Here is a 71,166-nt window from a genome sequence, read left to right on the forward strand (position 1 = left end):
TTCGTTTACAAAGATAGTAAGGATGGACAAATATGACAGTAGTTGATCCACTAAATATAGTGTTGGATTGACCTAACTCATTCAAAAGCTTGCAACATCAAGGACGAGCGCAGCTGCGGCTTAAATGAAGTTAATGAGGAATATAATTCAATTATAAAAGTTCTTCATGCCACATAGATATACAAGCTGATAAATGATAACAGCTATCATTTCCTACTCAATCAAGTGACATCTAAAAAAACAAAGTATTTCATGCCTCGCATCAAATCTTTCCCGCAAACGAAAAACTTCCTAAGGAAATTCCATGGGTACCCGGCGGTAAGCGAATTCAAATTGCGTTTAAAAAATTCAAACGGCATTTCCTCGGAATTTCACGGTAACTATGGTATCCGCGTTTCTCGCCCAACCTCAGTATTTTCTTGGGATTCGATAGCCAAAATATTGGCACCCATCAGCCTATGACCATCAGTGCACTTCCATCATATTCCTAATTCTATGAAAAGAATATACAGACGTGCCCAACTCACAATGGGCATCTATTCTTTTCGGGAAAAGGCAGGCTACATTGTTATGACCGATTTAGCTTATAACCGGAGGAGGCCCACTGGGCAGTAGTTAGGGGCTTGGTCCACAAGTTATCTTAGGTTAATTATTATGCAAGTTATCTAGGTTATAAATATAGGCTGTAAGACTCTATTCGGAATTAAGCAATAAAGATATTTCTTATCCCTATTGCTCGGCTCCTCTGCCGCGCCAGCCCTAGTCGCCACCGCCCTTCTCCTTCCTCGTGACAGCGCCAACTCGCCGACGCACGCGCCCTCGCCCCCAACCTCCGTTGTTCTGCCCTTATAATCTAAGGAGTAGAGCCGGTAGGAACCCTAGTCCTATCAATTTGGTAATTAGAGACCAAGTTCCGATCATGTCGCTGCCACCACCACCGCTGGCGCTTTCCAGCGGCTCCACCGCGCCGATGCTGCCGGCGCCGTCCCTCACCGCGCCAACGACGTCCGCCCCGGATCAACCGCGCTGGCGAGCCCCGTCTCCACCGCGAACCCGGCCGCGCCGTCCTCCACGATTCCTCCTGCGCCACCGTTGTCCGCCGTCTTCACACCGGAGCAGGTCACGGCCACCCTGCGGGACCTTGTCACCGCCGTCGAGAACCTCCACCTGCAGCAGCAGCAGTACGCGATCGGGCCCTACATGCCCCTGCCGACGGCGCCCGCTGCCGCCTACAGCCACCCGCCGTGGCCGCCCCAGGGCGTCTCTCCGTACGGTGCGCCCCTCTGGCCCTTGGCACCGACGCCGTCCTCGGGCCCCTGGCCACTACAACAGATGCCGCAGGCGGCGGCCACCGGACCGCTGCAGCCATTCTCCGCGCCGACCTGCACCGGGCAACCCCTACTGTCGTTTCCAGCGGGACACCCTGGCGGGACTACGCCGGCCGCGGGCCCTCTGTGGTACTTGCAGCCACCCCCTCCCACGGCCACCGACGCCCCCGGCCACCCCCCGCCACCGACGCTACAACCACCGGCACCTCCCCTGCCTAGCTCGGGGGGCACCCTCGCCGACCGGCCTCCCGATTCATCAGGTCCGGTTCCCGCCCTCCCCGTTGCCACTTCTAGCGTGGGCAGCTGGGGCTTCGCCGTCGCCAGTCTACACCACGGCCCCGAGCAACCGACTTCGTTTCCGCAGTTCGGGGGGCCATCGTGTTCCATCGGTCCCTACCTGGAGTACTCCGACCAGGCGCCACCTGCCTCGCTGCTCTGCACCTCTGAGCCAACTTGACACGGTGTTGCCGCCCAGGCACCGCCTCGGTTCGCCAAGATCGACTTCGCCACTTATGACGGCACGGAGGACCCCCTCAACTGGCTCAACCAGTGCGACCAGTTCTTTCGCGGGCAGCGCACACTCGCTTCAGAGCGGACCTGGTTTGCCTCGTATCACCTCCGCGGCGCGGCATGGACGTGGTACTACGCTCTCGAGCAGGACGAGGGTGCCATGCCTACTTGGGAGCGCTTATGCGAGCTCTGCCTCCTTCGTTTTGGGCCCCCGGTTCGCGAGAGCCGACTGTCGGAGCTCGGCCGCCTTCCCTTCACCTCTACGGTGCAGGACTTCGCCGACCGCTTCCAGGCCTTGGCGTGCCATGCATCAGGCGTGAAGGCGCAGCAGCGCGCCGACCTCTTTGTTGGTGGCCCTCAGGATCTCCAGACGGCCATGTATTACGCCCGTGCCTTCGAGGCTCGTGCCCAGACCATGCTTTCGGCTGCCCCGGCCCGAGGAGGCCGGCAGACCAGCCGCCCGCCCCCGGCCACACAGACGCCCACTACCTCGGCCACGACGCGCCCCTTCCGGTGCCTCTCTCCGGCGGAGCAGATGGAGCGGCGGCGCCAGGGCCTCTGCTTTAACTGTGACGAGCCCTACACGCCGACACATGTGTGCCCGTGCCTCTTCTACTTGGAGATGGTCGACTTCACCGAGGGCGAAGCTTTGGCCGATGAGGCCGCGGCACTACCACCCCCAACGGCGGCTGAGGGCGCACCCGCGGCTGCCCCGGCGACGGCCCTCATGGTCTCCCTCCACGTGCTCGCCGGGATCCGTGACGAGCGGACCATGCTCTTGCCAGTGACGATCCACGACGAGCTCTTGGTGGCCTTGGTGGATACATGCTCCACCCATAACTTCCTGCCCGAGGCTACCATGCGTCGCTTAGCACTTGAGCCGACAGGCGGGGAGCAACTCTGGGTCACGATGGCCAACGGCGATCGCCTCCGGTGTCATGGCCTCGCACGGGACGTCCCCATCACCATCGGCGGGGAACACTTCTCCATCACCTGTGCGGGCATCGACTTGGGCTGCTTCGACTTCATCCTTGCCGTCGACTTCTTACGGACTCTCGGTCCCATTCTTTGGGACTTCGACGCGCTGACGATGACCTTCTGGCGCCTGGGCCGCCGCATTCGGTGGGGCGGCGTTGGGGGCGCCACGCCCGCACCACCTCGGCTTCAGCTGGACGCAGCCACCTCCGAGGCCGAGCATCCGCTCTTGGAGAACCTTCTGCAGCAGCACGGCGACCTCTTCACCGAGCCGCAGGGTCTTCCGCCCGCCCGGGCCTATGATCACCGTATACATCTCTTACCAAGCTCCGCGCCGGTGGCGGTGCGTCCTTACCGCTACCCGCAGCTGCAGAAGGATGAGTTGGAGCGGCAGTGTGCGCTTATGCTTGTGGCAGGCATCATCCGGATCTCCACCTCGCCGTTTACCGCGCCAGTGCTTCTTGTCCACAAGTCGGATGGCACGTGGCATTTCTGCATCAACTACCGTGCCCTTAATGCTATTATGCTTAAGGACAAGTTCCCTGTTCCGGTGGTTGATGAGCTCCTGGATGAGCTACACAGGGCGCGGTTCTTCACCAAGCTCGATCTCCGGTCGGGGTACCACCAGGTGCGCATGCACCCAGATGACATCGCCAAGATGGCGTTTCGGACTCACCATGGCCACTTCGAGTTCTTGGTGATGCCCTTCGGCCTCACCAATGCCCCGGCAACCTTCCATGCTTTGATGAACGACATCCTCTGGCCCTACTTACGTCGGTTTGTGCTCGTTTTCTTTGATGATATTCTGATATACAGCGCCTCTTGGGCAGAGCATCTCCAGCACATCGCCATCGTCTTCAACGAGCTTCGGGCGCACCATCTTCATCTTAAGCGCTCGAAGTGCTCGTTCGGGACGCCTTCCGTCGCCTGCCTCGGCCATGTCATCTCGGCCGACGGGGTGGCTATGGACGCCGACAAGGTGGCGGCCGTCGCAGCCTGGCCGACGCCGCACTCACTGCGGGCTCTTCGCGGTTTTCTCGGCCTTGCCGGATACTACCGGAAGTTCATCCGGGAGTTCGGCCTCATTGCGTCACCCCTCACGCGGTTGCTGCGCCGCGACGCCTTCTCCTGGGACGAGGAGGCGACATCGGCATTCGAGGCCCTCAAGGGGGCCCTCACGACGGGGCCCGTTCTTCAGATGCCGGATTTTGACCGCCCCTTCGTGGTGGACTGTGATGCCTCGGGTGCGGGGTTCGGCGCCGTGCTTCATCAGGGCGATGGTCCTCTCGCCTTCTTTAGCCGGTCCTTCGCTCCGCGCCATCTTAAGCTCGTAGCGTACGAGCGGGAGCTCATTGGCTTGGTGCAGGCCGTGCGCCATTGGCGGCCCTATCTGTGGGGCCAGTCTTTCCAGATTCACACGGACCACTACAGTCTCAAGTTCTTGCTGGACCAGAGGCTCTCGACTGTGCCGCAGCACCAGTGGATTAGCAAACTCTTTGGCTTCGACTTCTCCATCGAGTATCGCCCGGGTCGTCTTAATACCGTGGCCGACGCCTTGTCGCGCCGCGATGCAGACATCGACTCCACCGACAGCGCCTCCGAGGGGACGGTGTTGTGCATCCGCTCCGGGCCCACATTCGGCCTCTTCTCCGAGATTTGCCGGGCGAGGGCGACCGCTGATGACGCGGTCCTCCTTCGGCAGCTGCTAGCCGCCGGCGACCTGGAGGAGCCTTGGCCTTTCACTGACGGCCTCCTCCTCCATGGGCACTACATCTTTGTTCCGGCACATGATGATCTCCGTCACCAGGTCCTGTTGCTGGCTCACTCGGCTGGTCATGAGGGTGTGCAGAAGACCCTCCATCGTCTACGCGCTCACTTCTACATTCCTGGTGATCACGCCTTGGTCCGCGACTGGGTGCGATCTTGCATGACATGCCAACGCAACAAGACAGAGACATTACAGCCGGCCGGTCTGCTTCAACCTTTGGACGTGCCGTCTCAGGTCTGGGCAGATATTTCCATGGACTTCATCGAGGGCCTCCCCAAGGTGGGCGGCAAATCAGTCATTCTCACTGTGGTTGACCGCTTCTCCAAGTATGCTCACGTCATCGCGCTGGGGCATCCGTATACTGCCGCGTCCGTGGCCCGTGCCTTCTTCGAGGGGATCGTTCGTCTTCATGGGTTCCCCTCTTCGATCGTCAGTGATCGGGACCCGGTGTTCACCGGCCATGTTTGGCGCGACCTCTTCAGGATGGCAGGCGTCAAGCTCCGCCTGAGCACGGCCTTCCACCCACAGACGGACGGCCAATCAGAGGTGGTTAACAAGGTGATTGCCATGTATTTGCATTGTGTTACAGGTGATTGCCCTCGGGCTTGGGTGGATTGGCTTGCGTGGGCGGAGTACTGCTACAACACCTCCTATCACTCCGCCCTGCGTGCTACACCATTTGAGGTGGTCTACGGTCGGCCACCGCCGCCTATCTTGCCGGTGGACCCGGCAACGGCGTGGACGGAGGCCGCGGGCGAGCTTATTCGCACCCGTGACGAGATGCTTGCTGAGGTCCGTCAGCGTCTCCTCCAGGCCCAGCAGCTGGCCAAGCATTACTACGACGGCAACCATCGCGAGGCGGAGTTCGCGGTGGGTGATTGGGTGTGGCTGCGTCTTCTCCACCACTCTACGCAGTCGCTAGACCCGCGCGCGAAGCGCAAGCTCGGCCCTCGCTACGCTGGGCCCTTCGCCGTCTTGGAGCGCATTGGGCAGGTGGCCTATCGTCTTCAGCTTCCGACCGGTGCTCGCATCCACGACGTTTTCCATGTGGGGCTGCTCAAGCCTTTTCGTGGAGAGCCACCGGCCGCTCCACCCGCGCTGCCTCCGACTGCCGACGGACGTCTTCTTCCGGAGTCGGAGAAGGTGTTGCAGGCGCAGCTACGTCACGGGGTGTGGTTCATTTTGATCTAGTGGGCGGGCCTTTCGGAGGAGGAGGCCACTTGGGAGCAGCGTGACGACTTCCGCCAACACTATCTAGGCTTTCAGCTCGAGGACGAGTTGTTTGCGCAGGCGGGAAGAGATGTTATGACCGGTTTAGCTTATAACCGGAGGAGGCCCACTAGGCAGTAGTTAGGGGCTTGGCCCACAAGTTATCTTAGGTTAATTATTATGCAAGTTATCTAGGTTATAAATATAGGCTGTAAGACTCTATTCGGAATTAAGCAATAAAGATATTTCTTATCCCTATTGCCCGGCTCCGAGAGGAGCCGGAACCCTAGCCGCGCCAGCCCTAGCCGCCGCCGCCCTTCTCCTTCCTCGCGACGGTGCCAACTCGCCGGCGCACGCGCCCTCGCCCCCAACCTCCTCTGTCCTGCCCTTATAATCTAAGGAGTAGAGCCGGTAGGAACCCTAGTCCTACCATACATATCTTGTATGCTATCCAAATATTCCTAACTCAGTTTTTTAAAACATATTAAGTTTAAAAAAATCATACTCTTGCTATGCATGATAGATTTCCGAGCTCTACAGAGACGTATGTAGGGCACATACAATTTTAGAGAAAATTGAATAATTAGTCAAGTGGCATGTATATGAAGAACCAAAAATTGGGGCATACTAATCCGAGGAAGAGGCACATGTATCAAAGCAAGTAGTATGTATATGTGAAAAATGGTACTATTCATCAAGACACAGCTCACTGACATCCATCATGGTCCTGCCATTCTAGAATTAATCAAAATTACCTTCCAGGCTTCTTCCCTTGTCCAGCTGATTGCCTCCTTGTTGGGCACCATTGTGATCTGAATTTGGATGTATATATAGCCCTAACTTGATCTTGATAAACAAGCAAAACTCATGCAAACTTCAGGAGAAAAGCATACATACATGGAATGATGGGGTTCTACCTCCTTTCAATGGGCACCCATGCTGGTTTTGACAAACATAGAGGGGCCTTTTATTGGAACGCGGCCGATAACAAGCGCAAGTATCGCTTGGTTAAATGGGACACCATTTGTAAGCCCAAAAGCCTTGGGGGGCTAGGCATCATTAATACTCTGGTTATGAACAAATGTCTGATCATCAAATGGTGGTGGAAGATCATGAATATCCCCCAGGACAAGCCTTTGTGGTTCAGCATCTTAAAGGCGAAATACTTCCCTTCCTGTAGCCCTATGTTTGCCCGGGCTTCTCGGGCATCTCAATTTTGGCGTGATCTTGTTAAACTCTGGCCTACCTTTCAAGGCCTTGTCAAGTTTGTCGTTGGCAATGGTAAGTCTACTAGGTTCTGGCTCGACTGGTGGTGTGGGGCCTCCCCGCTGGCCTCTACTTTCCCTGTTTTATTCTCCTACTGTCTGAACCCTCAGATCTCTATCTCTGAGTTTGCGTCGAGTAATTGGGACCTTCAGCTGCGCCGTTCTCTCTCTCCTGTAGAGTTGGAAGACTGGCAGCGTCTCGCTGCCCTCTTCCCTTCGCTCTCGGAGGAGGAAGACACAGTTGTGTGGCCCCATTCTTCCTCTAGCCGCTTCTCGGTTAAATCTCTTTATAGCAGACTCATTGGGGGATCCACCACCTCCAAATTTAAGTGGATTCGGAGAGCTCACATCCCCTTAAGATTAAAGTGTTTCTCTGGCAAGCCTCTCGTGGGCGTCTACCTATGGGTGACCAAATTCCTAAACGTAATGGTCCGGGTTCTGACTGTTGTGTTTTATGTGGGACGAGAGAAGATACACCTCATATTTTCTTTAACTGTGTCCTGGCTAAATTGTTTTGGTGTTGCATCAGATCCTGGTTGCATGTCTCCTGGGCTCCGACCTCCTTCGCGGACTTGCGTGCCTTGGCTAACTCTTTGGTTGGGGCCCAGAGGAGATTGTTTTGGGTCGGCTTTGCTGCCATGTGCTGGTCCTTGTGGACGACAAGGAATAAATCCACTATCGAACATGTTTTTCCTGCTAAGCCTGCTGATTGCTTATTTAAGACTTGTATATTTCTGCAGCAGTGGAGATTATTGACTAAGGAGGAGGACAGGGATGCATTTGACCCCATGTTGGCCAAGATCCGAAATTCTGCTATCTCCATCCTTCCAGTCCAAGCGGGCCCGTAGACGTTGCTGCGTTGCTACGTTATCTTACCTTCTTCCGGCCTGCGTGCCGTGTACTGGCCTGGGAGCCATGTACTTAGACTTCCTTCTTCGTGTTCTGGCTTGATACTTCTGTGATCGTGTGCTGGTTGGTTGGGTCTATGTTAACTCTGCCTGGTGGCTTTATCTATAAAGTCGGGCTATGGCCTTTCCTCTAAAAAGAATGAGGAACAAGGGCTCTTCAGCTGGACACATGTTGGTTGTACTATGTTAGTAATGCAATTTCCTGTAATGAAATGAGGGACAAGGGTTCTTCAGCTAGAAGCTTCGGGAGAAAAGCATACTCCTGTCATGATTGCAATTTATTTTGTTAGTAATGCAATCAATTTGGTAGGTAAACTAAATTATTACCTGGATCCCAAAACATTTGACACGCCAATGTTACGTCTGACTATGATGGATTTATTCAATATCCATTGTTTGATTACATATATATTCAGTTAGAGGCAGCAAATCAAGTCTTCCTTTTTTGTGTGGGAAAAATCAAATCTTCCTTAAATCATTTAAACTGAACACGACAAGTATTGTTTACATCTAACTGCCACCACTCTAGCAAGAAACACGGCATGCGATCTTTCAAAAAAAAAGAAAAGAAACACGACATGCTGGCTTCATATTGCTTGCAAATACAGCACGCTAGCTTGAAATCGCTTGCCAAAACATGGCAGTGTATTTCAGGGCAGCACATATTAGTGCAGACTAACCATAGGAAGGCAAATTCAGACCCAAACGGAACATCCTCTCTCAGTCAGCTGGATGCATATATTCTCGTGGTCGAGGCGAGTGATACTGTAAGTGTACAACTACACATGACTAATTAATCAGAATGGCACATACATAAGCAGCGCTTATAATCCAAGGCCGAGGTGGGAACCTGTCGGTCAGCGTCACGCGTAGGACGGCGGAGCAGTGCCTAGCTACGGGCGAGGAGGGATACTGGAAGCTAGCTCGCGATCGGGAGAGCCAGCGGATTGGCCTCACGGGGCACATGGCAGCGACCGCGAACTGGTGGCTGAGGTTGGGATCTGAGAGGGAGCAGAGGGGAGGTTACTCACCAGCGACCAACGAGCTGGCTGGGACTGGGCGGCCTCGGGCAACGCAGCTGGCGGCGAGGGCGGGGGAGCTCGGGCAAGGCGGAGCCGGAGTAGCGGGGCGAGCTGACGCGGGGGCGGGTCACGGCGGCGCCAGGTGTCGGGCGAGTCAGAGGCGGGGATGGAGCTCTGCGGCGACGAGGGGCCAGAGTTCTGCGACGAGGCCGACGTCTGGCATCAAGCGACCTGGATTTGGCGAGGCGGTTGCGCAGGAACCCTATCGGCGGCGGCGCGACGCCTTGCCCGGAGCGACGTGAGGAGCGTGTGGGTGGAGCAATTTTTCTTGGGCGAGGCGGTCGATTGGAGAGTGGAGCGTGGGACGTGGGTGCCTTCGTAGGGTTGCGGTTGGGTTTTGAAGGGTAATTGGAAAAAAAATTGATGGAGGACCTGGGTGGAAGGTAGCGATAGGAGGGGACGAGGTCGAACCATCACGACGTTCTATCTTTAATAGTAAAAAAAATCTATGTACTAGTGTATATGAGAAAGAACTAGTAAGTGCAGCCTTTTTTCATAAAATTGTCGGATGGATTTAGATATAAGAATGAATACATGGCATGGGTGCATCTCCAACAAGATGGACGGTTTAGCTATGAGGGACGGTTTAGCCATGCACGGACCCGTTCATGGTAGAATCACTTTTCTCCATATCTTAGGCATCAAACGCGTTGACTAGAATAAACTAGTTGAGCAGTTGTGCAACTACACTACTTGGAGGGCACGCCACATCAGCCAGCATGTCATAATAAACCTACAAAACTAAGCTCACCACCATATACAAGTACAGCACCATTAGCACTCGGAAGACCCACCTCTCTTCCAACAGAAGAAGCTCCTGATCTCGATCGAGTGTCATGGCGAACAAGAAAGATAGGAGGTTCAGAGATGGCATGGCCATGGTGCGCAAGAGGTCGCCGCCGGGGCCAACAACGCTGCACGAGGTCCCCGACAAGCTCCTCGAGCTCATCCTCCTTCACTTGAGCTCGCCGGTCTGGCTCATCCACGCCGCCGCCACATGCAAGCGGTGGCGCCGCATCATCGTTGACAGAAGGTTCCTCTGTAACATTTCCAACCGCGACCCCTCATCCGTTGTCGCAGGCCACTACCATAACCACGCGTCCCCCGTCGACGGCCGTCGCCACGTCTTTGTTCCCTCTTCGCCGGCGCTCGCTGTCGGTAGCCACCACTTCTCCCTCGACTTCCTCCCTGCGGGTGGCGGCACCTCATGGGAGATCATCGACAGCTGCCACAGCCTCCTCCTCCTCGCCAAGAAGAAGACCGGGTGGAGACGCCACGAAATTGTCCAGAGTTTTATATGTTGTTTTCATTGCAAAATGATGGGTCTCCTTGCTTGCCGGACCTCCTCGTCTGCGAGCCGGTCACGCAGCGCTACAGGCTAATCCCGCGCAGGCGCGCATGGAGCACATGAAATACCAGCGCTGCCTCGCTGTATTCCTCCACGGCTGCCGCAGCAGAGGAGCTACCACGAGGAGAGGCCCCACCATTGATGTCATGTTCAAGTTCAAGGTGGTTTGCGTGCTCTACCGTGAATCCGCCGGAATATCTGATGACATTGGCGTGATGAGAGCCTACGTGTTCGAGCGAAACTACAGGGGGAAGCCTGGCTGGTACGTCAGGCACCGACCCATGGACGAGCCTCGAATCAGCCAAGATGGCTCCACAGAGCCCCTGCACTTCCTTGGTCGTGCCACCAGCTCTCTGTTCTGGGCCCTGCAGGACGACGTCTCATCCCTGCTGGCCTACAATTTCCATTGGAGAAGGGAGTTTGAGGTCCTCCCGTTGCCGGACCACATCCAAGGGCTGCCTTGCCGAGCCTTCGGCAACGACGACGGCGAGGCGTGCCTTGTTTGTTTGCAGGGCAGCAGCCTTCACGTCTTCGCGTATAACGATGGCAACTGGGACCTCACTACCGGAACAGGGCTCTAAGCCGACAGCCAAATGTATGCCGACGGCCACCGTCGGCCTAATCCGAGCTATGCCGACAGCTAGATCCTGGCCGTCGGCGTAAAATGGCCGTCGGGCTATCCCAGTCTACGCCGACAGCAGCCGTCGGCACACCAAAGCCGTCGGCTTATCCCGGACTACGCCTACAGCTGCCGTCGGCATATATTGGCCGTCGGCATAGATGCGGGCCCGCCGACAACACTCATCACGGCCGGCTAACGACGTCAAATCTATGCCGACGGCCGTCACGGGTGGCCGTCGGCATAGATACGGGTGACACGTCACCGATCCAGAGCGCACCGACCAGGACCTATGCCGACGGCTGACGTCAAATCTATGCCGACGGCCGTGACGGGTGGCCGTCGGCATAGATACGGGTGACACGTCACCGATCCAAAGCGCACCGACCAGGACCTATGCCGACGGCAGCCGTCGGCATAGCTGACACGTCATCGATCCGCGGCGCTGTCCATCTGCCCTGGCCGCAGCTATGCCGACGGCTTTGCCGTCGGCATAGTTTTTTTTCTTTTTTTCTTTTTTTCCATATAGTATTATTATTATTAAGCATACAGTATGTGTTAATAAGCATACGTATAGATTGTGTTAATAAGCATACATATAGTATGTGTTAATAAGCATATAGTAAGCATACATATAGTTTTTTTTCTTTTTCTGCACTGTTTTCTTTATTATTATTATTTAACTAACTTACATACAGTATGTGTTAATAAGCATACATACATTATTTTTCGGTTCTGTACAGAGCGGTGTGACCCCCCTCACGAACGGTGCCGCCGCCAGCCGGCAACTGGAATGGGGAACAGCCGCATCGGGTCTATACGAAGGGGACTTTGCTCCAAGTGTTCATATATATCGGATGACCTACCACAACCGGATGGTGTTATGCCATGTCCGAAGAGGCGGCACGCATCTCCGGGGTGTGGCCCCGTCACGGACGGCGCCGCCGCCGGCACCTGGAGGAGGGGAACGGACGCGTCGGGTCTACATGGAGTGGATGTATCTGTGGGTTTGGCCCGGATGTTGCTCCCGGGTGTCTCTATGGGCGGACCTGACATAACCGGGTGGAGAGGTCCACTGGTCAAAACCCGTCCGTGCAAAGTCAAAGGGCTAGATCCCGTGGTCAAACGCTACAGGGTTAGCCAGGACGGGGGCCCTGGGGGGTAGCAATGCCACCGGAGCGTCGTACCGGGCCCTCATACATGCGGGGTGGTGTTGTGGCATGTCGGAAGAGGCGGCACACGTCTCCGGGGTGTGGCCCCCGTCACGGACGGCGCCGATGCCGGCACCTGGAGGGGGAAACGGACGCGTCGGGTCTACACGGAGAGGATCTTGCTGTGGATCTGGCCCGGATGTTGCTCCCCGGTGTCCCTTTGGGCCGACCTGACATAACCGGGTGGAGAGGTCCACTGATCAAAGCCCGTCCGTGGGAAGTCAAAGGGCTAGATCTCGTGGTCAACCGCTCCAGGGTTAGGCGGGACGGGGGCCCTGGGGGGTAGCAATGCCACCGGAGCATCGTACCGCGCCTCATACATGTGGGGTGGTGTTGTGGCATGTCCGAAGAGGCCGCACGCGTCTCCGGTGCGTGGCCCCCTCACGGACGGCACCGCCGGCGGCACCTGGAGGGGGGAAACTACCGCATCGGGTCTACACGGAGTGGATTTAGCTATGGGTTTGGCCCAGATGTTGCTCCCCGGTGTCCCTCTGGGCTGACCCGACACAACCGGGTGGAGAGGTCCACTGATCAAAGCCCATCCGTGCAAAGTCAAAGGGCTAGATCCCGTGGTAAAACGCTACAGGGTTAGGCGGGACGGGGGCCCTGGGGGGTAGCAATGCCACCGGAGCGTGTCCGGGGCGTGGCCCCCCTCACGGACGGCGCCGCCGCCGGCACCTGGAGGGGGGAAACGGGCGCGTCGGGTCTACATGGAGGGGATCTTGTTGTGGGTCTGGCCCGATTGTTGCTCCAAAGTGTTCCTATGGGCTGACCTAACACAACCGGGTGGGAAGGTCCGCTGGTCAAAGCCCGTCCGTGCAAAGTCAAAGGGCTAGATCCCGTGGTCCAACGCTACAGGGTTAGGCAGGAGGGGGGCCTGGGGGGTAGCAATGCCACCGAAGCATCGCACCGGGCCCTCATACATGCGGGGTAGTGTGGTGAAATGTCCGAAGAGGCGGCACGCGTCTCCGGGGCGTGGCCCCTCTCACGGACGGCGCCGCCGCCGGCACCTGGAGGGGGGAAACGGACGCGTTGGGTCTACACGGAGGGGATCTTGTTGTGGGTCTGGCCCGGATGTTGCTCCCGGGTGTCTCTATGGGCGGACCTGACACAACCGGGTGGAGAGGTCCACTGGTCAAAGCCCGTCCGTGGGAAGTCAAAGGGCTAGATCCCGTGGTCAAACGCTACAGGGTTAGCCGGGACGGGGGCCCTGGGGGGTAGCAATGCCACCGGAGCATCGTACCACGCCTCATACATGTGGGGTGGTGTTGTGGCATGTCCGAAGAGGCCGCACGCGTCTCCGGTGCGTGGCCCCCTCACGGACGGCGCCGCCGCTGGCACCTGGAGGGGGGAAACTACCGCATCGGGTCTACACGGAGTGGATTTAGCTGTGGGTTTGGCCCAGATATTGCTCCCCGGTGTCCCTCTGGGCTGACCCGACACAACCGGGTGGAGAGGTCCACTGGTCAAAGCCCGTCCGTGCAAAGTCAAAGGGCTAGATCCCGTGGTAAAACGCTACAGGGTTAGGCGGGACGGGGGCCCTGGGGGGTAGCAATGCCACCGGAGCGTGTCCGGGGTGTGCCCCCCCTCACGGACGGCGTCGCCGCCGGCACCTGGAGGGGGGAAACGGGCGCGTCGGGTCTACATGGAGGGGGTCTTGCTGTGGGTCTGGCCCGGTTGTTGCTCCAAAGTTTTCCTATGGGCTGACCTAACACAACCGGGTGGGAAGGTCCACTGGTCAAAGCCCATCCGTGCAAAGTCAAAGGGTTAGATCCCGTGGTCAAACGCTACAGGGTTAGGCGGGAGGGGGGCGTAGCAATGCCACCGGAGCATCGCACCGGGCCCTCATACGTGCGGGGTGGTGTGGTGAAATGTCCGAAGAGGCGGCACGCGTCTCCGGGGTGTGCCCCCCCTCACGGACGGCGCCGCCGCCGGCACCTGGAGGGGAGAAACGGAAGCGCCGGGTCTACACGGAGGGGATCTTGCTGTGGGCCTGGCCCGGTTGTTGCTCCAAAGTGTTCCTATGGGCTGACCTAACACAACCGGGCGGGAAGGTCCGCTGGTCAAAGCCCGTCCGTGCAAAGTCAAAGGGCTAGATCCCGTGGTCAAACGCTACAGGGTTAGGCGGGACGGGGGACCTGGGGGGTAGCAATGCCACCGGAGCGTCGCACCGGGCTCTCATACATGCGGGGTGGTGTGGTGGCATGTCCGAAGAGGCGGCACGCGTCTCCGGGGCGTGCCCCCCCCCTCACGGACGGCGATGACACGGTAGTAGACGGATCATGCACTCGCATAGTTACCGGATCAGGTACTCGGTAACGGTACCCCTCAGTCAGTTGCTCTCTTATGTATCATCTTTCACGAGACCATAGAAAATATTTATATCATAAAGAAATGTTGCCCCCCTCAATTTATTTCGAAATATTTTAACACAATGTACATTTTTTGTTAGTACAATTTAGCAAATAATTATATCATAAAGAAATGTTGCTGACCATAGAAAAAATCTGGTTCAGAAAAAAATATACGTGATATTTTAGAAAATTGTTGTACAATTTAAAAAAAGGATCATGTAATTAAAAATAATGTTTCAAACCATTAAAGAAAATGTATGGTACATTTTAAATAATGTTCATGCATGTAAAAAATATGTATACCATGTATCATTTTTAATATAATTATATACCATGTATCATTCAAAAAAATTCAAGAACGTATATTTGAAAAAAAAAAAGAAATATACCTATGCCTACGGCTTAGCCGTCGGCATACATGCCACGTGGCATGATTAATATATGCCGACGGCTAAGCCGTCGGCATAGGTCGCCTTATCCATACCCGGGCGCGCCCCGTCCAGTCGTTTCCCGACCCCAGCTCGCCCCCGACCCCGATCCGCCGCCTGCCGCCGCCCACTCCACCCCTGCCTCCCCCATCGCCGTCTCCACCCGCCGTCGCCCCTGCCATCCCCGCCGCCATCTCCACCTGTCGTCTCCCTGCCGTCTCCACCCCTGCCTCCCCCGTCGTCGTCTCCACCCGTCGTCGCCCCGGCCTCCCCCGACCGCGTTGCGCCGCCCCGGCCTCCCCCGACCCCAACACCGCCTGGCCTCCCCCTGACCGCGCGCCGGCCGCGGCTCCTGCCGGCCCGCACGCCCGGCCCTCCCATCCCCGGCCGCCCCTGCCCTCCCGGCCCGTCCCCGGCCGCCCCGCCTCGGCCCTCCACCGCAGCCCCCTGCTCGCCGCTGCCCCGGCCGCCCCTGCCTCACCGTCCCCTGCCGCCCCTGCCTCACCGTCCGCGGCCGCCCCGGTGAGCTTTTTTTTTCTTCATTTTTTTGCATTTTTTTACTGCTTGTTATGTGATAGATGCATGTTGTATGGATGAATGGATGGATTAATGTATATTGGTTAGTTATAGCTTTGGTCAACTTAGTGATGTTGTCAAATGTTTTCAAATTTGAAGAACGAAATTGGTATATTTGAGATGTTGTCAAATAGCTATAGTTTCATTTTGTGATGTTGACAAAATTGGTATCTGATGAGTAGTTATTTTATCATGATGATCTTGCTAAAAAATTGAAGAACAAAATTTGACACTTGATGAAAATTAGGATTTGAAGTATCATGATGATCTAAAACCTTGACTAGATGTCATTAGCAATATGATTTTTTTTCATAGTTTGAAGTGTCAATGCTTTATGTGATGTGGTGCCGTCAAATTTTTTGACTCGGTAAAATTTACAGGCTTTGTGGTATTCATCTCCCTGGAGCCTTCGTCGTCTGGGTTTGGTCCGTGATCCTGCCGCTGCTCGACTACTTCCTCTACAGCGGAGGGTGAGCTACGAATCCACCTTCACCTCCTAGCCTCTTTTAACTAGATTAAATTTTCACATCAAGTCGCGTAACCTAGGTCTCCCGTCCGAAAGGGTTGCATCGATAAATATGCATTCAATTGCATATTTATCACCGCAGCTCTTTCGGATTGTCCAGCGCTTTCCACGGACAGCCCGAGGATGTGTAGATTGGGTACGTTGTTCATGCTCTACCCTGTTCCGAGACAGGATTTCGGCGGCGCCTCCCTGTTGTTCTCCGGATGCACATTCTCTCGGCATTTTGTCGAGACGTGTATTTGGAGAATAGCGGGGAGGTGCTGCCGAAATTTTGTCTCGGAATGGGGTAGAGCATGGACAACGTACTCAATCTACACATTCTCGGGTGGGATTAGGACCCATCTTTACCTATTATAGATGTAGGTGGATTAAATGCCGTTTCTCGTCAACCTTGTAAAAAATAAAATATTGATGTGAGTAATTTAAATGAATCCTTAATTTTGTTGTGTGGCTTCCAATAAAGCAGAGATGGCAGATAATCAGTGGATGTATAGTGGGTTTTTCCGTCGGAATCAAGTAACAACAGAGTGGGTCGAGAAAACTGATGTGTTTTTGAAAGAGATATTCCGTAGTCCAATGAGGATGGTGCCAGAATGCCCGTGTGCCAGATGTAAGAGGCGTATCCGCAGAGATAAGAGTGAGATGACTAAGCACCTTCGCACGCATGGATTTATGCCCAACTTTAATATGCCGATAAACTTTGCCCAGCGGGACCGTGGTAGAGAGGATGTGATACGACAACGCGTCGCTGGTTATGAGGACGATGGGGTTAGAGACATGCTAGATGATGTCTTTGCTGCATAGCTGACACCTCCGTCACATTCAGCGAATGAACCGGAGGAGCCGGAGGAAACCGCAAAGGCCTTCCTGGAAATCTTGGCCTCGTCAAAGAAACCTCTCTATGAGGGTGCCAAGCTGTCTGTGCTGGATGCCATCTCGCAACTGATGGCAGTCAAGGCTGAGTACGGCTGTAGCCGAGGTTGCTTCGAAGCATTTCTGGGAGTATGGGCTAACAGCCTGCCTGAGGGCCATGAACTGCCGAAAACCATGTACGGTATGAAGAAAATCATGAAGGTGCTCTCGATGGACTATGAGAAAATACATGTTTGTCCAAAGAATTGCCTTTTGTTTAGGCATGAGTATGCGGATGACAAGTACTGTAGGAAGTGTGGTTCCTCTCGGTATATTGAGGTGGTCGATAAGCATGGTCAGAAGCAGCAGCTAAAAATCCCTGTGAAGGTTCTTCGGTATCTTGATTTTATAAAAAGACTGCAGCGCCTTTTCATCACCGAGGAGTCTGCCAAAATGATGAAGTGGCACAAGGAAGGGAAAAGGTACAATCCAAAAAAAATTGTACATCCATCAAGAGGTGAAGCATGGAAGTCATTCGATATAGAGTACCCGGAGGAAGCAGCCGAGGCTGGGAATGTCAGAATTGCTATAACAGGTGATGGGTTCAATCCATATGGTATGTCGTCTAATCCATACAGCTGTTGGCCCATATTTGTTATTCCGATGAATCTCCCTCCCGGCGCCATAATGCAACGCAAGACCATGTTCCTGTCGCTTATAATTCCGGGGCCTGAATATCCGGGGAAGAATTTGAGTGTGTTTATGCAGCCGTTGGTGGATGATTTGCACCATTCTTGGTACTTCCCGAGGTTGACATACGACCGACATCTGCAGAAAAATTTCTTGATGAAAGTTTGGCTACAATATTGCATGCATGACTTTCCCGGTTATGCCTTGTTCTGCGGATGGTGTACAAGTGGAAAGATGCCTTGCCCAGTGTGCATGCAGGCCTTGATTTTCATTTGGCTGAAGAAGGGTGGCAAGTATGTTGCATTTGACCTGCATCGACAGTTCCTCCCTCCAGACCATCCTGATAGGGAAGACAAGAAGAACTTCACAAAAGGCAAAGTTGTCCATGAAGTAAACGAGATTCCAACGTTTTCTGGTGCGGATGTGCTTGCTCAGCTGAAAGCTCTTAAGCCTGCCGGTGAGGGGAAAGGCAAAGGCAAAGGCAAAGGCAAAGCCACAGGCGAAGACGAGGGCGAGGGCAAAGGAAAAAGTAAAGGGAAATTTTTTGAAGGATATGGTGAGACGCACAACTGGACTCACATTACCCCCTTCACGCAGCTTCCCTATTTTAAGGACCTCAAACTTCCATACAACATAGACGTGATGCACACCGAAAAGAATGTCGCAGAGTCCCTTTTTCACACGATCCTCAACATTCCTGATAAGACAAAGGATAATGTTAATGCTAGAGTTGATCAACAGAATATTTGCAATAGACCACGTCTACACATGCAGCCTCCCACAGGCAGTCGAAAATCTTGGTTCAAGCCAGATGCTGACTTCGTACTTAAAAAGGATCATAAGATGGAGACATTCAAGTGGCTGAAACACGTCGTGAAGTTCACTGATGGTTATGCGTCGAATATAAGTAAGGGGGTCAATCTTTCAACGGGCAGAGTGACCGGGCTCAAGAGTCATGACTATCATGTATGGATTGAGCAGATTATGCCGGTGATGGTTCGGGGCTATGTTCCCGAGCGTGTCTGGCGTGTGCTTGCGGAGTTAAGCCATTTCTTCCGCACGCTTTGTGCTAAAGAAGTATGTCCTGAGAAGATAAAAGAAATGCATAAGAAGGCGCCGGAGTTGATATGCAAGCTAGAGAAGATCTTCCCGCCAGGCTTCTTTACTCCGATGACACATCTCCTTTTGCACCTCCCGAACGAGGTATTGTTGGGGGGACCTGTGCAGAATCGTTGGCAGTACGGCCCTGAGAGACAGAACAAGCATCTGAGACAGAAATGTGGAAACAAAGCTAAGATTGAAGCTTCCATAGCTGAGGCAGTTATCCTAGAGGAGGTGGCAGACCTCAGGACAGCCTACTATCCGGACCATGTTCCCACGTTGCACAATAAGGTGTCTCGATACAATACAGAAGAACCCAAGTATAAACCCAAGTTGCCTCTATTCATCGAGCAAGGTAGTAGGGCTGGATGCTTGAAATCTTATCTCATGCCATGAGATGAGTGGGAGGATGTCATGTTCTATATCTTGCACAACATCAAGGAAGTTGAGGATGAGTGGATGAGGTAATACCTTTGCACCATTCTTTTAGTCAATTCGTTATGTTCACTTTGCCTAGTTCTTATACCGCCTTTCTTATTGTAGTCGATTCGTTGAAGAAGAATGGACGGGAATGCTGCCTCCTTCTGAAGCGGAGGCACTTGCTCTTCTCCGAAAGGGTGCTGATGGAAGGAAAAATTTCGTTGCGTGGTTCATCGAGAAAGTAATTTTTCACACTTTCAATTAAACTCATGCACCCTATAATTTTAATTAAACTCATGCACCCTATAATTTCAATTAAACTCATGCACCCTATAATTTCAATTAAACTCATGCACCCTATAATTTCAATTAAACTCATGCACCCTATAATTTCAATTAAACTCATGCACCCTATAATTTCAATTAAACTTGTAGGGAAATGATCCGACCGAATCAATGGATGAAGAATTGAGATGGGTTTCCATGGGTTTTGATCCTGTCGTCATGACATGCGAAAAGTATGATGTGAATGGGTATCGCTTCCATACAGAGGAGCACCAGAACAGTCGGCCTGATCCCAAAACCATAAATACCGGAGTCTTCACTGAAGGAGATAATGAAGTAGGTTACTACGGAAGGGTAGGAAAAATATACGAGCTTACATTCAAACGTGGCTGCGAACACCTAAGTCTCACTGTGTTCAAATGCCGATGGTTCGACCCCAAAAAGGGTCTGAGACATACGCCTTCTGTTGGTTTAGTTGAAGTTAAACCATCAACCGTCTATGCTGGAGCTGATCTCTTTATCGCCGCTACCCAGGCCACACAAGTATATTATCTGCCTTACCCATGCCAGAAAGAGTACCTAAAGGGTTGGGAAGTTGTGTTCAAGGTGTCGCCGCATGGTAAGCTACCGGACCCGAACGATGATGATTACTACAACATAAACCCCATGACATACGAGGGAGTGTTCTATCAAGAGGAACATGATGACGTGGTCCGAAACAACGAGGATGATGACTTGGGTTATGTTGACCTGGACCCAAACGACGACGATGCACGGATTGATGGTGAGGCAGTTGTGAATCAAAGAGACATAATTATGCTTGAAAAGTTAAATGAAGACGCTGACGATGAGGAAGAGCCTCCACCTCCGTCAGACAACGAAGAAGATATGCGTGATAGTGATGATGAGACCGGTCCACAAATAGATTACAATAGTGATGATTCATATGGGTTCTAGAAAATGTAAGTTCTTTTAATGATCATTACAATAGTATGCTTAATGTGCTCTTCTGGTATTAATGTTTTTCCTGTATGCTTGTTTAATTGATATCCTTACTAATTGTTTATTCTCTTCTCAATGCAGGTTTAATAATCATGGGCAAGTCCAGCGGCGCTAGTTTCCTCAGTAAATTTAAAGGACTTACTCGGAGTGGACGAGCCCACAAGGTTCCCTCCCGACTACGCGAGGATGACACCTCACAGGGAGGTGGAGGGGTCGGGGGAGGAGACCCTAGAGGAGGAGGCGGTAGGGGGAGAGCCCCTAGAGGAGGAGGAGGTGGGGGGAGAGGCAACCGGGGCAAAAAACTCCGGGCCGTGTCTGAAATAGGAGGGTCTTCTTCGATGCCCTCCTATACAGAGGCACCTTCTGAGTCTGAGGAGGAGGAGTATGTTCCCGATGGCGAGGAGGAGGAGGCCGAGGAGGAGGGTGAGGAGGAGGAGGCCGAGGAGGAGGGTGAGGAGGAGGCCGAGGAGGGTGGAGGGGAGGTTGATCCCGCGTTGTGGGGTGACTTGCCACCAGGTTCTTCGCAGGGGTGGCTGCGTGGTAATGCCGGACTACGTGGCACGTGGCAAACTATGCTGACGGCTTTGCCGTAGGCATAGCCCTGCTGCCAGGAGAAACCAGGAGCTGCCACGTGGCAGACGTATGCCAACGGCAAAGCCGTCGGCTTAGATTTCCATCTATGCCGACGGCTTTGCCGTAGGCATAGCCCTGCCGCCAGGAGAAGCCGGGGGGCGACACGTGGAGCAGGTATGCCGACGGCTAGGTCGTCGGCATAGATTTCCATCTATGCCGACGGCCAAGCCATCGGCATACCTGCGCCATGTGTCGTCTCCTGAATCGCGCCACGTGTCGTCTCCTGAATAGCGCTGTTGACGGCGCCGTCCGTTGCCGTCAGAGGGAAAACAACACCGACGGCTAAACTATGCCGACGGCTATCCCACGGCCGTCGGCATATGCGCCTATGCCGACGGCTATACTACGCCGACGGTCTGACACATCTACGCTGACGTGATCTACGCCAACGGGGCTATGCCGACGGCGGCCGTAGGCATAGATCTATGCCGACGGCAAAGGACCTATGCCGACGGCCTTGGGCCGTAGGCATAGCGCGCGAGTCCGGTAGTGCCTTGAGGAGAGCCTCGAATTAGTGGAGGCCACTCGTGGGCTGGAAGGGCACAAAGATGAGTATTTCCGGGCGTCTATGAAGATTGTCACGGCCAGCATGATGTCTATCGTGCTTTCACCGGCAGATCAGACATGGCAATTCTCAGTCGATCTCGAGACGATGGAGGTCTCGAGATACAAAAACAAGACTCATGGTTCTCCAAGTGTGGCTTATCCATGTGAGCTTCCATGGCTACCTGCTATCCATGCTTGTATGGTGCGTTGTAGAAGACGGGGCAGTTTCGCGTGTACTCACTTTTGTAGATGTTGAGTGATTTTGTTTTGTTTTGTTTTGCGAATGAGTGATTTTGTTGTTCCATTTTGAAAGTGTATTAGTGTATTTATTTATTTGTTGCTTATATCAAAATACTGACTACTTCATTCTTCTTTGTGTTTAGAAGGAAAAACGTTCACAGAGGCCAATACTAGATCTAACAGAAACCTGAGGTTACTACAGAACTCACTGTCAGAAGAAAGCCATTTGTAGACAGACAGCTGATGATACTGACTGAATTGTGGTGGGTTTCACTTGCAAAACTCCAGCCAATGATTTCTGAAGTACGTTGTCCAGAAATGAATGTGTACTGCGTGAATCAATGAGAAACAATAATTGTTTGCTCTGAACTTGACTTCCGACTGCACGGTATGAAAGGAATTTCAGTATCCAAAGCACCAGTGGAAGTGGACATAAGGGCACCTCCAATGCAGGCGCTAGTGACGAGCGCTAGGATATAATCCCTGGCCGTTATGCTCACTTCCTGGCCCATCCCAGGACTCTGCTTGGCATCGATGCCTACTCAGACGTCGGGCACTACAGAGATATTTACGTATCTCGTGAGAGAAAGAATCGGCACCGAGCGCGTGCCAAATTGCTGCTAGCGTTGGACGAGGAGACGCTAACAGAGTCATTAAGGAAAAAATCATTAATTTGTAGTATTTTCTAAGCACCCATGCAAGCGCTTTGCATTTGTACATGCCCTAACATGAACCTGCACTTGTTCAGTATTTGGACATTTTGAAACACTGCTAGAATCCAATTGCTCTATCAGCTCATGCACAAAATGCAATTGAACATAGTTTTGGTCTAATGATCTCCGGACCACTTCTCACCACAAATAAAACAAAATCCCTTGCATTTCTTATATGCTCTGAGAGCAGTCCACTTATCTTCAGTAGTTAGATGTCATATAACTTCAGATGCACGTTTATCTTCAACTATTTGGTTTCTAGGAGGTGGTGGTAGAGGAAGTGGAACATATCTCCTCTAAACATGTTGGGGTGGTGTATCACAACACATCTCCAATTTCCTCATGAAACAAAGCTCCTAAGTAGAGTCAAAGTTTTGAGGTTTCTGCATTGCAACAGACATACAAATTGAAACCCATCCTGGAAATTAGTCACATAATGCAATGGATCGGGAGCAATTTCATATGCTGAAGTTGAAAATCTCTGCACATAATCCTCCACTCTAGTACTGTGTGCTATATGGAACAGGCGAAGGGTTAAAATCTGACAGAGATTCCTCCCAAAACGCCCTTGCAACAACCAACAAAATTCAACCCAAATAGCACGCGAGAGCTCTTCTCTGAACCGACTCGAGCCAAGACACAGCATCACCTTCAAACTAAGCTGATGCTTACTAAATCCGCGGCGATTGAGGCATAGTTGTATAGTACTCCATAAAAAACGCTTTATATTTGACGGAGGGAGTACTTTATAATGTTTACACTGATTTCTCCGTCAAAAAAAATGTTTACACTGATTTCCTCGTTTACACCCGTATTAGTCCGGTATCTGATACAACCAGCGCTAGTCGTTTTCCCTCCACCTCGCCTCTCGCTCGAGACCTAGATCGAGGCTGCACCGGCGCCGGTGTCCCCGAGGGGGTGAAGCGACGGTGTTCGCGACGGCAGTGTCGTGAGCCGCCACCTACGTTGACCACGACGGGGGTTAGGCGCGACGTCAGCAGCGACTCGCTCCTTTTTTTTTTGAAATGGTCATCGGGGGGGGGGGGGGGGGGGGGGAAGGCTCCCCACCTGAATATATTTCAAAAAGAGTGAAAGTTTACAGGGGTCACGTATTACGTGAGGAGAGGAAATCACGCCACAGACCGGCATGTTCCTTAAGTGCTTCCGTCTTAAGACGGTGAGACCACAGAATAAGTTTGTCTAGGATAGCCAATATAGAACCTCTCGCATCAATCTCAACGTCCTGGAAAACCTTTTTGTTCCTCGCATCCCAGATTTTCTAGAGAATGAGGAGTATTACAAAGGGGCGGATCGAGGGGGGCAAGGCATCTGGCAAGCTTGTGGTAAAGATCTCAGTGATCGGACTGAAGCGAGGTCGAATGCCAGTGCGGCGCCAGATTCTGCGAGCCGCCGGGCACTTGAAGAACAGGTGCTCCCGGTCTTCGACGGAGCTGTTGCATCTGGGTCAAGTATCGTAAGAAAGAACATGCTTCTTGCGGAGGTTTTGGCGGGTGTTCAGTCGGTCCAAGACCAAGAGCCAGCCAAAGATCATGACCCTCTTTGGCACCCTTGAGTCCCAAATCAGAGCAAGCGATGGGTCGGAGAGGTGCTCATTTAGGGCCGCATAAGCCCCACGCGTGGTGAAGCTGTCACCATTTAGCAGCCTCCTCGTGTCCGGGTCCTGGGAGGTTGTGACATCCTGCAACAAAGAGGTAAGAGAAGCAAGTTCTGTGGCAGCAATAGTGGTTAGTCAATTACGAAGAGCAAGCTCGATCCCTTCCTGTAATATGATGGCTACCAATGCATTTTGGTTTGTGTGGTGAGAGAAGAGAGCAGGGAAGACTACTGCCAGCGGTTCTGGCAGTAGCCACCGATCTAACCAGAAGAAAGTGGACATACTATTACCAATGGTGCAGTGTGAGATCTCTTTAAGACTCTGAAGATGTTTAAAAATAGTTTTTGCCAGGAAAGAACTATTTTTACTGTGTCCAATGTGTAGAGGGGAGTGGTTTAGAATCCAGTCCTTCCAAGGAAGGTTATCAGAGTGTAAAAATTTGAAGGCAAATTTCAGCAGTAGACAAAAGTTTTGTGCTCGTAAGTTTTTGACACCTAGACCACCTGCATCTTTAGGCGTACAGACCTTGTCCCAAGCTACCAGGCATTTTGCCCCAGAGCACACCTCGCCGTTAGACCAGAAGAAGGAGCGTCTACGTTTATCAATGGCCTCTATAACTTGTATGGGAAGAGAGAAGCATAGCATGAAGTAGGTTGGGAGGCTATCTAAGACGGCCGACAGAAGAACTAGTTTACCTCCGCGGGAGAGAAGGAGAGCTGCCCAGCCCGAAAGGTAAACGTTGCACCTATCTATAAGTGGTTGGAACGCGGATGGCGGTAATTTATGGGGAGAGAGAGGGAGACCCAGGTATGTCTGCGGGAAGGAGGAAATGTTGGTGGCCAGATCAGAGGCGAACTTAGTAGCCTGATCGTGGTTAACATTTAGGGGGATGAAGGTGGTTTTGTTGAAATTAATTTGTAAACCAGTGGCGTTGGCAAAGTCGTCAAGAATCCTTTTGAGGTGAGAGGCGGAGTCCGGAGTAGCTTTGACTATGATGAGAGTGTCGTCAGCGTATTGGAGGACGGGACAAGGTAAGGTGGGACTAAGTGGGTGAAGGAGGATTCCATCCAGGTTTGCCTTGATAATCAGTTGTTGCAGAATGTCGGCGATGATAATGAAAAGGTAGGGGAGAGAGGGTCTCCTTGACGGAGGCCGTTTTTACATTTGATCCATCTGCACGGGATGCCGTTTAGCATAACTGCCATGGAGCCAGTGTCGAGCAGCGAGCTTATCCAGTCACACCATCTAGTTGGGAATCCACGGGCGCGAAGAGTGCGGAGGAGGGATGGCCAGCAAACCGAGTCAAAGGCCTTACGAAAGTCGAGCTTAACAACTAGGGTGGGAGCTTTGCGTTTAGCACAGCAGTGTAGGATATCTGCTGCATAAAGGAAGTTTTCGGAGATGTTCCGCCCAGAGAGGAAGCATGTTTGATCAGCGTGGACGAGCAGCGGGATGAGAGGTTTGAGTCTGTTGGTGAGAAGTTTGGCTACTCCTTTGATTGGGCCGTTTTGAAGCGAGATGGGGCGAAAATCAGAGGGAGATCGAGCGTCTTGCGATTTTGGAAGTAGGATGATGAGGGCTCTATTAAGGCAGGAAATGTCACTAGAATGATGATAGAATTCTAGAAAGAAATCTTTGATCTTATGTTTAAGGGTGTGCCAGAATTTGCGGTAGAACCCAGGACCGAAGCCATCCGGCGACGCTGACCGGCTGTCGTGACCACGACGGTGACGCTGACCGGCAGTCGTGACCTGACCGCGACGGCGAATCCCTCCTCCTCCGCGACGGCGACGCTGACCGACAGTCGTGACCTGACCGTGACGGTGAATCCCTCCTCCTCCTCCAAGCGGCCTCCTCTGCTCCACCAAGGTGTCCTCCCTCCTCCTCTGCTCCCCCTACCCGTCCCTTTCCCGGTCAGCCGGCGGCGTGATGCTCCTCCTTGGCGACGTGGCCGTCTTGCTTGGTGATGATGAGCCCGAACCCTCCTGTCAGCTAACAACTGTTGTCAAAGTTGCAGAAGAAATCGGTTTCGTCAGTCGTAGGGCAGTTAGTTTCGTCAGTTAAAATTCAGTTTGATCGGGAAATAAGCCAAAGTTCATCTATCTGTTAAAGTTCAGTTTAATCTGCTGTCAATGTTCATTTAGCTGCTGTCAAAGTTCAGTTTGATCGGGGAATAACCCAAGCTTCATTTGGCTGTTAAAGTTCAGTTTGATGTAAACGGTAAACCGGATTAGCTTATATATTATACAACCGGATTGCAACACCCGGCCAAGCACGGCTTACAACCAAAAGCAAATACAACTCAGTGGCATGTATTCAGTTGGAGACCGGTGAAGTAAACCGCCGGTGCTGTAGCGCCGTCGCCTTCAACGGCGATGGCGGCGGCAACGCCACAGACACGCTCAGGAAGGTCCACCACGCCGAAAGCACCGATGTCAGGCGCATGGCCGCTGGACAAAGCGGGGGCAAAGGCACTGGTGGGCAGTGTGAGCCGTGGAGGGAGCCGCCGCCGCGTCGTCAACGATGTAGCGCCTTCTTCGTGGTTTGGTTGCTTCGGGATGCCCAGTTGGTGCTCCCATTTGAAGGACACGGAGCCCATAATCCTGAACGAAGGCAGCTTCTTCGTCAACGCTATTAGAGCCAAAGATGGCGTGAGCTCTGAATCGTGACCGAACGTTAGATGGGTGCCGTCGATGGCAATAACAAGGGAACCTATAAATTGCTGAACAAAAATGACAAAATTACCCAGCTAATCAACAGCTGAGATGATTCAAAACTTGGCGGGCGCACCACGGCAAAGCCTGCATGTGACGAAGCTGCTACTACTACTTATATTCCTAATAAATAATCCAACTGCAGCAACGACTTGGCGGGCGCACCACGGCAAAGCCAGCATGTGATGAAGCTACAATTATTCCTACTAAATAATCAAGAATCACACCATACAAGTACAACACCGTCATCTCGATCTACAACACCATTTACTATTCCCACCTCTCGCATCCAAGATCATATAGAGGAAGCCAAGCTCTTGATCGACCAACTCCCTTCCCATGGCCAAAGAGAAAGATAGTGGTGTCCTAAACAGCACGGAGCTGGTGCGAAAAGTGTCACCGGCCCGGCCGACGACGCTGCACGACATCCCCGACAAGCTCCTCAAGATCATCCTCCTGTACCTCCTCGCCTCGCCCCACTGGCTTGTTCGCGCGGCGGCCACCTGTAAGCGATGGCGCCGCATCGTCGTTGAAAGACACTTCTTCATGTGTGACATTCCCGCCACCAATCCCTCATCTCTTGTTGCAGGCCATTACCATAACCACACATCCCCTGTCAATGGCCGCCGCCTCATCTTCGTTCCTTCCTCGTCAGCGCTTGCTGTCAATAGCCGCCACTTCTCCCTGGACTTCCTCCCTGGAGGTGGCAGCGGGTCATGGGAGATCGTAGATAGCCACCACACCCTCCTCCTCCTTGTCAGGAAGAAGACTGGGTGGAGACGCTGCTTCCCTGACCTCCTAGTCTGCGAGCCGATCACACGGCGTTGCCAACTAATCCCACGCGTGGAGAAAATGAAATACCACCCATGTATTGGTGTATTCCTTGATATGCATGGTCGCAGAGGAGCTATCACGTGGAATGGACACGCCACCGATACAATGTCACGTTTCAGAGTGATTTGCGTGCTCTACCATGAATTCAAAGGGGTATCTGGTAACATTGGGACAGCCAAGGCCTTCGTGTTCGAAGAGGACTGGAGGAGGAAGCGTGGCTGGTCCGTCAGGCAGCAGCAAGTGACGCACAAACCTCAGATCCACCTCCATGGCATTGAATCTCTGCATTTCATTGGTCGTGCAACATTTTCCCTTTTCTGGGCCATGGAAGACGACTATTCCTCTTTGCTCGCTTATAATTTTAGGTGGTCAAAAGAGTTTGAGATCGTCCCACTTCCGGACCATATCCGAGGATCGGCTTGGCGGGTCATTGATATCAGCAACAACAACTTGGTGCATGTTGTTTGCTTGCAAGGCGACAAACTTCGCATCTTTGCGACAAGGACATACGATAGCACGGACTGGGTGCTTCAGAAGAGCCTCCAATTAATGGGGGCTACTCGTGGACTGGCAGGACACAAGGATGACTACTTTCGCGGGTCTACCAAGATCATCTCAACCAGCATGAGCTCTATTGTGTTTTCTCCGGCAAAGGAGACATGGCTATTCTCCATTGACTTTGAGACCATGGAGGTGGCGAAATGCAAATACAAGGCCCATTCTTCTGCATGTGTGGCTTATCCATGTGAGCTTCCATGGCTACCTGCCCTTCGTGCTTGTATTGTGCGTTGTTCAAGAAGCGGGCGTGGCCGATGTTCTGATATTTGTATATGTTGAGAGATTTCTTACTACATTTGCTTGGCTGTATAAATTTGCAATAGCATCCCAAAATATTGACACATGCATATGTGTGACCACTTGTTTTGGAAAGAACATCACCTTCTTTTTTGAGTTGGGAAAAAACTAAACTTAAGCGTTGGGTATAAAGATCGGTCACAGTCCACCTTTAGCGGTTTTGGCAGCAACCCGATAGAGTTGGCCCAAATGAGAGCTCCTAATTGGTGCTTGACGCGACGGTTGCTATGGGCCCTCCCAATGCAAATCTCTTAACACGATTTCGTAGGTATTTTGCTGATGTGGCATAGTAGTTAATGAAGAGAGATGGATGTTGTATCTTAGCTACTTCCTCCTTTCCCTTTTATAGGGCTCAATTCAAAAATCTTACCAACCAAGGTAGATGTGAGTGCTGGAATACTTTTTGTAGTTTGCAAAAGTACCTAATTAATGCTTTTGTTTTCCTTAAAAAAATTTATGTTTATCAATGCATTAATTGCAAATGCATGGATACATAAAATACATGCATTGGTCAATTTTTCCCTTAATATTTGCATGCAATTATTTAATGCATCTTAAAATCTAAACATGTGATGGGAAACAACCAAATTAAACCTTATAAAATGAAAAAACTAAAATTTTAAGATAAGCACTATAAATCAAAAAGGAGGAAGTGACGTACAACACTTGCACATGGCCATAGGCAAAAACTGTTGCTGGACCAATCACATGCATGCATGTGGCTCAAATCATTATTTAGATACAACTCCTATGAAACAAGGGAAATCAGTCGGGTCTGTAGTCGTCCGATCCATCCTCTTCGGCCGTTGGATGGGTCAACGCTCCATCGCTTTCTTCTCACCCCGAGCAAATGAATTGGCGGCTCGGTCGCGCCGTCACAGCTGTCCACCATGCCTCAGATTAGTAGCAGCAGCCACGTCACTGACGGTAGCAACACCGGCGAGAGCTGCATCGTAGCGCAGGCGACTAGGCGACTGCGACATGTGCTGCATCGCAGCACGTGACGATGGCGGCGACAACGGATGTTGCAACACAGTGCGGCGTGGTCACGGCGGTTCGTTCCATTGCAGCTCCCTGCCAGTGGCGAGATTCAGGTCAAAGCAGCACGCGAGTTGCACTACAGCTTCGCCGATGACGAGATAGGAGTCGAAGCACAACTCGCGTTGCACTGCAGCTTCGCGGCCGGCGAGATCCGAGTCGAAGCACAGCACGAGTTCCACTGCAGCTTCTCCGGCTGCGAGATAGGAGTCGAAGCACAACTCGCGTGGCACTGTAGCTTCGCCAGCACGCGTTGCACTGCAGCTTCGCCGACGGCGAGATCCGGGTCGAAGCACAGCGCGTGTTGCACTGCAGCTTCGCCGGTACCGATGCAACGCCGACGACGGCGACCTTCTAGCACGGCGGATACTGCAAAAAAAAGAGCAATTGCAGCGGCTGGAGTGTAGTAGGTGACCGCTAGCAGACGAGGCCAATATTGAAGGAGATGGGCGGTGCTTAGCAGATATGGAGGTCGGAGATGAACTGAAAAATGGGATCTCGGCAGGGAAAGGGAAAACGAGTGGCTCGCGTTGGACCTGGGAGATAAGGCCAACTCCACCGTGTGACCCATCCGGTCCGCTTTTGTCTGTTTGGGGTAAAATACGATCCAGCGGTAATGCCTAAACGGACAAAGTTGTCTGTTGAACGCTTTTTTTGTCCAGCCTAACCTCAAACCTGAAGCAAATTTGGTCTAAAAATGCTCCCGAACAAACAGAAAACAGACACTCTCCTGGCACCTCTCGTCCGCTCCTGTCCGCCCGTGCCTTTCCTCTGGCCCACAAATCAGTAAGACCGAGAGGCTGGACGAGACCCACGGCCGCTGGGGCGCGGGCTCGACGTGGCGCGCGGCCCCGCCGCCCCGCTGCTCGCCAGCCCCGTCGCCCCGCTGCTCTCGCGCGCCCACCACCGCTCGCCGCGCTGCTCCCGCGCGCCTGCCGTCGCCCGCCGATGCTCGCCCCGCTGCTCCCGCGCGCTCCGCCGTTGCTCCCGCGCGCCCCCGCCACTGCTGCGTGTGTGCGCCGCCCGCCCGCCCGCCACGCGAGCGCGTTGCGCCGACGCGCCCACGCCGCGCGCTCCGCCACTGCTCCCGCACGCCCCCGCCACTGCTCCGCGCGCGCGCCGCCCGTCCGCCTGCCACGCGCCCCCTGCCCGCCACCCGAGCCCGCCCGCGCACGCTGCGCCGACGCCCCGCTGCTCCCGCGCGCCCCCGTCGCTGCTCCGTCACGTCCTCGCCACTTCTCCGCGCGTGCGCCGTCCGCCCGCCCGCCACGCGAGCCTGCCTGCGCGCGCTGCCCGCGCCCCGTCACTGCTCCGTGCGCGCGCCGCCTGCCCGCCACCCGAGCCCCCCCCCCCCCCCCCCCCCCCCCCCCCCCGCGCTGCACCATCGCGCCCCCGCCGCACGGGGCGCGCGCGTGCTCTTGGGGCCGCGGTGGCGACGGCAGAGGAAAGGGCGGGCGTGGCCTGGGACGAGGCTGGGGCGCGTGTGCGGGGCAACACGAGCTCGGGGCGGGGCACACACGGCAGGGCGGCGGTGAGCTCGCGGCGAGGCGGGGGTTCGCGCGAGGCGGCATGGCAAGGTCGGGGCGAGGCGGCATGGCGAGCTCGCCGCGGGGCTCCGAGGTGTGCGCGGGGCGGCATGGCGAGCTCGGGACGAGGCGGGGCGGACAGTTTGGGTCCCAGAGGCCTTCTGCGCGTTGGGTGCAGATGCCCCATACACATGTCCGCCTCCCGGACGTCCGCCAAACCACACCTCAAACGGATAAAAACGGACGTCTGGATGGGTCACGCGGTAGAGTTGGCCTAAGGTATGTGGTATGGTGCGTGGCCCACCAGGACGTGGCACGCGGGCGAGGAGGATGATTTCTCGGCTGTTTGATTTTTTTTGGCTGTTTTTAAGAGTTTTTTTTTGCGTTAAAAAAATCTTAAAACAGCAAAAAAAAACAGCCATATTCACGATTTTTTTGGCTGTTTTCAAGAGTTTTTCATGAAACAATGCATTAGGGTAGTTGTTTCTTAAGTATTTCTACCTCCTTTGATAACGTGTTAAGATACGATGCATTGGAAAGCCCACCAGCGGCCGCTTACGTGGGCCGGCACAAAAAAAGTGCGCCGCTGGGAGTCAACTATTCATTCTCTTGCTGGTCCTTGGTCGCTCCACCCTCGTTCGTCCGCTCAGTCCACAGTTGACCGATCAACCATCGACCAGTTCACCAATTATTTTGAAAAAATCGTGAATATGAAAAGGGGAGTGTGCAAATTTGGGGAAAATCATAAATTTGAAAAAACCACAAATTTTAGAAAAAAATTCATGATTTTTTTTTAAATATGAGTGTGACCAAATTTCATGGATTTGAAAAACATTCATGGGATTTGAAAACGTTCATGGATTTGAATACAAGTTCATGGATTTGGAAAATATATGGGTACAAAAAAGTACATAAATTTGAACACAAAAAAATGAGTTTGAAAAAGGTTTGTGGATTTGGAAAAAAGTTCACAAATTTAAATTTTTTGCAGTTCAAGAAAAAGGTAGATGAATTTCAAAAAAGTTAGAGCATTTGAAAAAGTTCATGGAATGAAAAAAATGACGAAGTTGGAAACTAATGTTCAATTTTTTTAAAAGACGTTGACAAGTGTAAACATAAAATAAAAAAAGTAAAAAAAACAAAGAAGGACCTGCCGAACAAAACATATAGAATGCCGAAAAAAACACACAAAAAAGGGCTGGAAGGAGGTTTATATGGGCTGGCTAGTAGGGAAGTGCATGGATGATCCCAGGTACATACGAATCTATTTTGGAAAATACATTTTGAAATGCCAAAATATTCTAGAAAAAGGTGCACGCGGACACCTCCATATTCTACGTGCATGCAGAAAGTTTCACATGGAATTTTGTTTTGTGGCCTGTGCAAAAAATAGAACATTGTGTCGCCGAACACTATTTTTTTTGACAAAGGGTGAATTTTATTACTCAAAATGAAGCATCAAGTGGATACAAACACAATGAGCGTACACCCGGTCTCTGTATAACTGGGATGCACACAGCCAACGCTAACGCACACATACCTAAAACATGCCGGCAAAGAGTAAAGTCATACAAGACCAAAACTATGCCTAAGCGAGAAAAAAAGTGATCAAAACAGCGATCGACAAAGTACTAAAATTTGTATTTTTTACGGAGACAAAATAAAAAGACTTTTTTCCTAAAACTTTGTGCGCAGGCATATATTTTTGGAAACATGTATGCACATAATTTTGTTTTGAATTTTTTGACATTACAAAACACATTTAAAATACATTCTTAAAAGAGGGTCATACGAACCCGTGTTCAGGACGTGCCAACTCCTTGCTCGTATATCCAGATCAGTTCACATCTGCTCTACCTTCTCGTGCATTGCCCATCATCGTTCTGCTCGCTGCTACTACCGTCGGCAATCTCATCCCGTCAACCGTGTGCACGGCTGTACGGGAGAGTGGGCCTCTAGAACCCCGTCCTTTGCGATCCTGCATCGGGAGAAGGAGCGGTTAGATTTTTTGGGGAGCGTCTCCGATACGACTGCTAGTTGCCGTTCATCTTCGTCCGCTACATCGATTACGTTCCCGTCGCCTTCGTCATCATCATGTCCACCGAAGCCCGGAAAAAGGCCGCCGCGGCTTCGACCTGGCCAGCTGGAGGATATAACTCATTTATCCCTCTCCGGTTTATTTTCGTGTTGGTCGTACTGGTTATCTACGTAGATGTTTCTGATATATGTCTAGTACGTGTTTAGGTGATCAAATATCAATACGAGTTTAATATTGTCAATTTCACGCTCTTGATTTATTTCTGAATTAAATCAATCAACAAATTGCTAATATACTCAACACCAATAGCATCTGGTGTAATTCGGCCAGCACAAACAAATTTCTGTGTACCAGGGCAATATATAATGGAGGGGTGATTTCTCATGGACCCATTCATAAGATCCATATAGAAAAAATAAGATCAGGCCATGTGAGAGGTACCAGGTCACTTCAACTACCATAGCAATAGGAACCTTCATATCTTCTGACCATTTAATGGGGGAGATAATAAATGGCATATCAAAAGTAGCTAACGTGATCTTCCAGTGCAGACAGTGGGTGGTTGTCTAGTGATTGCATGATCACAAGGATGGTGTTCAAGCAAACAATATAAACTGTGACAAGCCTCAAGACGAAAGAGTATGATCAGAAATGAAAGGGAGTACAAGTATTATTATTTTTTTGAAAGGAGGCTTACTCCCGGCTTCTGCATCTGAAAGATGCATGCGGCCATACTTGGCATTAAGCATGCGCATAAGGTTTTAGCGGTGTCTTATAGGCTCGAGAGGTATCCGGAAATTTGCTCAGTCAATATGTAAGTCTACTGGAAACTATTTCGAATGCAGTTCTTGTTTGGTAGTGTAATATAGGTGGTTTCGTCTTTCTGTGGTTCCACAACACTATTACTATATATAGCTGATTAGTTTCATTGGTTTTGCATGATAAATTCTAGGGCACCCAATCACTTTGCCTACTGGGAATATCAGGACAAGGTTTACTAATTCTTCTGGGAGGCCTGATAAACTACAACCAAGATCATCTAAGTTCTTGGTCCAGTAGGATTCCTAGATCAAAGTACTCCGTTCCGTACAGACGGGAACGGGTGGAACAGGTGGCCATGGAGGTTTTCACCCAACATGGGAGGTAGATTAATCTCCGGATCGATCTACCACCTCCTTAGACATAGGCACGGTATTGGTCTTTTACGACTTTATTGGTGCCAATATGTTTGGTTTTTTCTTTTTTGTGTCAGACTGTCCGCGATTGGCTGCGTGCATCCTAGTGTGCAGAGGCTGCGTGCATCCGCTTGATGCTACATTTTGAGTTAATAAAAGCGCCCTTTATCGGATAAAAAAAACTCCGTTCCATTCATGCCCCAGAGCTTATCTCTGTTTATGGCCCAGTATCAAACTATCTCAATTGTCAATTCCGTTTTGAAACTCGTTTTCTTTGAGAAAACACAAAAGCTTTTTGTGTTCTAACAACTGCAGTGTGTCTAACTTTCTATACTCCACTATTTTGAGGTGAGTGTTTAATGGAGGTTTCATATTTGTAATCATATTTCTGATTTATTACAAGGTGCTATTTACAGCATGCCCCATAGTGGAACCTCCTATCCAAATCATTTGAGTTTGCTGGCATTAATCAGCATGCGCTATGACTAATTTCCATGTGGTACGCGTTCTAGTAGTTTAGTAAGCTGTGAGTTCGTTCGAAACCCATCAGTGTTCTGTGAGCATGGACTGTAGGACAGTACGCTAACACAAATGAGAAACTTGAGACCCGTTCATTTACATTTATTCACCGAGATCACTTCTACATTAAGCTAGCCTCAAGGAACTCTATCAAATAAACTGGGACTCAAATTCAGATTAGATGATTGGGAAACTTGGTATCGCGTTGATAATTGGGTAAAGTCTCCTCCCGGCAACCAAGCTCGAGAAAACAGAGGAAATCTCACTAATTCAAAATTAAACACACGTATATGACTTCTTTTTTTTAGAATGAAGGCTCAAGAAGAACCCGGCTTTGAATTAACAAAGCCATCAACCGGCCAGGATTACAAACTCGAAACCAACACAAGAAAACATAAAAACGACAAGATACAAAGGCGATGGAAAGCAGCTCACAAGCCTCACACACACCAAGCTAAATATGATCAAATATGGAGACACGCAGCTCCGTGTAGGTCCTCAATCGCGGACAGGTCACCAGGGAAGTAGGAAGAATGTCAGCACAGGAGCAGCACTTCCAACGGCGAGGAAGGGCATGCCGTCCGCAAATCACCAGCGGCCCCAACATGCCATGTCCTCCCAGCTCCACTGTCAAAGAAGGCCCCTGCCTCCTGGCCTGCACGTATATAACTTGAAAACCATATTAATAGAGAATCCAGCTCTTCTTTTGGCCAATCTGACAAAGCAAAATTATGACTGCAGAGTCTGTTTGTTTGAACAGTGAATTGCAGCAAACACTTTTGGTTGAACCTTATGCACTTAAAATATTTAGGAAAATTTTAGATTGGTGGCTCAAACTTCCAAGAGTATGATTCTGAATGTTGTTTGTTGCTCAATCATGTTGGGGTTTATGGAGGTGTTGAGGTGACATGATTTTCAGTGATAAAAACTAAGCAGGAGAACATGGATCAGTCGAGTAAGCTGTCTTGGAGGAAGCAATGTCTGAAGAGCACACTCAAGGCACCATGTGGAACAAGGCACTAACATGCAACTGTCAGCTCGGTACTCCAGATCGCTCAAGTGTAACACCAAGAAGCTCGCAAGGAGCTAGGAGCGGCAGCAGCTCACTAAGGAGGGGGTGGGAAATGGTACACATGCCGTAGGATAATCGTTTGGATGTCCTCTGTCAGACTGAGTTGGAAAAGTAAATGCATCAAGAAATCATGTTATAATGTACAGACCAGTTACACCCATTTAACAGATGGCACCACTGTACCTATGAAGCAACGCTGGGATTTAAACAGCAAAGCCTCGAACTGAAGCGAGATTATATGTGGCCATGGATGAGCTGGGGTTGGGAGGCGCCAGGATTTCATTCAGCACGACCTCTTTGTTAGCACTAGGAGAAGTTGCTCATTTCCCGGGAGGAAAAATCTAAGTCCAGTGAAATTATTATTTTTTTTGGGTCCTAGCTCGTGGAGAAATAGTGCTAGCTCATGGGTGCAGGTAATAGTGTTGCGCTCATATAAGCTCCTGGTAGTTCAATTGGGGAGTTCATCCGTGAAAACTTGCACTTGCAGACAATCAGTGCAAGCTTGTATGGGTGGGCGGTAGGAAGAAAGATCGCAATTCGCTTAAAATTGACAGCCATACTCGTAGGATAGTTCGGTTAAAAACATTGATAGACATACTTAAGAAACGATAAATAATGTACAGATACCCCTGAAAATAATTCAGCAAAGTGTTCTTTCTGGTGTCTGCTTAGAGGTGTTCAAGAACATCTTCGGTTTAGCCTTTAGCACACCCAACCGAAAGGCCGGTGTGCCTCAAGCGTCTCGTTGAGGTCGTCCTGCAGCGTGGTGTTCAGCATTAGATCCGGTGGGTTTTCTCCGCCTCGGACACGATTTTGGCTAAATCAACCTATGATATTCAGTTCTCGGGTATCCGTTTCAAAATTCATTCACAAACTTCATTGACCTTAGAGCATCTACAACCGGACTCCTCAAATCCGTTTTAAACGCCCGGATAGGCCGCCCGGTTACGATTTTTTGATCCAGACGGACCTCTCAAACGCCCGGGCTGACAGGCACCCTCCATATCCAGCTCAAATACAGTGCGGATGTGGGGGCGCTCAGACGCGACTGGGCACGCCCGTCAAGTCGGATCCGACAGCCCGACCTCACTCAAATTGCACCAAATCCCCCCCCCCCACTCCCCCCGAACTGCCAGATCCATTTGCTCTCTCCTCTGTTCTTAGGCTCTCCGCCGCCAGCTTTGGAAGAGCTCTCCCATCCTCGCCGTGGGGGACGTTGTCGCTGGCCCGGACGCCACCGTGGTACGTCCGGCAACTCTCCGACTCCGCCTTGCACTTGATGTGTTCGACACATTGACCGACCAGAATTATTGTGATTTTGTAAGGTACATGATGGATTCGGATGCTTCGTCGGACGAGTATGGACCGACGGAGCTTGACCAAATGATTCAAGATGAGTTCTTCGATTCGTCGGATTCGAACGAAGAAGTGGACATGATCATTTTTTTTTGCGCATAGGACATGATCATGCTCATGAGTATGCAAGAGGAAATGGATCGGCAAGTGAAGCATATTCTCAACTTCAAGGGCTCAATCAATGGAAGAAGAATGATCAACCGGGATAGAGTGTCTGGAGCAAAGCTACTGCACAATGACTACTTTGCTCCCACACCTGCTTTTCTGGATGATCCATGATTTCGTCGCCGTTTTCGCATGCGGAAACCATTATTTTTGTGCATTGTGGAGGGAGTGGAGGCACACAACGACTACTTCAAGCTGAGAAGGGATTGTTGCAGCCAACTCTCTTTCCCGGCCAAGTAGAAGTGCACGGGTGCTCTGAGGATGCTTGCACTTGGTACTACTGCAGACGCCGTTGGTGAGATGGTCAGGATGGGGGAGAGCACATGCCTCAAGACTATTGTCAGATTTGCTCGCGTCGTGGTTGAGGTGTTTGGACCGGAGTATCTCAGAGAACCAAATGCGCAGGACACGAAAAAGTTGTTGGCTATTGAAGAGGCAAGGGGGTTTCCAGGAGCTTGGACCAGTTGATTGCATGCATTGGCAATGAAAAAACTGTCCCAAAGGTCTGCGGGGAATGTATCAAGGTCACACCAGAGAGGCCACATTCATACTAGAAGCAGTGGCATCACATGACTTATGGATTTGGCATGCTTTCTTTCGAATGCCCGGTTCTCACAATGATATCAACGTGCTTCAACGATCTCCGGTGTTCAGGAGGCTTTGCAATGAGGAATCACCGCCGTGCAACTACACCGTCAACGGCCGGGACTACAACATGGGGTACTATCTTTTCGATGGTATCTATCCTCAGTGGGCGGCGTTTGTGAAGACCATATCCGAGCCGCGTGGCAATAAACAGTGCCACTTTGCAACAATGCAGGAAGCGGCTAGGAAGGATATGGAGAAGGCATTTGGTGTGCTTTAGGCTCGTTGGGGAATTGTGCGGAGCGCTGCAATGATGTGGGAATCAAAAACTTTGTGGCAGCTGATGACGTGTTGTGTTATTCTACATAATATGATTGTCGAGAATGAGGGTGATGGTGTAGCCCAAACTCATGATTTCGAAGCACCAGGAGAACAAGTGGAAATCCCAGAAGATCAAGATGCGGCTCAGCTTATGAACTTTCTGCAGATGCATCAGAATCTTTGAAATCAGCAGGTGCACACGCAGCTACTCAATGATCTTGTGAAGCACATGTAGATCTACAATGACAACCAAGGAGACAATGTTTGATTTTGGCACTTCAAATAAATTTTATGTAAACACTATGTATGCTTGATAGCAACATTTGTTATTTACGTACGACATTGTGATGCATGATCGACGTGTATGTATTTGCATGGAGTTGAGAGTCCAAATTTAAGATATGTGAATGCACGGAAGAAAATATGAGGGCCCGTTCGAATGCGCCCGCGGACGCGTCCGCAGGGGTTTGAGGGCCGGATTTGTCAAGTACGGTCCTAGATGCTCTTATCTAGGATGGTTGAGCTTTCTTCGCCTAATGATAATTACTATCTCTGTAAATTAATATAAAATTATTTAGATCACTACTTAACTAAGGCATCGTAAGATTTGTCATCAGCACAGAGAGATGGAGACGATGTGGACGTGTCCACCAACATCCCTACTTGAGGTGTGCGTGTGCTCACACCAGAGTCACAAGAGAAGAGAAGAGACACACCCATCGTGTGAACTCTACGACCCAACCGATACCGATTAGCAAAGCACCAAAGCATCCGTCCGAGGGCCATCTACTTCTTACTTACTTGTTTACCTCAACTTGCTCTACTACTTGCGTCCTTAAGAGATGGTAGATGTACTTCGAAGTGCACGTTCGCTACCTGCTGTCCAAGTTTTCTAAAATAGCTTTCACTAACATTAAAAGATGATATTTGCTGGACTATTAGACTAAGAAATGACAATTTGTCCCAAATTTTGTACCTCGACCCTCGGCTTTTTTGGCGGAAGTTGTACTCTTAACGACCTGTGATGGGAAAGTAAGGATGCGTTTGGTTTATTAGCAAAATCGATTATAGCCTTGCTGGGCCAGGTCATGCGCTTGGTAGCGCTAAAATAAACTCGCTTTAAGGGGCTAGCTAACCCAGCCCGGCAAGAAAAACCTCGCTCGGCAGGGAGAGCCGATTCGGCTTGCTCTCAAAGGCAAAATCAGATTGTGAGAAGAAATGGCGCAACCGCAGTAAACCAGACGTGCACCCACGGCCGACCTGAGCTAGATGGGCTAGGTTAGCTATGGCCGGCTAAGCAATGGAACCGAACGCTTCCTAAATAATTAGGTGTCATGCTTACTCCAATCCTTAGGGAATTTTCATGATGTCTCATCTAATGCTAAGGATCTCAAGAATCAGCCCAATATGAAGATAATCATTAGTAGGAGTCTAGCATCTCCATTCATATGAAACAAATACTAAACATAAGGGAAAATCCCATGGCTGATGATCTCGTTGGAATCCTCCAAACAAAATGATTCCTAACTTGTTGGTCACATAAATTTAATCTTCATCACTGATGTTCTTCTTTTTTGAAATAAACCCCATGTATTAATTAATTAAAAAGTTGAATACAATCGTTCACTACATCATTCGCCACTCGGGGCGGAAAACTATTACATAGAAGGCCACACGACCTATTATCAAAACTAAACTTAGCTATCTGATGAGCCACCTCATTTCCCTGTCTACTAATTTTTGCCAGCTTAAAGTTTGGAAGAAGCTTGGTAAGGGCTAAGGCTTCCTTGTTGAAATTCGTAAGAGAAGACCTATCAAGGTTATCATGCGCAAGAAGCGAAATCACAAAAAGAGCAGCCTGATTCCAAAATAACAAGCTTATGAAAAGTGATACCAATATATAAACATGTGAGACACGCCGAAGTTCCACTCCATCAACACTAGTACACAAGCCAATATAATCCCTGAAGGAAACGACGACGTCATCGGCCGAATTCCTGGCAACAACCCCCACACTTGCAGCACAAATGATCTGCACAAAACTGAAGTCCACATTGATCATAATATAATCAAAATGTGGGAGGTGCCATACCTCACAGATACTCAGTGGAGTAGTACCAGACTGCAATCCAACCTCAACTCTCTTGCCTTTGACTCATGGAACCATTTTTGCATGATGCCAAGACGAGAACGTCGTCCTATTGATATCCACAAAATTAGTCGAGTTTGAAATAGACTCTTTCCCTTTGGCAAACATAAGAATATGAATAAGATTTTCTCATAAGCGGGAGGGGTTAAACGTTCCAAATAGATAAGCATCCAATCAGTGTTGGGAAACGCAGTAATTTTAAAAAAAATCCTACGCACACGCAAGATCGATCTATGTGATGCACATCAACGAGAGGGGAGAGTGTTGTCTATGTACCCTCGTAGACCGTAAGCGGAAACGTTATGACAACGCGGTTGATGTAGTCGTACGTCTTCACGATTCGACCGATCCTAGCACCGAAGGTACGACACCTCCGCGATCTGCAAACGTTCAGCTCGGTGACGTCCCACGAACTCTAGATCCAGCTGAGTGTCGGGGAAGAGCTTCGTCAGCACGACGGCGTGATGATGATGATGATGAAGTTACCGACGCAGGGCTTCGCCTAAGCACTACAATGATATGACCGAGGTGGAAATCTGTGGAAGGGGGCACCACACATGGCTAAGAGATCAACTTGTGTGTCTATGGGGTGCCCCCTCCCCCATATATAAAGGAGGGGAGGAGGGGAGGTCGACCCTCTCTATGGCGCGCCCTAGGGGGAGTCCTACTCCCACAGGGAGTAGGATTCCCCCCCCCCCCCTTTCCCTAGTAGGAGTAGGAGAGAAGGAAGGGGGAGAGAGAAGGAAGGAAGGGGGGCCGACCCCCCACCCAATTCGGATTGGGCTATGGAGCGCCCTCCTCCTTGGCCTTCCTCTCCTCTATTCCACTAAGGCCCAATAAGGCCCATATACTCCCCGAGGGGTTCCGCTAACCCCCCCCCCCCCGGTACTCCGGTAAATGCCCGAACTCATCCGGAACCATTTCGATGTCCAAATATAGGCTTCCAATATATCGATCTTTATGTCTCGACCATTCGAGACTCCTCGTCATGTCTGTGATCATATCCGGAACTCCGAACTACCTTCGGGACATCAAAACACATAAACTCATAATACTGATCGTCACCGAACGTTAAGCGTGCGGACCCTACGGGTTCGAGAACTATGTAGACATGACCGAGACTCATCTCCGGTCAATAACCAATAGCGGAACCTGGATGCTCATATTGGTTCCTACATATTCTACGAAGATCTTTATCGGTCAAACCGCATAACAACATACGTTGTTCCCTTTGTCATCGGTATGTTACTTGCCTAAGATTTGATCATCGGTATCTCAATACCTAGTTCAATCTCGTTACCGGCAAGTCTCTTTACTTGTTCCATAATGCAACATCCCGTAACTAACTCATTAGTCACATTGCTTGCAAGGTTTATTGTGATGTGCATTACCTGGAGGGCCCAGAGATACCTCTCTGATACACGGAGTGACAAATCCTAATCTTGATCTATGCCAACTCAACAAACACCATTGAAGACACCTGTAGAGCATCTTTATAGTCACCCAGTTACGTTGTGACGTTTGATAGCACACTGAGCTTTCCTTCGGTATTCAGGAGTTGCATAATCCCATAATCATAGGAACATGTATAAGTTATGGAGAAAGCAATAGCAGTAAACTAAACGATCAAAGTGCTAAGCTAACGGATGGATCAAGTCAATCACATCATTATCTAATGATGTGATCCCGTTTATCAAATGACAACTCTTTGTCTATGGCTAGGAAACTTAACCATCTTTGATCAACGAGCTAGTCATGTAGAGGCATACTAGTGACACTCTGTTTGTTTATGTATTCACACATGCACTAAGTTTCCGGTTAATACAATTCTAGTATGAATAATAAACATTTATCATGATATAATGAAATATAAATAACAACTTTATTATTGCCTCTAGGGCATATTTCCTTCAATTAGGTCTTGAGCAATTGAACACTTCTTCCTTGAGAATATTCCACACTCCCCTCAACTCCATACGCAGAGCTCTCCCCTTAGGACATGCCACCAAAGCATCAAATGTACTTTCATCCTCCATACTACAAATAAAGCACAATCCCGAAGTAGACTGGTGGTGCTTAACTCTATTAACCTGTACCGCTAGGCTATTAAACTGAGCCCGCCACGCAAAAATTATGATCTTTTGAGGGACATTGGCTTTCCAACTGACATTCCAAAGCTTCCTATCTCCATCGCGTCTCCATAGAGTGCCCACACTCCTCCTTCCCCTCCTTGAGACTAAGTGCCAGATTATATGCACCTTTTACGGAGAATAAACCACTCTTCTCATAGTGCCAAGCAATAAAATCACCCTCACCCGAGGGATGAATATGCAATTTTAAAAGTCCTCATGGGGAAATAACAAGTGATTGACTAAATTCACATCCCGTCTCCTCGACTTGGACAAGAATAATTCCGACACCCATTTAATCCCGGTTCTATTCATTTTAGCTAAAAATTTAAGTCTAGATATCCTAGGCAGCCAGTTGTCTCTCCAAATATTTATAATAGATCCATCAAAAAATCGCCGGATAACCTCTTTTTTGAGAAGTTCAAGACCATGCATAGTATCTTACCAAGTTGCCAAAGTTGACCGCGGAAAAACCATATCAAGAAAATGTCTTTGAGGGTAATACTTTGCTTTCATCAGCTTTGCGCATAGTGAATCCAAATTTATCAATAATCAAAGCTTGTTTAGCCAGTAAAGCCTGATTAGAAAGCCTAAGATCATGAGAGCACATACCTCCTTCTCCTTTTGGTATTGTCATTTTATCCCAAGCCAGCCAATGAATTTTTCTTCTGTTCTCTTCATGTCCCCACCAAAAGTTCTGAATATCAAATACGCCTTTTCCGTTTACAAACCAAAATAATGCTTAGGGGTCACCAAAAACTTGGACACACCAAAAAAAATAGTGAATATATGTGCACGATGGGCATGGCTTGTGTATACTTTGGTTTTAAGTGTCACCGGTTTGACTGGATATCTTTTTTTGTCAGGGCAATTGGATATATAACTAGTCTGGAGAGAATAGTGAACATGTAGTAACATTGATGTAGAGTTAAGTTATCACGTCACAAAAATACAAGTTGTTGTGATAAATCCCTTGGCGAATAGTATTGTGCTTATTCATGATATAGTTGACTTTTTTACTTCGACGCTAGATCAAATTTGCTTTTGCATATTTTTTCAAACTTAGATAATTGTCCACACCAATCCATCAATCTAACCTAAGAAGGCGAGGCAAACCAATATATCGACACAAATGTTTGTTGTTAGAGATCGAAGGCAATGCATGACCGGGATATATGCAACACAATTCTTGCATGACACCAGAGCCTATATAGAATCGCAAGTCAGCATGCATTAGGGCACTCTCAATGCTTTACCTTGGACTACATCCTAATCACGACACGTAAGAGAAATTCTAATTTGGTAGCCTATTAAATGAGAAAAGAGAGGTGCCATATCTTAATTTAGATAATTCCCTTTGCCCGGTGCATAAAGCGTATGTCTGCTTCTAGGTCATTAGTTTGACTAATTGAATATATGTTACAAAAACATACAGTTGGATTCACATACTGATGAAATTTCGAAACATATACTTCCTCCGTTTCAAAATAAGTATCGTGATACAAATTTGTACTAAAACCACAATGCTTATTTTAGATTGGAGGGAGTGCTTTCCATCACATATAATATGTATTCAGTTGGTCAAATTGCTGACCTAAAAGCACAAAATGCTAGACTCACGGGTCTTTATAAACCAGCACCCCCCCCCCTCTGGATTTTCCGTAGGGTGTGGGCCAATTTTCCCGAATGGCCAACCACAAACAGCAAGTGGATCCACCCCGTAAACTCCCCATAATGACCCCGTGCTTGTAGCATTACTGTCTAAAAGTACGTGCTTGCCATATGCAGTTGGACAAAGCGGATAACTCGAAGCACCAAAATCAAGATAATTCATACTACTACTTTTTCTCTAACAAAACACATTGGATGAGTGTTTTTAGGTAGTAACAATAAGATAGAACGCATTAAAGGAGCTATATCTAAATATATAATTAATGTGTATGATACCATAAGATATGGTGCATTTTTTAGAGCTAATATATAATGCATTTTTTAGAGTTTTTTTAGAGCTATTATCTATATCTATATACCAATATGAAAAAGACGCGAAGAGGCCAACAAATCATCAAACAATGTTAATCAGATGATCTATATTGCTCCAATAGCTAGCGCTCAACATGTTAAGCATGCAATTAATAACATACCAAATATATATTATCCATGTAATTCATTAACGCGTAATTGATATCGTACCTAACATTTACGTGCAATTAATTTTGTGCCTGATACCAATGTGTGTTGCACATACACATTTACAAGTTATACAAGGACCCTCACAGCTGGCGAACGTCTGATGGCATTTTTTGTGTATTGGATGAGCTGGGGTGGCATTTTGCGTAACTGTATGGGGCGGGGGGCATTTTCCACCAAAAGTGCCATCCATCTGACGGAGATCATGCGGTTCAGAAGCAATTCGCTGGCAGAACGTCCCTGGCCGACGTTTATCAGATAAGGTTTCCGATAATATTATACTAAATGCATTTGAAGGACTCTCCGTGGACTGTTGAATTAGGAAACGCATTCCGGTGCTGTTGACGCCGAAATCGGAAGTCCCGCACCCACATAATCACCTCGTCGTCTTTGACCGGCTCGCGGCAGCATCGTCACTCCGGCTCTCCCATCCGATCGGATAAGCAGTTCTCTTGACGCTGCCGCAGCCATATCCGGGCGGTGAGGATCAACGCTCGACTGAGCCTAGGCCTAAGCCTAAGCCTAACCAACCGTGTCACCCCCGCGGGTCGCAGCCACACGACCCGGGTGTGGCATGCCAATCCGTCCCCGTGCCGTGCATAAAATCCCCCGCCCAACCACCCCCCGCCGGCCTCACTCTCTCATCGATCCCCCCATTTCTCCTCCGCTCTCTTCCTCCCTCCCTCCCTCCCTCGGCCAGGCCAGATCGACCAGGCGCTTCCCGGAGCGGCAGAAGAGGACGCGATCGGATGCCCGTTGTTTAGTCGACGGCCACCTGCCTCCGGTTTGAATACTCCGCGGGGCGGACGGCGGACCACCCTCACCCTGGTGCCAGCCCAAGAGCAGCGCAGCGCAGAGGTACCTCTCTCTGTCACTCTTGTCTCTCGTTTCCACGTTCAGTTTGTCCGTTTCTTGACTGCCGTGTGTTGACCTCTGCTGTCTCTTTCGCCCCCTCCGTCTCTGCTCTCGCCCTGTTTCTTTCTTTCAGCCAAGACGAGCGTGTAAACAGGCAGACAGGTGAGGAGGCTCCTGGTTTCGTGGTTTGAAGGGAGAGGTTGGACAGGAGGAGAAGGAAGAGAGGGAGATGGCCGGGGGTTTCGCCGGCGTCGAGGCCGGCGGCGGGAGGGCGGAGCAGTACGAGGGGAGGATCACGCCCTACTTCATCCTCGCCTGCATCGTCGGCTCCTTCGGCGGCTCCCTCTTCGGCTACGACCTCGGGGTCTCCAGTGAGTGTTCCACTCCCCTCGTACCAACCCCTCTTGTTCATGTCCAATTGTCCATGTTCGTCCTGTTAATTTTTCTTCTTTCGGCATCGTCGTGTCGTCGACGATTCATCTGGCGTCGTCTCAGAAATTTGTGTCTTAGTCAGATTTTGTTCTTCTCTCAACATGATTTTTCTTTCTTGTTTCACATCATTCTCCGAACAATTACTCGCATGGGTTTCTAATCTATTTGAAGAATTATAAAATTGTTCCTAAGTGTGTCCTCATCAAAATTAATGGCCTCAATCATGGTTAATGCTTTCCTTTACAAAGGACGCATTGTCTATAGGCCAAAAGAGTACCAAATGAAAACGTAATGGCCATTATGGTGTCTCCATCTTCTTTTTGTTTTGTTTGGAGTGGGCACCCGGTGTCTGCGTCAATACTGCTTCCTTTACCTACTGAAATTAATCTGTTTTTTGGACGGAAACCATTTCTAACGATTGTGAGCTGTCCTGGGGAGTAGAATTAGTAACATGCCACGGAATGTCCTCTCATTTTCAGTAGAGGTATCACATCTTATACAGTATGCACAACACGTTTCCGCCCAAGATTAGTAGATTACCATGACAAAAAGGGAAGTGTCCACACTAAACCACATAAAAGTTGAATTGCATGATTCAAGTAACAAAACCAATTTTCCTGGATGACCGGTAGTTTTCAGTTAGTTATCTTTCACCGAAATGTAATGTAGAGTATATTTCTTCATCACACTGATTTACTTGACACGAGAACAAGAGTGGTAACTAATCATGGTTTCATGGACGCTGGTGGTGAACGATGAGCGCAGGTGGCGTGACCTCCATGGACGACTTCTTGATCAAGTTCTTCCCGGACGTGTACAACCGGAAGCACGCGCACCTGCACGAGACGGACTACTGCAAGTACGACAACCAGGTGCTGACGCTCTTCACCTCCTCGCTCTACTTCGCCGGCCTGGTGTCCACCTTCGGGGCCTCCTACGTGACCAAGCGCCACGGCCGGCGCGGCAGCATCATGGTGGGCGCCGTCAGCTTCTTCCTGGGCGGCGCCGTCAACGCCGCCGCCGTCAACGTGGCCATGCTCATCGTCGGCCGCGTCCTCCTCGGCGTCGGCATCGGCTTCGGCAACCAGGCCGTGCCGCTCTACCTGTCGGAGATCGCGCCCTTCAGGATCCGCGGCGCCGTGAACCAGCTCTTCCAGCTCACCACCTGCCTCGGCATCCTCGTCGCCAACGTCATCAACTACTTCACCGACCGGATCCACCCGTGGGGGTGGCGCCTCTCGCTGGGCCTCGCCGTGGTGCCCGCCACCGCCATCTTCGTCGGCGCGCTGTTCCTGCCGGAGACGCCCAACAGCCTGGTGGAGCGCGGGCGGCTGGAGGAGGCCCGGCGCGTGCTGGAGAAGGTGCGCGGGACGCACAAGGTGGACGCCGAGTTCGAGGACCTCAAGGAGGCGAGCGAGGCGGCGCGGGCGGTGCGCGGCACGTTCCGGAACCTGCTGGCCGTGCGGAACCGGCCGCAGCTCATCATCGGCGCGCTGGGCATCCCGGCGTTCCAGCAGCTGTCGGGGATGAACTCCATCCTCTTCTACTCGCCGGTCATCTTCCAGAGCCTCGGGTTCGGCTCCTCGGCGGCGCTCTACTCGTCCATCATCACGGGGTCGATGCTGGTGGTGGGCGCGCTGGTGTCCATGGTGGTGGTGGACCGGCTGGGGCGGCGGGTGCTCTTCATGGAGGCCGGGGCGCAGATGATCGCGTCCATGGTGGTGGTGGCGACGATCCTGGCGCTCAAGTTCGGGCACGGGGAGGAGCTGTCCAAGGGCGTGAGCACGGTGCTGGTGGTGGCCATCTGCTTGTTCGTGGTGGCGTACGGGTGGTCGTGGGGGCCGCTGGGGTGGCTGGTGCCCAGCGAGCTGTTCCCGCTGGAGATGCGGTCGGCGGGGCAGAGCGTGGTGGTGTGCGTCAACCTCTTCTGGACGGCGGCGGTGGCGCAGTGCTTCCTGGCGGCCATGTGCCACCTCCGGTGGGGGGTGTTCATCCTCTTCGCGGCGCTCATCGTGGTCATGTCCGTCTTCGTCGTCCTGCTGCTGCCGGAGACGAAGCAGGTGCCCATCGAGGAGATCTGGCTGCTCTTCGACAAGCACTGGTACTGGAAGCGGGTCGTCACCAAGGACCCCAAGTACCAGGGCCACCACCACCGCCAGGAGATGGCCGCCGCCGCCGTCAAGCCCGTCGGCACGTCGGAATAGATCGATCCATGATGCGTGTTTCAATAAGATTTACATTACAATGCAGGTGCATAGGTCGTGCTATAGGAACTGCATGTGTGTGTTAACTTGTCCAAGACCTCGTGTTCCTAATTACGTCTTAGTAATCTTATTACGAATTCGATTAGGATTCGGTCTGTCGGAAGGTGTAACTGGTGGCGGAGGTCAGGTGCAAAAGCATGCAAGTTTACGTGTGACATTACGTTGTGCTCTCGTCTCGCTATGATGCACTGAGAATGTGTGTGTTGTCTCGTTCTGAATGTCATGGTAACGTAATGATCATACCTTCATCTTGAGATATAGTATGTACTACTGTATTAGTATATCTTATCTGAACACGACTACAGATTTTATCTGGTTTGCAGTCAAAGCGGCGCGATTGTCTTGGACCGTTGAGGCTTTGACCTTTTCTAGTTCAAACGGAGAGGTGTGTGTGTCTCACTCGCTGTAGTTTAGTCAGTGCATGCTTATCTGTGGTTGTGGGTCAGAGATGAATCTGTCCGTCTCACTCGCCGTGAGCCGAGCGTCAAATCTGGTGACGCAGTTGACGTTTACGTCAAGATTTTTCCTGCTATCTGTCCCCCTCGGTCCTGATATTTTAAGTGGCTTTCTTTCAGCTGAAAGATGGCAGCGAGCATCCTAGTTTACGATAGATCCGAGATTTTTTGGCATAAATTTGCCTCAAGTCAACCTCGAAATATAGTAGTGTATGCGTTTCGTTTCTTCTCTTGTGTCACTGGACTATTCTATGGTGTTCTGAATGATCTCATCTTGTAATGTACTGTAGGATCGTCCCGGTTGATTAATCTCTTTGCAGCCATCAAACTTGACCTTGTCGGTAGCCACGTGATGTGAGAGGTCACGTACTTGTCTATCGGTAGGCCTGGCTTGTCGTGATCAAACTTCTGAAAGATCCGTCCAACTGCAACCCCGGGTTTGTAGCGAGTCTTCTGTGCACAGGCTGGAACGTGAGGGTTTTCGTATTCTTCATGACACAAGCATGAACAGTCCCGTAGCATCAATGACTTGACTCACATGTTAGAGCATCTCCAGCAGGCGCCGGTCGTGCCGCGCGCAGAAAACACATATGCCCCGCGCGCATCGGCTGGTTTGGCGCGGCGTGCTAAAATGCAGCGCGCGCCGCTCCAGCAACGCGCAAAAAAAAACATCGCGTGCGCTCATTCTAGACTATTGGAAAATAGATAGATTGCATAGATTTTAAAACGATACAAAGGTATTTTACATCCAAAACATAGATTGCATAATAATTAAAAACGACAAACGATAAAAAACGAGATAGATTGCATAAAAAAACTACTCTAAGTTGCTATCATCACTATCATCATCCTTCTCGGCAGTGTCGTCCGAGGTATCCAGCCAGATGTCCAACCACCGATCATCGTTCGGCATAAAGAACGATTGCCCACCTGCTGCAACGAGATCGGACTGCGCGTTCGCCAACGCCTTGCGCCGACGCCTGTCCAACCGCGCCTCGTGGCGCCTTCGTGTGTCCTCCTCGCGACGCCTTGCCCAGTAGGCCTGCTCGTAGGCGACGTCCTCCGGGTGGCGGTGGCGCCACTCCGCCATGACCCGCTCATCCTCCTGGGCGACGAGGAGGCGGCGCTGCCGCTCGGCGTGCTCCGCACGGTCTTGTGCTCAGACGCGTCGGCGGGGCACGGTCGAGCGCTTGCTGGAGCGTGTAGACATCTTGGAAGTTCATCTGGCCGCGCAGCCGGCCTAGGCGCCACGCCGCCGCGTCGTACGCGCGGCCGGCCTCGCGCGCCGTCCCGTACGTGCCGAGGCCGAGCCGGAGATCGCAAGAGCGTATCTCCGCGTAGTAGCCGCCGTTGGGGCGCAGGAGGACGCCGCGGTAGCCGGACTCTCCTCGGCGGCGCGGCGGCATGGCGGCGCGGCGGTGGCGGGGCGCTGGAGCGGCGCGTGGCAGAGAGAGAGGAAGAGGAGAAGAGGAGGCGTGGAGAGGCGCGTGGCGCGCGCCGCACTTTATAGGCGCGCCGGAAGCGGCGCCCAAAAAATGGCGCGCGAGCTGGCGCCTTTTCGCGCGCGCGCAAGCGGTTTCCGCGCGCATGGTTTTCCCGCCGCCGTTGGAGCGCGGCAAAACGCCCCGCACGCGCTAAAGGCTGCGTTTACCGCGCGCGCGTCGTTTCGCGCGGCCGTTGGAGATGCTCAGCTGAGCTGAATAAGGATTCATACGTTTAGAAGCGCAAATCCGATCCCCTAAACATCCGCGGGCACATCTAAATGTGTCCGCGACGCGGACCAACCCATCGATTGTCATGCCAGACAAGCACATCCCTCATATCCAAACTCTCGTATTCATGCAAAGTCATGCACGTCCATCATAAAGCATATGTTTATTACAATTCAGTAAAGCAAAATAAACCACAATTCTACACATGCCAAATAAACACCAATAATTTACACATAGATAGACGATACATGAATGAATCAAAGCCTCCATTGTTACCCTCGTTGATCCTCTTTCTTCATGTTAATCAACCACTTCTTGCTTTTCTCATCCTAGAGGCTAGTGTCCTACAGCATGATTCTCGACTCCTCTTTGCCTTGCAAGCCTCAACTTCTCTCTCAAATCAATTCATTGCATTATTGTCGCCTTCTCGAGCTTCCATTTTGTACATTTCTCTTGCTTATACAAGTCCACCTTCTCCCTCCCTTCTCTTTCACCCTCCCCGGGTCGAACTCCATCATTTACCTTTGCACATCCAAGAATGTATCTCTCCTCCTCCGTCTTCTCCTTGGAGCAAAAATGTTTGCCCATGCGATGGGCATTTTGCTTGCCACGACTCCTTCTCCCATTTGTTTCCCATCATTTACAGCTTCCTCTTTGGTACGGTCGTTTGTACGTCCGCCTATCCACATTTCTCCTCTTCGTCATCCAATCCAATATATTGTTGGGAGCTTGGGCCATCGTTTCTCTTCAACTTTTTGGTGGGGTTTTTGAGCTCATTGAGGACGAGTTGCCACTTCGGTTTTCATTCAATTTCAATAAGCAATTGGGACAAAAGTGAATGGCTTGCCCTCAATTTGGTTGTACAAAGCGTCCGCCAACCGTAACTAGCAAAACAAGAATCACTCAAAACAATGCAACAATGAAACTAGCAATACATATGATGACAATGTGAAGCAATTCAAACTTACATGTCTTTTTTTTTAAAAAAACCACCCATATATTAATTAATTAACACAGATGTTCATACTTACATGTCTTGACTCCCATGCCACTTTGGTTCTGGTCAACCACTTGTGAATGAAACTGCAAAACTTGTTGATGCTTTCTTGGATGGTGAACCATCTATGTGGGAGAAAGCCTAACTGCGGATGGTATGGATTGGGTGAGGCCCCACATAGTTCTTGTGTTCATGGTAGTGTTTGTGGGTCTTTTGCCAATATTTAACGCCTTTTGCTCGGTTTCATAAATTGGATCCATGCTTGTGGTCAACCAAGCTTCACACAACAGAACATCCTCATGCCTTGTCAATACCGGTCATCTTGCCTTTGGTACCTTTTTTTTAGTGTACGGTATCTGCCCAACATCAAACATAAGGAAATTGATATCACCCAAGTCATAAGGCATAGGCTCTTGACCATATTTATCACACTCATCATGTATGCGTCCTATAATATGCATCACAATGGAACTACCATCCCTAAGTTGATCCAATGGTATGTGCAACAAACGAAACAACCGATACTATGGCGTATGAGGGGGGGGGGGGGGGGGGGATGTATCCTGTCTTGGTCGTCCATTTCATCAAACAACACATGGGCATAGCTGGCATCGACGTTTCCTGACGTTGTACACTGCCTTTTGGAGTTGCGATGAGTCGTACACCATGTCAGTGGCAGCATCCTCTTCCGTCCAGTCATCCAGATGACCAACCGCTAGTAGGCCGAAGCGAAGTCATGCATGGCCAACAGCTTGTTCCTTCTCGTGTTCACGACGGATGGCGCGAAGCCGGTCGCCAGACCGTACACGCCCAAGTTCATGTCACTGGCCTTCTCCGCAGCTCCACATACACGTTGTCGGGCGCGCTGATCCCTCCGTGTGACTCCTCCTCAAGAGACGACGGTCGGGACCCCATGGATTATGTCAAGTCCATGGCACCGGTGGGGTACAAGTTACTCGGTGTCTGACATTGAGGACAGCGGATGAGGACGGCGGCGCGGACTAGGGAGCAAGGGCAGGGGAGGGTGACGATTTGGACACGAGAAAGGAAGACGGACACCTGAAAGGACGGTCAATTTGGAGTAGGTCCTGTGCGTCCCCAAGTCCGCCACATAGCGCCTAGGTCTGGGTGGATGATGATTTTGTGACCAGACAATGACATGTTCCGGGAGGGTTCGAGGGTTTGGTTGTAGATGCTCTTAGACTAAACAGCATCCACATCCAAAGCAAAAACACTCACAAATTATACCTCTCATTTTTTTTCGCTGCAATTTCCTGGAGACAAGAAATGCAGGTTTTCCTATCTAAATTTCGGAAAACTCTCAAGCAGGAACTTATCGCCGACACTTTGGTTTCACTACCAGAAATTGCACATTTCAAGTTTCGCCCAGAGACTCTTTTATTTTTGATAATTCAGTTATATGCTCATATGATTGCTGCGCTTGGAACACTTCCGCCAACTTTTCAGCTGAATAACAGGCGAGGTTTTTGTTTCTGCTTAGCATGTTTCTTCAACATGCATGACTCCGGTACATCCACCAAACAAGCATAATAACAGTCACGTCTAACACAAATGCGATACATTTCCTGGGTACATGCCACATCCTTCAGACTGTGCAACGGCATTCAGGGTAACTGGGCAAGAGTCGGAACCAGAGCTCCACATAGCAGACCTTACTTGCACCTTGGGAAATGGGTGTTATCAACATAGCCTCCCGACATCGCCGTTTGAACATTTCTCTGGAACTTCTGTGGGTTGTCTCGGAGGACGGCCGCGGCTTCATGATTCAAGGGGTCCTCGTCATTGGGTTGCTGCAGAAAAGAAGTAAGAAGATGGTTAATGGCCAAGCAGGAGCACATGATAATACTGCTCAAAAAAAAAAAAGGAGTACATGATAATACAGAAGACAAACAGTGACTTGTCTTCCCTCGAGATAAATACATGCAACTCAGGCATTTTACATTTTGAATGGAAAATCAGCAGGTGGAACAGTTTTGAATATGATACTTACTGAGAAAAGAAGGTTTAAGCCATATATTATGGTGTTGATGTTCAAGACAGGCTTCCAGTCTTCACGCAGAATGTTCAGGCAGACATTTCCTTCTAGGTCAATATTAGGATGGTAAACCTGAAAGTTACTACATTAGCAATAACCAACTTATGCTGATGATTGACAGGAGTCAGATTGTGTTACCTTGGTCTTGCACTTGACCTTCGGAGCCTCGTGAGGGTAGGAAGGAGATACTTGGAAGGTGAAAGTAAATGTCCCACCTCTAAGAAAGAAGACATATTATGGATATCAGAATAATTGAATAATGCTGTTTCAACGAACTGATAAGGTGCACAATAGTGTACAAAAACAACAATTCTTTGTCAATTATTTAGGGGCCAACAAAAATGGAGTTTTCTCCTTATTAAGAATCAATGTTGTACTGAAAAGATGAGATACAATGCCTAAGGAGGAGAAACATGGATGAGTGTAACTGATGAAAACTATAAAGAAACTAATGTAACAATAGCCGACAACTACTCATATTTCTATTGAAGTTCTATAGGAAAATTCTTCATCATGCTATGTCCAGACATATTTGAAGGAATGTGATGTAACAGTGCAATATTTTTAAGTAAGTCGAATGTCCAGTCAAAGATTAAACGATTCAAAATCAAAATTAACTAATAAACATGACTAAACATTGAAAAGAAGAGTAGACTTAAAAGAAGCATCTATAAGATACTTACACGTAGTATCCTTCATCAGGTCGTAGAGTGGCTTCAAAGTTCATGAGATCATCCTTTCCATTTGGAAAGGAAATTTTAGTTGTCTTTGGAAGGTTAAGTTCAGCAATATCTGCAAGTTAAAATGAAAACTGTCACCAAGATCCATGCTCTGAAAACTATCCAAATAGAAATAAACTAATATTCATCATGTGCATACTGCATAAATCTGGAAGACAAGAATAGATAGGTGGCTGTTAAAATTTTAGACGACATTTAGATTGACAACACATGTTTGAACAATAGAAGAATCTATCACTGTTCAACTTTTAGTATGGTAGGATTTCGTGAATCCTCATAATTCATGAAATATCTAACAGTTTTGCTAAAGCACATCTAGATGTGCCCTAAGTATTGCACATCTAAGTCCTATGTCATTGATTTTACACGGAGATTCGTGCAGATGTTTTTCTTTTTCTTTTCTTTTTCATTGTTATGCTTGATTGAGTCACCTAGATGTGCAATAACTAGGGCACATCTAGATGTGCCCTTTCTAACTTAAGTTGGAATAGTGAATTCGGGATTCAACCCTGTATATCAGATATCTAGGCGTTCATTACTATATATATATATATATATAACTATCAGAGTCATCAACATAGTTGTCCTGGTGACAACTATATGAAACCAATGTCATCCACAACAGCAGCTAATGACTATACCCAATGTGCAAAGACCAAAAGGGAGATAGATGAGCCACTACTATCATTCAGCATACTACCCCATACTCAGCGTACTGCCTCACTCAAGCCAGCCCTCATACCTAGTAACCACTGCCAGTCTGCCGCCACCCTCCCGTGCCCTAGTCCCCTACGACACCCTACTTCCACCATGTTGGCACCTCATCCTTTCCTCCACATCCCTCTCATGCCCCATCTCCCTCCACCCTGCTTCTGCTGCTGCTCTGCCTCATCCTCAAGCTGAGGTAAGGGCATCGAGACGAGGCTGACTACAACTTTATGAGTAAGGCAACTCTGTCATAAACAAATCCAGCGGCAAAGAAAACATGGTGGTTCAGCACCCCCCTACTCTCATGTTTCACACCACTGGGTCAGTTTATATCTTTCCAGGCCAGGCAAGGGGCCAATGGCGTTCCTCCTCTGAACCAGAATGGCTAGGTAGCACGTCTGTGTTGACTGGGCAACAGTGTGAGAACTATTTCCATCATGCAAGTCAAACAAAACAAAAACAAACAGATCGTAATCATTGGTATACAGATTACCCAATTTGTCACACACATGAAGCATGGCCCATGCAAAAGTTGGTCATAACCAGTACAAGTCAGCCAATATGGTTAGCAGTAAAGACTACTCCCTCCGTCGCACATTATTTGAAGTTCTAGCTTTGTCTCAAGTCAAACTTATCTATATTTCATCAAGTCTATAAAAAGTGCTAATATCTGCCGCATCAAATATATATAGTACAAAAATACATTTTATGATGAATCTAATGAAGCTAATTTGGTGTTGTGGATGTTGATATATTTCTTAGATTTGGTCAAAGTTGGAGAAATTTGACTTAGCACAAAGCTCAAACTTCAAATAAGTTGGAACGGAGGGAGTAAATAGCAAGGTACACAACATATACGCTAGTAACTAAACCGACACAACCCCTATTTAGTCTTTTTCACAAGCGAATTAATTTTTATTACATAAGTGTCATGCATATGATTTCCACAAAATATAAATGCAACAAATTGGTTAACTAATATACTTAGGAGCAATAGTTCATTTGCCTAACAAATGAAAAACAAAAAGAACGGCATACTTGCGCACAAGATTGCAAGATCAGCTTAGCCCTAATCAATACACATTGTACAATGTACATCATGTCAGTGTGGCTCTGTTCAGCGCTGTGGTGGATTATGGTGATCTTGTTTGATTGACCCTTGGCTAGTTGGTTTGTTTTATCTCAGGTATTAAGTTGCAATTTGATATACTTTGGTTGTACAAGAACATATGAGATGAAACGTGACAGGGCACCATTGAACAACAGAAACTATTCAGATTAATCTGATCAATCAAACATAGCAATACACTCTTCACAGCAGCTTGAAAAATAAGCACAAAAGCGGCAGACTCAATCAATATCAAGTGAGACACCTGGCTGAAAGTAACATAACATAACCCTAACATCAAATCCCTTCCGGCGAAACAAACCTTTGTGGAGACGTAATTCCCCAGGACTTTGCTTCTTGACGGGAGGCCCCCCTTTCGAGTTGGCTGCCTCTTCGTTCTTCTGCCCCTTGATCTTGAAAAGGTTTATCATCTTTGCTCCTTGTGCACGGGGCCCTTAGGTGGGGCGGATCCGTGCGGATCGGGACGAGGAACGGCGCTACAGGGGAGCCCTTCCTTCGTTCTGCGGCTGCAGAGAGAGATGCGTCAGAGAGATTGAATTGCTGACGAGGAACAGCGCTGCACGGGGACCGCGCCGCTCCGGTCGTTCTGCCAGCGCCCGCACCGCTCCGGTCGCCGTTCACTCTTGCTGCGGAGAGAGAGAGAGAGAGAGAGAGAGAGAGCACCTGTCCAGCCGCCGCCCGATGTCCTGTCGCCGCCGCCGATGCGACGAGAGGGGGAAAAGATTGGGGTTTCGGGAGTACGCGAAAAAACGCTATTACGGATCGAATACGCAGCCTCGTCAGCCTGAACACTCTACTTTATAACGCGAATATGTTCGGATCTTTTAGAAAACCTAAACTTTATTGTCCCCGGACCGGACTCTACACGCATATATAGCCACATTATCACAAAATTCTATAAACTTGAATGTAAAAGCCGAACATGTCACAAATTCTATGGCCACATTTATTTTATTTCTTAACACAGTATAATCACATATGCTCATATGCATGCATATATACGGGCACGTATGAAGACACAAACGCACTAGACCTATGAGCATCTTCGAGATACTGACCCGATATAATATTTTGAGATTGATGAAGTCATCACAGACGTCTCCGACGAAAACATCTTCTCTCACTAAATGAATATCTCCAGAAAAGCCTGCAATAAATGCAGAAAATGCAAACACCAGTTCAAGCCTAAGACTTGAATCATAGTGTGCTGGTTGCACCACAAGAAACCTATCCATCTCAGATGGGCTTAGTTTGCGTACAGAGATTTATTCAACAAAGGCATTCCTACAACAATTAGCCGATAGATTGGTCACTAGGAAGCTAGGAGTTTTATCAAGCCGGCTCTCGGTCATGTACAATGTGCAAGCGCACTTAGCACAAAGATAAGACAGGATATCAGCTGACATTTTTACATGTTGAATGGTACATCTCCAACGTATTTATAATTTTTAATTGTTTTATTTTATTATATTATTAATTTTGGATGTTTTATATGCATTTTAATGCTATTTTATATATTTTTGGGAACTAACCTATTAACCCAATGCCTAGTGCCAATTGATGTTTTCTGCTTGTTTTTTGATTTTCAGAAAATCAGTACCAAACAGAGCCCAAACGCTACGAAACTTTTTGGTGATTTTTTTCTGAACATATGAAACCCTAGGAGCTTCTGCAAGGGACCAGAGTGTTGGAAATATGACCTAGAGGCAATAATAAAGTGATTATTATTATATTTCGTTAATCATGATAAAGGTTTATTATTCATGCTAGAATTGTATTGACCGGAAACTTAAATACATGTGTGGATACATAAACAAATAGAGTGTCCTTAGTTTTTTCTAGAATATGCACGAGAGTGCATATCATCTATTAAAGAAGGAATAGGGTTAAAGAAACCCTCCACAAGTAGTGTTACATGTGATTACAAGCAAGCACTACTCTACCCGGCCATGGCCGGCTTTACAAGCCCTACCCTACTCTCATATTAATCCACCTATGTAGCTCCACTAAGACATGGTCAAGGTCGTCCTTGATGAGCCTTGCATGCTTCTAGTTTGTGCGTTCAAGGTGTACTGTCTCGATGACCCGATGTACGGAGGGCGTTGCACCGTCGAATACAATGTCGTTTCAGTGTTTTCATAGGGTCCAAAGCCCCAGCATGAGGATCGTTTTGTTATCCTTGTCCGAGAGTCAACTTTTTGTCCTCCTGGTGCACCACTCGGTCAGGGTGTCGTGCTGCGTGGGCACACTTGAGGGTGACTCCAATGCCATGCCCAGCACCGTCCACATTTGCTTGGGGAACATGCACTGGAGAAGTAGGTGGTTTACCGTCTCATCATGTTGCTCGCAAAACGGGCACTTGTCCTGGTGGGGGAGACCTCTTCGTGCTAGATTAGTGCTTGCTAACGAGCATATTCCAGAAAAAACTAAGGACAGTATATAGATAAACCACTGTATACAAAAAACGGGCACTTGTCCTGGTGGGGGAGACCTCTCCGTGGTTTATCAAGTGACAACATGTCTATGGTTAGGAAACCTTAACTATCTCTTGATCAACAAGCCTCTACTAGACTACCTCGTTGATCAAGAGATGGTTAAGGTTTCCTAACCATAGACATGTGTTGTCACTTGATAACGGGATCACATCAATTAGAAGAATGATCTGATGGACAAGACCCATCCATTAGCATAGCATATGATCGTTCAGTTCATTGTTACTGCTTTCTTAATGTCAAATACATATTCCTTCGACCATGAGATCATGCAAATCCCTGATATCGGAGGAATACCTTGTGTACTATCAAACGTCACAACTTAACTAAGTGATCATAAAGATGCTCTACAGGTAGCTTCGAAGGTGTCTGTTGAGTTGGCATGGATCAAGATTGAGATTTGTCACTCTGTATGACAGAGAGGTATCTCTGGGCCCTCTCGGTAATACAACATCACAAAGCTTGAAAGCAAAGTGACTAAAGAGTTAGTTACGAGATGATGTATTACGGAACGAGTAAAGAGACTTGCCAGTAATGAGATTGAACTACGTATGGAGATACCGACAATCGAATCTTGGGCAAGTAACATACCGACAGACAAAGGGAACTACGTATGTTGTCATAAAGATTTGACCGATAAAGATCTTCATAGAATATGTAGGAATCAATATGGGTATCCAGGTCCCACTATTGGTTATTGACCGGAGAAGCGTCTCGGTCATGTCTACATCATTCTCGAACCCGTAGGGTCCGCATGCTTAACGTTTGTTGATGATATATTATTATATGAGTTATGTGAATTGGTGGCCGAATGTTGTTTGGATCCTGGATGAGATCACGGATATGACAAGAAGCTCCGGAATGGTCCGGAGGTAAAGATCGATATATATATAGTGTTACTATTCATCACCCAGAATACAGAATAAATTATTCTTCACCCGAGGTAATCTTACGACCACTTTCTAAATAAATTACATTTATAATATAAATAGTTACATGCATGTTGATTTAATATGTAAAATTTGGTATAAAAAAATATAAAAATAGGTTATATTACATTTTATGTACGTTTTACACTATGTTCTTACATTCGTAATTTTACGTAACATAAAATATTTTTTACAGCGAGTACATATTTTCTTATGTTCTCTTTTTATGTATGAAATAAAACAAAATTTACGAAACGTAAAAATACGTTGCATTGATGTCAAATTTGAGAGGGGGTGAAGAATAACTATTCCTCATTCAGGACAGCACTATTCTAATATCAGGATTAGAATAACTATTTGGATCACAGCTTCCTATATAGGGCCCGCTGGAGGTTCTCGAGATCCAAAAATGCCACCGGACAGGAAAAAAACAACCCAATCGCGATCCCATCATCCGCAACCTCTTGCCCCGACCCCAGATCGCCCTCACCCCGCGCCCCCCAACCCCCCGCGCGCCGCCGTGCGACCGCCGCCGCCGTGACCGCCACCTTCTCCCACCGCCGCGGCCACCTGCCGGCCCCATCCCACCATCCCCCGCATGACTCCGTCGGCCCACCCCGCCATCCACGCGCGCCACCGGCCGCTCGGCCCCTTCACTGGTCGCTCAGCCCCGTCGCGCCCCACCGATCCCAGCGTGTCTCCCGCCGCCGGCTGCTCGGCTCCGTCGCCAACCCTGACCCCAGCGCGCCTCCCGCTGCCGGCCGCTCGGTCCCGACGCGCCCTCCACCGCCGACTCCCAGCCCCGAGGCGCCCCCAGCCGCCGGACTTCCACTGGCGACCACAACCGACGACCACCGCCATGCCCAGCCGCTGGACTTCCACACCCCGCCAGATGCTCTCCCTGAACTTCCTAGTGCATACTAGTTTCCTTCATCGAACCCCTCTGGCGATGGTTTGTGTTTGTTGCCCACAAGGCCGCAACATGTTCGTGTTAATGCTAGGAGGAGTGCTGCTATTGAATTTTGTTTGTTGATGCTGGATACAGTACTGAACTTCATGCTTGCCGGTCCGTGCTTGCAACATGACATAAATACAGTAGTTTTGAGTAGCAAGTCACCAGAAAAAGGGCCCCGGTCCGTGCTTGCCGGATCCCTCACCATGACCACTCACCTCACGCTGCTGGCGACCTGCCAAAGGCTAAGCAGCGACCTGTCCAAGGCCTAAGGGTGAACTTCGTGCTTGAACCTTTTCCAAATTGCTTCTACTTTTCTTCTAAAATCTTGATGCCATGTCTTGTTTTGCATAATGGATGATTTAGTTCTTTTTATTCTTGATCATTTTTCTGAATTTTTTGCTTTGTGCATTCATGTGTTCTCAAACCTGTATTCTGTCTCTAGGTAGCGCCGCCGCATTCTCTGGCGTAACCCCGACGCTCCACGCCTCTGCCCCAACTCCCTGCTCGCAACGACGCGATTCATCACATACTACCGGATTTCATCGGAGGAGGCCCCCCCTGCTGCACCTCCGCCTCCTGGGTCCCGCTAGCAGAACTCCCCTGTTACTCCTCACGGCTGCACTACTCTCTCTCACTCTCCCTCTCTCTCTCTCTTTCTGATTGAGGCGATTTCATCGGAACAAATTCATGTACATGCTTGATTGCAAGTATTTTTTTCCTAGATGCGAACAAGAACCCATGGATTGCTGTTTATTATTTGTAAGATTGCGTAATCACGTGTTTGATTCTATGCAAAAAAAGAAAGAATATGTGTAAGTTCAAATACGCCAATTACAGAAGTTCGAAATTCCTATCCAGTAAGAACAAAAAAGTATGCTCTCTAAAGCTGCTTTTGTTTATGACTCAAAAAAAATTTGTTTTCTCTGGAACAAAACACTAAGTGATATTTTCTTCCCTCTGAACATAAAATTTCTATTTCCAACTATAAAAGTAAGCACTCTGATGCACAGTAATATCTTTATTTAAAAAAAGAGAAAAACACGATGAGAAAGGTTGTAGAGCCCTATGATGTTCAATTTGTTTTGCTTTTCGAAGTTCAATTTGTTTTGCTTTTCGAAGTTCTGGTTGTTGATTTTCTAAAGAGAAAGGTTGCTTCACTTGCACTCCTCTATCTAGTCATGTGTGGTGATCTCCTCGACTCCTCGGTTTCTACAAAAAAATATAAGTATGAAGTTTAATTCAAAAAAGATGGTTTGATGCTTATTTAAAAACCATATTTTTCTAATAATAAAACAATGAAGTTCAAATTAAAAAAGCAGAGAAGTTCAAACTTTATAAAAACCTCAGATTTTTTCTCGTTACTAAAAAATAAAATGAAGAAGTTCAAATTAAAATAAAAGAAACAACTAATTTTTTTTAAATAGAAATATTAAAGTGCAATATTACATTGCACTAAAAAAATAGGTTTACAAAAACTTATGAGGATGCTGATATTTTAAAAATCTGGAAGTTAAAAAGAATGAGCAAGAAGTTCAATAAAAAAGGTACTTCAAACATCTCCATAAAAACGGATTTTCCCCTTTGTAAAAAAAATATTCGTTCCAATTAAAAAGAGGAACATTTCAAAATAATTTATATTTTCCCGTTCTAAAAGCACTAGAAGTTCAAATTTAAAAAACGGTGTGGTTCTATGTTTATAAAGAAAAATGATTTTCCTCATTCATAACAAATCAGACCAAGAAGTTCAAATTAAAATAACGGTGCAATTCAACGTTTCTTCTTAGTGTCCACGTACTGTGTTTTCTTTTTGTAAAAAATGTGTATTCCCAATTAAAAGACATAGAGGTTCAACTTTAAATAATCGAGTAGTTCAATATTTATTACATAACTAGGACTTTTCCCGTTACTAATGAATAACACCAAGAAACCATAAATTAAAAGTTTGAAGTAGTTTGATGTTTATAAAAACTCAGATTTTCCTAAAAAGTATTAAAACCAAGAAGTTCAATTTTGAAAATTGAGTAGTTCAATGTATATAAAAAAAACTCAGGTTCTCACGTTACTAGAGAATAAAACCAAGAAGTTCAATTGCAAAAAAGCAGAGCAATTTGATATTATATTTGAAAAATTGGATTTTTCTAGTTACTAAAGAATAAAATCAATAAGTTCAATTTCAAATAAGGAAGAAGTTCGATGTTTCTAAAAAACCTCCAATTTCCACATTTCTAAAAATACACAATGAAGTTCAAATAAAAAAGATAGATCAGTTCAATGCTTATAAAATCATCAAATTTGTTGCAAGAAGTTCACGTGCACCTTCGTGCACGGTTCAGAATTTATATTGCGGGACGTCCGACCTCCAATTACATGTTTTAAAATGGCAAGAAAATGGCGTCCGACTTTCAATTGCGTGTAATTCGATGTACACACAAAATTGCGACAGAAGTTCATAGTGAAAACAACGAGAAGTTCAAGTACTGCAAGGAATGCATTTCAGGTGAGAATAAAAACATAGAAAAATAAAAGCATAAAAGGTTTGTGAAAGAAGTTCAAGTGCTCTGTCCAGGGAAGTTCAAAAATTCTTGCGAGAGAGGTTCACCTCGTATTTCCATGTTCGATTTTTTCCGTATAAAAATCAAATACAATTCTTTACTCAAAAATATGAAAATGTGAAGTTCAAATTGAAATAACAGAGAAGTTCGGAGTTTATTGAAACCTAGGATTTACCTATTCAAAACATAAAAAACACAACGACATTTTTTGCACTTTTGAAAACAACTCAAACGAAAAAAAAGGTTGCTAGAAGTTCAAGTGCTCGACGAGTAAAAGTTCAAATAAATTTTGCGAGAGAGGTTCACCGTGTATTTAGATGTCCAAAATACATAAAAAAATATGTTTTTTGTGTGTTTTAAAATAATTCTTTCAAACCGGAGAGAAGTTCAAAGTGATAACAACCGAAAGTTCATGTACTACATGATGTGTATTTCATATAAGAAAAATACAATAAAGTGAAACAGAGTGAAGTTCAAATAGACATGCCCCAGAAGTTCAACTACTTCACTCAGTGCAACAAACAACATGTCAAAAACAAAGTGAGGGTCAAACAAACATGCCCAAGAAGTTCAACTACTTCACGCGGTGCGTTTCCATTCGCAATGAAGGCATAAATCATGATCTCGTCATTTCTCTAATTTACTTCAAAACAACAGGAATATCATTTGTGTAAATTCAAGTCCTCGGTCGGAGAAAGTTAAAAAATATATTGTGAGAGAGGTTTGTACAAAGAGAATATCATTTGTGTAACACTGACGAAATGGATGGGAAAAATAAAAACGAAAATACGTCACAGAAGTTCAACGTGAACACAACACGAAGTTCAACTACTATAGTGAATGAATTTGAGATGAAAAACTTTTAAAATTGTTGCGAGTATGGAAAAATGATCAACACGGGAAAGTTGCGTGTTTACAGCAGCTTTCCATCGGTATATCACTTGCTCAATTCCGGTGAGTAGATGGAGAGCTACGAGTAGTGGATGGAGAGCTACGGGTAAAAAAGCACGTGAAAAACAGAGTGAAGTTCAAGTAGACATGCCGAGAAGTTCACGTTCTTCACGCGGTGCATTTTTGAAGAATCTGTTTCGCGATAAAGGCAGAATGAACGATCTCGCCATTTCCGAAATTACTTGAAAACGGCAAGGAATCACAGAAAACCATCAACATGAAAAAGTTTCGAATTTTCCGTAGCTTTTCAGTGGTATATTATTTGCCCCATTCCGATAAATTTTGTAGAAATTACGGCAAAAATGCGTTTTTAGCCATTTTCAAAACTGACATAAAACCATAATGAATTAGGAGAAATAATATATACAAAAAAATTCGCATTTCTTCAAGATTTCCAAAGCCATATCATTTGCTGCATTTGGACGTATGGTTAAAAAATTAGCTTGAAAATACGAACTCGGTGGAACTTGTACCGTTTTCTAAATTACTTTTAAACCATTCAAAATTAGAAAAAACTTTTAACATGAAAAAGTAGCGCATTTTCATAAGCTTTCCAACGCGATATTATTTGCCTCAATTGGATTAGCCGTTTAGAAATGGCATCGAAAATACAAACTCGGGTGTTCCATTTGCGAAATTCTATGATTTTCCGAATTACTATTTAACCGTATGGAATTAGAGAAAACTTTCAACATGTGGAAGGAGCGATTTTTCAGCAGCTTTCCAATGCCATATTATTTGCCTCATTCTGATAAACGGTTTAAAAATGCGATCAAAAATACGATTCACGTTTTTGTATGAAGAAAAAACAGTTTTCAAAACTGCTCTTAAACCGCTTACATTTTGCCAAAAATTTAACTTGGGTCATGATACTGATATCCATAGCTTTCCAACGGTATATCGCAAGCCCCATTTGGACACCTTTTAGCTGAAGTTCAACCTAGTACTCGGGGAAGGTCAGGCGCGTTACTCGAGAAGTTCATGTTGTGATCAGAATATTATTCTGATCCCGTGATCAGAATAGTGTTTATGTATGTGTGTGTGTATATATATATATAGGACAATACTATTTGGTCTCCGGAAAGGTTTCAGAATGCACCAGGTATGTATTGGATCACCGGAAGGGGTTCCGAGTGACCACGTGAAGTTACTGGGCCTAACGGGCCAACGGGAGGGGAGCACACCAGCCCACAAAGGGGCTCGCGCGCCCCAACCTGGTCGCCGACCTTGTAAAGGAAAAGGAGAGAGGATGGCCCCCTCCTGCCTTTCTCCACGCAAGGGAGAAAGGGAAGGGGAGGTGCCCTAGGGGTAGCCGGCCCCCCTTTCCTTTCCCTCATACGTCAAAGAAGGAAATGGGGTGCGCCTAGGCAGGCACCCAGGGTGGCCACTGGCCCCCTTGGGACGCGCCCTAGGGCAGCTCCCCCACCTATATATATGAGAGGAGGGAGAGGAGAAACACAACGCCACAATCCCCAAGCCATGTGTGGCACCCCCTCTCCCTCTAGTTCTAGTTCCTCCTCCGTCCATGTCCATTGTGCTTGGCTAAGCCCTGCAGATAGTTTCACCACCACTGTCACCATGCCGTCATGCTGCCGGAACTCATCTACTACTTCGCCTCTCTTGCTGGATCGAGAAGGTAAGGACGTCATTGAGTTGAACGTGTGCTGAACACGGAGGTGTCGTATGTTCGGTACTTGATCGGGACGGATCGTGAAGGTGTACGAGTACATCAACCGTGTTAATAAACGCTTCCGCTTAGCGATCAACAAGGGTATGTAGATGCTCTCCCCCTCTCGTAGCTATGCATCTCCATGGATAGATCTTGCGTGTGCGTAGAAATTTTTGTTTTCCATGCAAAGTTCCCCAACAATGGTATCTGAGCGAGGTCTATGCATAGATGATATGCACGAGTAGAACACAATGAAATTGTGGGCGGTGATGTTCATATTGCTTCCCACCAATTTCTTATTTTGATTCGACGGTTTGTGGGATGAAGCGGCCCGGACCAACCGTACATGTCCACGCACATGAGACCGGTTCCACCGACTGACATGCAACTTGTTTTGCATAAAGGTGGCTGGCGGGTGTCAGTTTTTCCTACTTTAGTTGAATTGGATTTGATTACGGCGGTCCTTGCAGAAGGTTAAATTGCAACTTGATAATCACCGTTGTGGTTTTGTGTAGGTAAGAACGGTTCTTGCTAGTTGCCCGTAGCAACTAATACGTCTCCAACGTATCTATAATTTTTGATTGCTCCATGCTATATTATGTATTGTTTTGGACTATATTGGGCTTTATTTTCCACTTTTATATTATTTTTGGGACTAACCTATTAGCCGGAGGCCCAGCCTAGAATTGCTGTTTTTTGCCTATTTCAGTGTTTCGAAGAAACAAAATATCAAACGGAGTCCAAACAGAATAAAACCTTCGGGAACGTGATTTTCTCACCGAACGTGATCCAGGATACTTGGACCCTACGCCAAGGCATCAGAGAGGCGGTCACGAGGGTGGGGGTGCCCCCCTAGGGCGCCCCCCTGCCTCGTGGGCCCCTCGAAGCTCTACCGACGTACTTCTTCCTCCTATATATACCTACGTACCCCCAAACGATCAGAACAGGAGCCAAAAACCTAATTCCACCGCCGCAACTTTCTGTATCCATGAGATCCCATCTTGGGGCCTGTTCCGGAGCTCCGCCGGAAGAGGGCCATCATCACGGAGGGCTTCTACATCATCATAGCCCCTCCGATGAAGTGTGAGTAGTTTACCTCAGACCTTCGGGTCCATAGTTAGTAGCTAGATGGCTTCATCTCTCTTTTTGGATCTCAATACAAAGTTCTCCCCCTCTCTCGTGGAGATCTATTCGATGTAATCTTCTTTTTGTGGTGTGTTTGTTGAGACCGATGAATTGTGGGTTTATGATCAAGTCTATCTATGAATAATATTTGAATCTTCTCTGAATTCTTTTATGTATAATTGGTTATCTTTGCAAGTCTCTTCGAATTATCCGTTTGGTTTGGCCAACTAGATTGGTAGTTCTTGCCATGGGAGAAGTGCTTAGCTTTGGGTTCGATCTTGCGGTGTCCTTTCCCAGTGACAGAAGGGGCAGCAAGGCACGTATTGTATCGTTGCCATCGAGGATAACAAGATGGGGTTTATTTCATATTGCATGAATTTATCTCTCTACATCATGTCATCTTGCTTAAGGCGTTACTCTGTTTTTAACTTAATACTCTAGATGCATGCTGGATAGCGGTCGATGAGTGGAGTAATAGTAGTAGATGTAGAATCGTTTCGGTCTACTTGTCACGGACGTGATGCCTATATACATGATCATGCCTAGATATTCTCATAACTATGCTCAATTCTGTCAATTGCTCAACAGTAATTTGTTCACCCACCGTAGAATACTTATGCTCTTGAGAGAAGCCACTAGTGAAACATATGGCCCCCGGGTCTATTCTCATCATATCAATCTCCATCATTTTAATCTTGCTTTGCTTTTTTACTTTGCCTTTACTTTTCACTTTGCATCTTTATACCAAAAATACCAAAAATATTATATCTATCAGATCTAACTCTCGTAAGTGACCGTGAAGGGATTAACAACCCCTAATCGCGTTGGTTGCAAGTAGCTATCGTTTTGTGCAGGTACGAGGGACTTGAGCGTGGCCTCCTACTGGATTGATACCTTGGTTCTCAAAAACTGAGGGAGATAGTTACGCTACTCTGCTGCATCATCCTTTCCTCTTCGGGGAAATCCAACGCAAGCTCAAGAGGTAGCAAGAAGAATTTCTGGCGCCGTTGCCTAGGAGTCTACGCAAAAATTCAACATACCAAGTACCCATCACAATCCCTATCTCTCGCATTACATTATTTGCCATTTGCCTCTCGTTTTCCTCTCCCACACTTCACCCTTGCCGTTTTATTCGCCCTCTCTCTCTCTATCCTCCCTCTCTATTTGCCTCTTTTGCCAGTTTGCTTTTGTTTGCTCGTGTGCTAGTTTGTTTGCTTGTTTGTCGCGATGGCTCAACCGAGATTTGGTGATCTTCACCTTAAAAAGTTAGAGGAGATCGAAAACAACGTTAGGAAGTTTATGGTTTTGCAATTTGAGCATAATAATTTCTTTAGAAACGAGCTTAAGGAACAAAAAAGTTTTATGAGATATATGAATAAAGAACTTGATGATATGTCTAAAGAAATTGATGGTATAAGATCCCAAATTGCCCGTCTAGAAAAGATGACTGCTGAAATTTCAGACATGCAAGCCACCTTAGTCAATAAGATGGCCGCTAAACCAAATTCCTATGAAAATCAAGATGAAGATATAAAAGTTATTGATGTGTCTCCTATTAAATCTTTGTTTTGCAATATGAATCTCTATGAAACTTAATATGATCTTCCTTTACCTAGAAGGCGTTCTAAAAATTCGGAGTATTTAGATCTTTATGATGAAATTGATGAAAGTGGGATTGAAAAAAATAAAAATCTAGACGTTGCTAAACCCACTATATTGGATTTCAAGGAATTTAATTATGAAAGTTGCTCTTTAATTGATTGTATTTCCTTGTTGCAATCCGTGCTAAATTCTCCACATGCTTATAGTCAAAAGAAAGCCTTCATCGAACATATTGTTGATGCCTTGATGCAATCTTATGAAGAAAAACTTGAGTTGAAAGTTTCTATCCCTAGAAAACTCTATGATGAGTGGGAACCAACTATTAAAATTAAAATTAAAGATCATGAGTTTTATGCTTTGTGTGATTTGGGTGCTAGTGTCTCCACTATCCCCAAAACTTTGTGTGATTTGCTAGATTTTCGTAATTTTGATGATTGCTCTCTAAACTTGCATCTTGCGGATTCTGCTATTAAGAAACCTATGGGAAGGATTAATGATATTCTTATTGTTGCAAATAGAAATTATGTGCCCGTAGATTTCATTGTTCGTGATATAGATCGCAATCCTTCTTGCCCTATTATTCTTGGTAGACCTTTCCTTAGAACGGTTGGTGCGATTATTGATATGAAGGAAGGTTAGATTTCAATTTCCATTAAAAAAGGGCATGGAACACTTTCCAAGAAAGAAAATAAAATTTCCATATGAAACTATCATGAGAGCCACTTATGGATTGCCTACGAAAGATGGCAATACCTAGATCTATCCTCGCTTTTATGCCTAGCTAGGGGCGTTAAACGATAGCGCTTGTTGAGAGGCAACCCAATTTTATTTTTATTCCTTGATTTTTGCTCCTGTTTAGTAATAAATAAATTATTTAGCCTATGTTTTTTTGTGTTTTTTGTGTTTAATTAGTGTTTGTGCCAAGTAGAACCGTTGGGAAGACTTGGAGAAAGTCTTGTTGAACTTGCTGTAAAAAACAGAAACTTTAGCGCTCACGAGAACTGCTGTCATTTTTATTTGGAGAGTGATATTTAGTTAATTATTTTTGCAGATGATTAATAGATAAATTCCTCACGTCCATCAATTTATTTTAGAATTTTTGGGGTTCCAGATATTGCGCTAGCTACAGATTACTACAGACTTTTCTGTTTTGACAGATTCTGTTTTTCGTGTGTTGTTTGCTTATTTTGATGAATCTATGGTTAGTAAAATAGTTTATAATCCATAGAAAAGTTGGAATACAGTAGGTTTAAGACCAATATAAATAAAGAATGAGTTCATTACAGTACCTTGAAGTGGTATTTTGTTTTCTTTCGCCAACGGAGCTCATGAGTTTTCTACTTTAAGTTTTGTGTTGTGAAGTTTTCAAGTTTTGGGTGAATTCTTGTGATGGATTATGGAACAAGGAGTGGCAAGAGCCTAAGCTTGGGGATTCCCATGGCACCCCCAAGATAATACAAGGACACCAAAAATTCAAAGCTTGGGGATGCCCCGGAAAGCATCCCCTCTTTCGTCCACTTCCATCGGTAATTTACTTGGAGCTATATTTTCATTCACCAACATGATATGTGTTTTGCTTGGAGCGTCTTGTATTATTTGTGTATTTTGTTGTTAGTGTGCCACAATCATCCTTGCTGTACACACCTTTTGAGAGAGCCATACATGAATTAGAATTTGATAGAATACTCTATGTGCTTCACTTATATCTTTTGAGCTAAGTAGTTTTGCTCTATGTGCTTCACTTATATCTTTTGAGCGTTATAATTTTGCTCTATGTGCTTCACTTAGATTTTTTAGAGCACGGTGGTGGATTTGTTTTAAATAAACTATTGATCTCTCATGCTTCACTTAAATTATTTTTATAGTCTTAATAGCATGGTAATTTGCTTAATAATAACATGCTTGGTATTCAAGATTTGTGAAACTTTCTTTTGAGTGTGTTGAATACTAAGAAAAGTTGGATGCTTGATAATTGTTTTGAGATGTGGAGGTAGTAATATCAAAGTCATGCTAGTAGAGTAATTGTGAATTTGAGAAGTGCTTGAGTTAAGGTTTGCAAGTCCCGTAGCATGCACGTATGGTAAACGTTATGCAACAAATTTGAAACGTGAGGTGTTATTTGATTATCCTCCTTATGAGTGGCGGTCGGGGACGAGCGATGGTCTTTTCCTACCAATCTATCCCCCTAGGAGCATGCGCGTAATACTTTGGTTTTTGATGGCTCGTAGATTTTTGCAATAAGTATATGAGTTCTTTATGACTAATGTTGAGTCCATGGATTATACACACTCTCACCCTTCCATCCTTGCTAGCCTCTTCGATACCGTGCATTGCCCTTTCTCACATCGAGAGTTGGTGCAAACTTCGCCGGTGCATCCAAACCCCGTGATATGATACACTCTTTCACACATAAACCTCCTTATATCTTCCTCAAAACAGCCACCATACCTACATATTATGGCATTTCCATAGCCATTCCGAGATATGTTGCCATGCAACTTTCCACCATCCAGTCTATCATGACACATTCATCATTATCATATTGCTTAGCATGATCGTGTAGTTGACATGGTATTTGTGGCAAAGCCACCGTTCATAATTTTTCATACTTGTCACTCTTGATTCATTGCATATTCCGGTACACCGCTGGAGGCATTCATATAGAGTCATACT

The 71,166-nt window shown here is 48.1% G+C and overlaps 5 protein-coding genes and 1 pseudogene across 5 annotated transcripts; 4 read left to right on the forward strand and 2 right to left on the reverse strand.

The window, feature by feature from the left end:
• The first annotated feature begins 9,868 nt into the window (after positions 1-9,868).
• LOC147971457 (uncharacterized) lies at positions 9,869-10,469 on the forward strand. Its single transcript, XM_087522782.1, has one exon. It carries the CDS (start codon positions 9,882-9,884, stop codon positions 10,425-10,427), a length of 546 nt encoding a protein of 181 aa, XP_087378908.1. The 5' UTR covers positions 9,869-9,881; the 3' UTR covers positions 10,428-10,469.
• A 9,142-nt stretch (positions 10,470-19,611) lies between these two features.
• LOC147971458 (uncharacterized) lies at positions 19,612-20,695 on the forward strand. Its single transcript, XM_087522781.1, has one exon. The coding sequence runs from the start codon at positions 19,627-19,629 to the stop codon at positions 20,410-20,412; it is 786 nt and encodes a 261-aa protein (XP_087378907.1). The 5' UTR covers positions 19,612-19,626; the 3' UTR covers positions 20,413-20,695.
• Positions 20,696-23,694: 2,999 nt separating this feature from the next.
• Positions 23,695-27,167, reverse strand: LOC147971459 (uncharacterized; annotated as a pseudogene).
• Positions 27,143-28,605, forward strand: LOC125556017 (uncharacterized). The gene is made up of 2 exons (XM_048718818.2): positions 27,143-27,423; positions 27,508-28,605. Exons 1-2 carry the CDS (start codon positions 27,258-27,260, stop codon positions 28,587-28,589), a joined length of 1,248 nt encoding a protein of 415 aa, XP_048574775.2. The 5' UTR covers positions 27,143-27,257; the 3' UTR covers positions 28,590-28,605.
• A 16,882-nt stretch (positions 28,606-45,487) lies between these two features.
• On the forward strand, positions 45,488-48,576 carry STP14 (sugar transporter 14). Its single transcript, XM_048674005.2, has 3 exons — positions 45,488-45,728; positions 45,859-46,096; positions 46,923-48,576. Exons 2-3 carry the CDS (start codon positions 45,955-45,957, stop codon positions 48,359-48,361), a joined length of 1,581 nt encoding a protein of 526 aa, XP_048529962.1. The 5' UTR covers positions 45,488-45,728; positions 45,859-45,954; the 3' UTR covers positions 48,362-48,576.
• Positions 48,577-53,053: 4,477 nt separating this feature from the next.
• Positions 53,054-57,039, reverse strand: LOC125509118 (NEDD8-conjugating enzyme Ubc12). Its single transcript, XM_048674004.2, has 6 exons — positions 56,882-57,039; positions 56,520-56,724; positions 54,325-54,433; positions 53,780-53,858; positions 53,597-53,713; positions 53,054-53,396 (listed from the first exon to the last, which is right to left on the reverse strand). The coding sequence occupies exons 2-6, from the start codon at positions 56,626-56,628 to the stop codon at positions 53,259-53,261; spliced, it is 552 nt and encodes a 183-aa protein (XP_048529961.1). The 5' UTR covers positions 56,629-56,724; positions 56,882-57,039; the 3' UTR covers positions 53,054-53,258.
• Positions 57,040-71,166: the final 14,127 nt, after the last annotated feature.

Source organism: Triticum urartu, chromosome 5A, assembly GCF_056163025.1.
Source record: "Triticum urartu cultivar PI428250 chromosome 5A, HENAU_Tu73, whole genome shotgun sequence".
Taxonomy (NCBI): Eukaryota; Viridiplantae; Streptophyta; class Magnoliopsida; order Poales; family Poaceae; genus Triticum; species Triticum urartu.

Bases quoted from the DNA above. Each gene is read 5' to 3' on its own strand.
- LOC147971457 (XM_087522782.1), top strand. From the start codon at position 9,882: ATGGCGAACAAGAAAGATAGGAGGTTCAGAGATGGCATGGCCATGGTG.
- LOC147971458 (XM_087522781.1), top strand. From the start codon at position 19,627: ATGGATGAAGAATTGAGATGGGTTTCCATGGGTTTTGATCCTGTCGTC.
- LOC125556017 (XM_048718818.2), top strand. From the start codon at position 27,258: ATGGCCAAAGAGAAAGATAGTGGTGTCCTAAACAGCACGGAGCTGGTG. The intron at 27,424-27,507 runs GTAAGCGATGGC...CTCTTGTTGCAG, and splicing joins TGTTCGCGCGGCGGCCACCT to GCCATTACCATAACCACACA.
- STP14 (XM_048674005.2), top strand. From the start codon at position 45,955: ATGGCCGGGGGTTTCGCCGGCGTCGAGGCCGGCGGCGGGAGGGCGGAG. The intron at 46,097-46,922 runs GTGAGTGTTCCA...CGATGAGCGCAG, and splicing joins CTACGACCTCGGGGTCTCCA to GTGGCGTGACCTCCATGGAC.
- LOC125509118 (XM_048674004.2), bottom strand. From the start codon at position 56,628: ATGATAAACCTTTTCAAGATCAAGGGGCAGAAGAACGAAGAGGCAGCC. The intron at 53,859-54,324 runs GTAAGTATCTTA...CTTCTTTCTTAG, and splicing joins CCTGATGAAGGATACTACGT to AGGTGGGACATTTACTTTCA. The intron at 53,397-53,596 runs GTAAGTATCATA...TCTTTTCTGCAG, and splicing joins GCTTAAACCTTCTTTTCTCA to CAACCCAATGACGAGGACCC.